This window comes from Kogia breviceps, chromosome 3 (assembly GCF_026419965.1).
Source record: "Kogia breviceps isolate mKogBre1 chromosome 3, mKogBre1 haplotype 1, whole genome shotgun sequence".
NCBI lineage: Eukaryota > Metazoa > Chordata > Mammalia > Artiodactyla > Physeteridae > Kogia > Kogia breviceps.
Window position 1 is genome coordinate 88,782,389 of NC_081312.1, and position 64,229 is coordinate 88,846,617.

At 42.8% G+C, this 64,229-nt stretch overlaps 2 protein-coding genes and 1 long non-coding RNA gene across 10 annotated transcripts; 2 read left to right on the plus strand and 1 right to left on the minus strand.

Moving 5' to 3' along the window:
- The first annotated feature begins 1,445 nt into the window (after positions 1–1,445).
- Positions 1,446–19,379, plus strand: AFG2B (AFG2 AAA ATPase homolog B). 8 transcript variants are annotated; one of them, XR_010839680.1, is made up of 9 exons: positions 1,463–2,644; positions 3,473–3,523; positions 3,647–3,832; positions 9,146–9,304; positions 12,289–12,498; positions 13,017–13,209; positions 14,823–14,957; positions 16,086–16,211; positions 17,915–18,222. XR_010839680.1 is itself a non-coding variant. In XM_067029178.1 (9 exons), the coding sequence occupies exons 1-9, from the start codon at positions 1,550–1,552 to the stop codon at positions 18,080–18,082; spliced, it is 2,277 nt and encodes a 758-aa protein (XP_066885279.1). In that variant the 5' UTR covers positions 1,463–1,549; the 3' UTR covers positions 18,083–18,224. The 8 variants fall into 8 exon arrangements, 5 of the variants coding, with proteins under 5 accessions (XP_058915349.1, XP_066885279.1, XP_066885278.1 ...); XM_067029178.1 differs by having other exon boundaries at positions 14,869–14,957; positions 17,915–18,224; XM_067029177.1 differs by having other exon boundaries at positions 1,465–2,644; positions 13,017–13,241; positions 17,915–18,213.
- Positions 19,380–21,587: 2,208 nt separating this feature from the next.
- Positions 21,588–23,428, minus strand: LOC136793819 (uncharacterized). The gene is made up of 3 exons (XR_010839682.1): positions 23,170–23,428; positions 22,826–23,030; positions 21,588–21,659 (listed from the first exon to the last, which is right to left on the minus strand). It is a non-coding gene; the product is annotated as an uncharacterized lncRNA (long non-coding RNA).
- A 2-nt stretch (positions 23,429–23,430) lies between these two features.
- On the plus strand, positions 23,431–26,905 carry C3H15orf48 (chromosome 3 C15orf48 homolog). Its single transcript, XM_059059442.2, has 5 exons — positions 23,431–23,615; positions 23,756–23,817; positions 24,257–24,342; positions 25,461–25,521; positions 26,510–26,905. The coding sequence occupies exons 2-5, from the start codon at positions 23,782–23,784 to the stop codon at positions 26,576–26,578; spliced, it is 252 nt and encodes an 83-aa protein (XP_058915425.1). The 5' UTR covers positions 23,431–23,615; positions 23,756–23,781; the 3' UTR covers positions 26,579–26,905.
- Positions 26,906–64,229: the final 37,324 nt, after the last annotated feature.

The window sequence follows — 64,229 nt, forward strand, 5'->3', positions numbered from 1 at the left end:
GATTTAGTATGATAATATCTAGGTCCATTCGTGTTGCTGCCAAAAAAAACACATTGGCTTTTTATTTCAGAAAATACAAAGCTGTTCTTGAAAAGTCTGAGTTTAGAGTCTTTGTTCTCCAGAGAATAGAAGGCAGTACGATTAAGAGAAAGAAGCAAACAGGATGTAATGGGTGATTTACTCATTTCAGGACCTCCTCTTAGTATGCTATTTTCTAGTTCCTTTTAAGTGGTTCCAGCACAGTAGTTGGAAACATACAGCAGAGATCTGATAAGTGATTGTGGACTCCAGAAGTTAGTCACAGTGTCTGCCCTGAGGTTTGGATAGAGTGAGGCCAGGAATGGGCATTAGTCATAAGATCCCAGATCTGACAGTACTTTCCATTGAGAAGAGATCACTATAGAGTCTGCAGCTGATTATTTGCATAAGTGGGAAGAAAAAACACTCAAACCCCAGTGACTTAAGCATTCCATCTGCAATCTCAATTTTGTAGTCACATAAATTTGGGTTTCAGTGAAAGTCGGAAAAACAGAGGTAGAAAGATGTGAGTAGGATAAATAACAAGGCATATTATCTTGACTTTGAATATCTGTAGCTCTTTTTGATGAGCAGAATTTAAAAGGATAGGAGGAAAGAGTAATTCCCGGTGGGGAGGGGAAAGGAGAGGTGGAAAGAGAATATTAGGTGGAGGTCTTAATAAGGTAGACAGGCATTGCCTCTAATACAGGACTTAGTACTGTTGTGCCCCAGATAGACAATAAGGACTTAATCACATGAACAGAAGAGGTTATGATTAAGTTGTTGTAAAAGAACATTCAAAGGAGAAGTCAGGAATGTGAACAGAATGTACTGGTGTGCCACAACTACGTCAGATGGCCTGGTTTTCCTTCTTTCCGTTCTTCAAGGGATTTAAAATGCTACACTGTGATTCTCTTTTGCTCGGCTGGCGCTTTTGTATACAGAGGACATGCATGGACTTTACAAACAGGTTGGAACCCATGTTATCGAAGATGCCAAGGCTGTATTTCTCATCCACTCCAAGTCACCTAAGACATTAGCACCAGAGCACTCCAAAATACTGTGCCCCTGAGGACTGTCGAGGTTTTTTCACAAAATAGCGAAGTCTCTAGGCTGATACTCCAAAAGCGCAGATGGTGATGCTCGAGTCCGGGAACCAGGTTAAGAGAATGCTATGTGGCGACTCCCCAAACCACCAAGGTACATGCTTAATGACCTAGTTAAGGTAGCTTACGCTGCCTCCCAGACACCCGTGACGAAGGCCTTGTCCGTAAAGCTATGGAAAGGACGACCGGAGTTCATCAAACCCAGCACCACAGCAAACTAGCCCCGAGGGTCCGAGCGTTGTTTAACTAAGTCTAACTTCGTCTAACTTTCCGATTGGTCCTTTCTATCTCATGTCAGGGAACGGCAACAGATCCCTGACGCATGCGCATCACGTGCTTCCGGCAGAGGAGCTCTGTGTACCGGTCTTTCTGGCCCGGGTGGAATTCCTACCCCATTTTCCTGGGCCTTGCGTCTTCCGTGAGCAATGGCTCCGGACTCAGGTCCCTTTCCAGAAGGGCCGCTGTTAAAGCTGCTACCCGTAGACGCTAGGGACCGGGGCACCCAGCGCTGTCGCCTGGGCCCGGCGGCCCTCCGCGCCTTAGGCGCGCACCTGGGCTCGGCGGTGGAGATCTCGCTGCCTGACGGTGGCTCCTGCCTCTGCACCGCCTGGCCGCGGCGGGATGGAGCGGACGGCTTTGTGCAACTGGATCTGCAGTGCGCGAGCCCGGGGGCGGTAGTGGGGGCGCCGGGGTCCCGGGGGAGTCTCAACCTGAGCCGACTCCGGTTAGTGCCCTGCCCGCCCCTTCGGCTCCTCGCCGTGTGGCCGGTGTTGCGGGAGCTGGCGGGCGTGCCGGGTGCCCCAAATCCAGCCGCGGTGCTGGAGGCGGCGCAGGAGCTGCTGAGGAACCGTCCGGTCTCTCTGGGCCACGTGGTGGCCGCTCCTCCGGGCGCTCCCGGCCCGGTGGCCGCCCTGCACATCGTCAGCGGGGCACCCAACCTGAATCCGGCCGGGCTGGTCACCCCTCGCACCCACATCAGTCTGAGCGGGCTGCCTCCGTCGGAAGCGGAGCCGCAGCCCGAGGTGCCCCTGGGGGGCCTTTCCGAGGCGGCCGACTCGCTGCGGGAGCTCCTCCACCTGCCGCTCCGCTACCCACGCGCCTTGGCCTCGCTGGGGCTAGAAGTGCCACGCGGGGTGCTCCTGGCCGGCCCCCCTGGAGTGGGCAAGACCCAGCTAGTGCGGGCCGTGGCCCGAAAGGCGGGCGCGGAGCTGCTGGCCGTGAGTGCCCCCATGCTGCAGGGCTCCCGGCCCGGGGAGACCGAGGAGAACGTGCGGCGGGTCTTCCAGCGTGCCCGGGAGCTGGCCAGCCGCAGGCCCACGCTCCTCTTCCTGGACGAGGTGGACGCCCTGTGTCCCCGGCGGGGCGGCGCACACCAAGCCCCCGAGAGCCGCGTGGTGGCCCAGGTGTTGACGCTGCTAGACGGCATCAGTGGGGGCCGGGAGGTGGTGGTTGTGGGATCCACTAACCGGCCGGACGCGCTAGACCCAGCGCTGCGCAGACCTGGGAGATTCGACCGAGAGGTAAATAGGCTCAGCCAGCTAGCCCATTGTTCCTGGAACCCCGGCCTCTTCTGGCCCTGGTTGGCTGCCGCGAGGCGTTTGCCACTTAAGTTTGGAAGTCAGTGAAGCTGGAGTGGGGCTCTGTAAAGCAGAGAACCCATTCTCTGGTCCACAAATGATCTGCGAGCCAGGACCCTTTCTGCCTCCAGAGTCAAATTGTTCTGAGAAGCAAGGGGGCCGTTAGGGATGAGCTGTGCAGGTCCTGAGAATGAGGAGTACTATACTCGGTAGTGTTAGTTTTTAAGGGAACTAGGACTGCTACAAGCATGTTAAACTCTTACGGATCTGGAATGAGAATTTAAAGTAGGACAGACTGGAGAAACAAATGTATTGAAATAAGGGGGAAGGCAGGGAAGGACTGAATCAGAGCAGACATTTAACTCTTCTAGATTTATTAATTCCTTGTCCGGACGCCAGCCTCCTATCCCACAATTGCTCCCTGAGTTGCCAGGAAGGTTGAATATTCAAAGCTGTCCTATTTTATAAACTTCAGTCCTAAATTGATTCTTGATTTCTACTAAATAGTTTGAATAGTGATTATTTACATGATATTTGAACTTTGTTGTAGGTTTCTAAAGAGACAGGTGATAATTGCCCACTTTATCATAATCTGTTTAGAACTTGAGTGGATTTCTTCCTCACACCATGTAATACCTGTCTCCTGAATAAGCCCCATAAGAGCAGGGACATAGACTATCTAGTTTACTGGCTCCTAGAACGTGGTAGGTTCTCAAAAATAACAAAAACTTATTAAATGACATATGTAATTTTAACTGTGCAACTTTCTAGCCAGTGTTACTCCTCTGGAAGATAAGGATTTTCATGTATTCAGAATCTAAGGTATGCTTAAGAGTACACAGTAATAGTTCCAAATTTGTTCGCTAAATTATTATACATGTTTGTGAGGATTAAAAAAATAATATTTTAAGCTGTGAACTTTTTCTTTCCTTGCTTTGCACATAGGTTGTCATTGGAACTCCCACACTTAGACAAAGAAAGGCGATTCTACAAGTGATTACCTCAAAGATGCCCATCTCCAGTCAAGTCGATTTGAGCCTCCTTGCAGAAATGACAGTTGGCTATGTTGGTGCAGACCTGACCGCACTCTGTAGGGAGGCTGCCATGCATGCTTTGCTTCATAGTGAGAAGGTAAGAAGGATTGATTTATGACCTTCTGTGTGAACCCTTTTATTAACGTAATAAGTTAATTTGGAGATTAAAAAAAGTGGTAAGTACATTTTCTTCAAACTTTTGATACCTTCAACAGCTGCTTCTTACATATTTTTTTAAAATAAATTTATTTATTTATTTATTTATGGCTGTGTTGGGTCTTCGTTGCTGCATGCGAGCTTTCTCTAGTTGCGGTGAGCTGGGGCTACTCTTCGTTGCAGTGGGTTCTCACTGTGGTGGCTTCTCTTGTTGCAGAGCATGGACTCCAGGCGTGCAGGCTTCAGTAGTTGTGGCGCATGGGCTCAGTAGTTGTGGCTCACGGGCTCAGTAATTGTGGCATGCGGACTCAGTAGTTGTGGCTCGGGGGCTCTAGAGCTCAAGCTCAGTAGTTATGGTGCACGGGCTTAGTTGCTCTGCAGCATGTGGGATCTTCCCAGACCAGGGTTCGAACCCATGTCCCCTGCATTGGCAGGCACATTCTTAACCACTGCGCCACCAGGGAAGTCCTCTTACATATATTTTTACATCTGAACTCCATAGAAATAGTATATGACTGAAACTAGGGACAGAGAGCTGAGTTCTTCAGGTTTATCCAGAGTGTTTTCCCCCACACCCATAGTAACTCTTTAGTGCTGAAGCCCAGAGCAGGCAGGAAAAAGACAGTGTGGCCCCAGAAGAAGCAAACATATTTCTTTTTCATTTTTGTTTTATTTTGAATCTATTTCAGACTTAGAGAAAAGTTGCAAAAATAGAACAAAGAATTTTTGTATATCCTTCACATAGATTCATCAAATGTAACATTTTACCACTTTTGCTTTATCATACTCTCTTCATGTGTATGAATGTTTATGTGTGTGTGTGTGTATATATATATATATATATATACTCATACTTTCATATGCAGCCATGATGCCCCTTTAGCATTGAAAATTTAAGTGTATATTTCCTAAAAACAAGGACTTTAAAACCACAGTACAATTATCAAGATGAGGAAATTAACACTGACATGATACTTCTACCTAATCTATATAGACCTTAACCAAATCTCACCATTTGTCCCACTAATTTCCTTTGTAGCAAAAATTTTAAAAGGAAAAAAGAAAAAAATATTTTTAAATCTAGGATTACACATTGCATTTAGCTGCCATGGCTGCTTAATCTTTAATCTAGAAACATTCTTCAGTCTTTCTTTTACGACTTTAATTTTTTTAAAGTACAGTTCAGTTATTCTGTAGAATATTCCTAAGTTTGGGTTTGACTGATGTTTTCTTATGATTTGATTCAGGTTTTGCATTTTTGGCAGAAATATCACAGAAATGATACTGTGTTCTTCTCATTGCATCTATTAGGTAGCAAATGATATATGTTTGTCCTATTACTGGTGAAATTAACTTTGATTTCTTGGATAAGGTGGTATCTCTGAGATTTCTCTATTGTCAAGATACTGTTTTTCCCTTTGTTGTTAATAAGCAGCTTGAAGGGAAAATAAGCTTTTCTAACTCAGGAGATGATTAGATGCCTGGAATTTTATTTAAATTCATCTTTGACATTCAAATCCTTAATTCATGACTGCTTTTCTTAAAAATAGTTAGGATATTATCTTAAATATAGTAGTTTTCAACACTATAGATTGGAAAATCTGTTCACTTTTATGTAATGTCAGCCTGAATCCCTAAACCCCTTCAGAAAAAAATTATTTTCAGCATGCTGAGGATTCTGTTGTAACGTTAAAATTGTTCTTTGACCTTATAATTTTTTAAAACCTAATTCTGAGTTTGTTTAAGCTATAAAAGGATGATTTATCATCCTAAATTTTGAAAACCTTTTTACCTAGGTCCTTTATATCCTTCCTCATTTTCTTTTCCTTTATTTTTACTCTTACACCAAAGGTGGGAAAGGAGTTATGTGAACTTGTAAGTCCTCATCTTTTCGGTTTAGAACCAAAACTTCTTGAAGATTTAATGACAAGTCCCATGTGTGAAGATTTGAGGATATATGCCTCTTGAGGGGAGGACAAGAATACCAGGGTGTGGGAAAGGAGGTTTACATTTAGAATTCCCTCTGCTTTGAAGTTCCAGGTTTGACCTTAAGCACGTTGGCTTAGGTGGACCATCCAGCTGCAGCCATCCTAGGGTGGAGCCCACTGCTACTTCAGGAGGGGCCTGCCCAGGCCTAGTTACCACAGGTGATGGCTCAGTTCATAAACAACCAGGGGAAGTGGAAGAAAGAAAGGCAAAAAGGAAGAAGGGACAGAGGCTTCTGGGAAGGTACTGGCTCCATCTTTTTCTTCTTTCCCTCCCCAGGCAGCTGAGGGGCTGCTGCTGCCTCTGTCTGTGCCAGGGCAGACAAGGGCACACCACAGTTTGTTCATCTTTTTGTCAAGTATGCCTATTAAAGGGTTAGAAAGACAGTTTAACACACACACATTTACACATAGAGGGGAAAGGATTTTTATCTGCCTGAAAGGATTATGAAAATCAAGTGAATAGTGTACACACAAGTAATCTGCAAGTGTAAATGGGATTTTCAAATGTTAGTTGGTGTTACCTAAAAATTAATTAGTATTCAGTTACCCAATATCTAATGCTGCTAGCTAATTAAAAAAAAGCACTATTTCAAAAAACTATTTAATAGTGTTCTTTGTGAGAAATTAAACAAGATAAAAATTATAAAGAAAGTAAAAATTGTGTGAAATCTCACCTCCCAGAGATTATAATTATTGACATTTTTTAGGAACACTGTTCAGAAAAGCTCCATGTATACATATTCACTTATTTAATCTTTCATAAATGGGATAAAATAGTTTGTTATTGAAAATGGGAATTTTGGGATAACTGAATGTTCAGAATTTGATGTAAGAGGGCAAATACTTAAATATAAATACAGATATTACAAATAGAAATATAAGTTTTTAATAGCCAGGAAGGAAATGATTTACTGATTGGACCATTTTAGAATGGCAAAACAATACTATTAAAAAAAAAAAAAAAAAAAGAAAGATGACAAGTTCAAAAGCAAAACAAACAAACAATACTATAAGCAAAGGCAAGACATGAGACAGACTGGGAAAAATACTTTCAGCCCATGACAAAAGACCAATTTCCTTGGTGTAGAAAGAACTCTCACAAAGCAATAAGAAGAGACCAAAAATCCAAGAGAAAATGGGTAGTAAGATATGAACTGGTAGTTGATAGTAAATGGATTACAGATGGCTTATACACATGAAAAATCCTCAACTTTCTTTAAAAATTAGTCTTTTGATTCTTTTTCTTTTTTAAAAACTTATTTTGAAATAATTAAAACTTCAGGGAGAGTTCTGAGATAGAGAACTCCTGCTAAATCCTTTATCCACATTCACCAGTTTTTAACATTTTGCCAAATTAGCTTTATCATTCTCTCTCTCCTCTTCTTCTCTCTGTACAGTTGACCTTTGAACAACACAGGTTTGAACTGCACCAGTCCACTTATACATGGATATTTTTCAATAGTAAATACTATAAGTACTGCACGATCTGGGGTTGGTTGAATCCACACAGACGTGGGGAACGGCAGATATGGGGGGCCACCTCTACTTAAATGAGGATTAACTCCCATGTTGTTCAAGGGTCAACTGCCTAGGTATACACATTGTTTTTTTCTGAATCATTTGAGAAGGCGTTGCATGCATCTTAACCCATTATCCCTTAATATTTTAATGTCTATTTCCTATGAACAAGTATGTATTATCTCATTATATTCAGGAAATTTAACACTGATCAAAATGTCATCAGATTTACAGTTCCTATTCTAATTTTGCTAACTGTATCAATTTTTGTAGCATTCATTTCCTCCAGTACAGGATCTAGTCCAGGATAATGTATTGTGTTTAGTTTTTTGTTTCTTTTTATCTTGAACGCTTCCTTAGCACTTTTTTGTGTGTGCGTGACATTTGACAATGACATTTTTCAAGGATGCAGGTCAGTAATTTTATAGAACTTCTGTCAGTTTGGATTTGTCTGTTTCTTCATAGTCACATTCAGGTTATACATGCCCATTGGGGATACTACATAAGTGATAGTGTGTCCTTCTTATGATGTCACATGTGGAGGCACAGTACGTCCACCTGCCCTTCATTGGTGGTGTCCCTAATGGTGACTGATGTGATCAGTCAGTCAAGGTTTTGTCCAGTTTATCTACTATTGTATAGCTGCTATTTTTCCCTTTGCAACTAGTAAGAAATTTGTGAGGCAACCCTCTGAGACAATGCAGATATCCTGTTCCTCATCAAACTTGCCCTCCCCTAGATTAGCATCCATTGATTCTTGCCCTAAACAGCCTTTACTGTGATGGTTGCAAAACTGATTTTCTAATTCCATTATTTCCTCTGCCTCACTCTTGATTAAAGAAATTTAATTAACACAATAGTGAGCACCATTTCCTCTGTCACACTGGCAGAAATTTAAGGTTTGGGAATGTCCATTGTTGGAGAGGTGTGGGGAGAACAGCTTCATATATTGGTGCAGCTTTGAGGACAGTTTAGTAGTAGCTGTGAAAATTGTAAGTGTGCATACTCTTTTTTTGCGGATGCGGGCCTCTCACTGTTGTGGCCTCTCCCGTTGCGGAGCACAGGCTCCGGACGTGCAGGCTCAGCGGCCATGGTTCACGGGCCCAGCCGCTCCGCGGCATGTGGGATCCTCCCAGACCGGGGCACGAACCTGTGTCCCCTGCATCGGCAGGCGGACTCTCAACCACTGCGCCACCAGGGAAGCCCTGTGCATACTCTTAAGCACAGTAATTTCTACTTTGAGGAAATTATTATATAAAATACTTGAGCATGTGCACAAGGACTTTCTGTTGCTGCTTTGTTTTTAATAACAAAAGACTGTAAACAACCTACGTTCAACAGGATGTCGTTAAAATACTCACACAATGTGCAGTTGTCAAAAAGAATGAGGTAGAGCTGTATTAGTTGACATGAAAAGAGTTCTAAGATAAATGAAAAAGTACAAATTAATATGTATGGTATGGTCGCATTTGTGTATCTCTTTGAAAGCATATACATATGTCATAAAACATACTGGAAGAATACACAGGAGACTGTTGACATTCTCTGGGGATGAATATTGGTGGGGTCGAGGGGGAGACATTTAATTTTTTTATACCATGTGTTACAAATTTCTTTATAGTGATAACAAAATAGATGTATAAATTCAAAAGACGATTTAAAATTAAAAAGTAATTGTGTTTGTGTACCACAAAAAAGGCCCACCTGATTTTTGGTTTGATTTTGCTTTTTGGGGTGGATTTCTTCAGAACCAGGACAATCCAATGATTGATGAAACAGACTTCCTTGAAGCTTTTAAAAAGATCCAGCCCTCATCATTTCGAAGTGTCATTGGACTGATGGACATCAAGCCTGTTGGCTGGGAGCAGATTGGTGGCCTTGAAGATGTAAAACTGAAGTTAAAACAGGTGAGATAGAGAATCTGCTTAAGCCAGTAGAATATGACAGTCTAAGTGTAATGCTTTATGTTGAAAACAAGCTGCAGTGAAACTTCTTGCCATCATCACTAATGTGATCCTAACATCTAGATCTAATGGTCGATTTTCAGTCCTTATTTAACTGGACTCTATAGGCATCAAATATTATTTTTCATACTTTCCTGCCTCACCCTCTTTTTGTTTGCTTTTTGCTCTAAAGAGTTTATAATTTAGACCGGGGTCAGTGAACTCTTTTCTGTAGAGGGCCAGAGAGTAAATACTTTAGGCTTTGTGGTCTCTGTTGCAACCACTCAACCCTGCTATTGTAGCACGAAAACAGTCGTAGACATTATGTAATGAGTATCTGTGTTCTGATGGAACTTTATTTATGGACACTGAAGTCATATAATTTTCACGTCACAAAATAGTATTCTTTTGATTTTTTTTTTTGAGCATTTGGAAATGTAAAAACGACTCTTATTAGTTCATGGGCTATACAAATACAGATTCTTTGTTCATAGGCCTGAGTTTGCCCTGGGACTGGTAAAAACACAAAATTATAATAAACAGTCAGTATGGCCTGGGTGGCTACTTGATACTGGCTCTCACAGTGGCTGTTGACGGACACAGCTCTTCAGCCCTTCTTACCTGCATTGCAGGTTCAGCAGTTGATTTTGCCAATACCCCTTTGGGTGATCCTGCCATAAGGAAGTAGGTTTCCCTAATTGCACACACACAAGACTGATTTATAAGTATCAATTATAATTTATTTGTCTTAACTGGAAGCTATATCTGCAGTGAACCCTGGAATCCTTTTGTCCATGGATAAGCACATTTATAATATGCCCTATTTATTTATTTATTTATTTATTTATTTTTGGCCACGTTGGGTCTTCATTGCTGTACGTGGGCTTTCTCTTGTTGCAGCAAGTGGGGGCCACTCTTCATTGCGGTGTGCAGGCTTCTCACTGCGGTGGCCTCTTTGTTGTGGCGCATGGGCTCTAGGCATGCGGGCCTCAGCAGTTGTGGCACATGGGCTCAGTAGTAGTGGCTTGCGGGCTCTAGAGCGCAGGCTCAGTAGTTGTGGTACACGGGCCTAGTTGCTCTGCAGCATGTGGGATCTTCCCTGACCAGGGATCGAACCTGTGTCCCCTGCATTGGCAGGCAGACTCCTATCCACTGCGCCACCAGGGAAGCCCCCCTAAATTTTTACATGCTTTGTCTCATTTAATCTTCACAAAATACATGCGGGAGATGAGTAACACCTTCCTGTTAGAAACACTGTTTCTTTAGCTCTGAATATTAAGCTTTCCTGCCTTTCTGAGCACTCCTCTCCCCTACGTTAAGTGTTAGCTCTCCAAGCTCCTGAGAGTTTTCTTTTTTTCCATTTTCTGAGTGAGCCTTTGATCTCCTCAATGTCCCAGGCCTCAGCTGTCCCCTGAAAACTGCTAACTCAGAAATCTTTATATCCATCGCAGATAGTTCTTTTGATCATTAGAACTACTTAAATGCCTGCCTACTGGATAACTTCCAGGGATCTCAAACTCAGCATGTCCAAAGTTCAGCTAATCAGTTCCACCTCTACACCTGGATTCCCTCCCTCAGTGAACGCAGCCATTCACCCCATCCCCTCAGTCAGAAACCTGTCTTCTAAAGGCATGGAGTCATGTCATACATCACGTAACTTCCCCTCTGGATTTCCCCTGCGTAAAATACAGTTACATTTTATGTTTCATATACATCCCTCCCACACCACCTCCGCTGCCGGTGACACATCAAGCCTTATTATTTTTGTAGTCTGAATCCTTGCAAGAGACTGCTAAGTGGTTTCCCTCCCTCTAGTTTCATTTCCTTCTATCCATTCTCTATACTGCTTCCTCATTGTTCACTAAAACTGTCAAGGCCCAATGTGATCTGAATCCTACTTCCACTTCAGCTCTATCGCATCTTGCCTCCCTCATCCTCCCCTCTGTTCCTGCTTACTGTTGGGAGATGAATTGCTTTCATGTGTCTCTGTATATATTGTTCCTTGTCTGTGGAATGCCCTTCTCTGGTCTGCTTGTTAGTTTACAAGCCTGTCTCCCCAACTAAAATAGGAGTTTCTAGGTACAAGGGTCTTGTCTATCCTTTTCTGTAGAGGTAATATATCAGTAATTAAGAGCTTGTGCTCTTGATCTACACGGTCTGGGGTTAGTCTTAGTTCTGCTGCCTTGCTAGCAATAAGGTAATAAGATCTGGGTGGGTTACTTCACTTTTTAAGCCCGAGTTTCTGTATCTGTGAAGTTATGATGATAACAAAACCACCTACCTCAGAGGTAGTGAGGATTTACTTACTATTATGAGTGCCTACTTTGTGAAGGTGTCATTCTAGGTGATGGGGATTTAGAGGTGAACTTCGCTTACATTCTAGCAGGAGCAGAATGACAAACTCAACGTGGAAAAATAGTAGTTTCAGATAGCAAATGAATAACTGCTCCAAAAGTAGAAGATGGGTAGTAGCGTCGACTACCTAGGAGGGGGAGGATCTGCTTTAACTACAGTGGTTAGGGAAGACCTCTCCAAGGAAATGACATATGAGTGGAGACATGTATGATGAGGGATAGCATACAGAGATCTTAAGGGAGTGTTCAGGCAGAGAGAGACTAGCAGGTAAAGGCCGTGAGATGGGAACAAACTGGAGTGTTTGGGCGATGGGTTATGTGAGGCCTTGTAAGCAGTGGTAAGTTAGGAGTTTGGATTTGGATTTTATTCTAATTCTGATGAGAAGTCATTGAAAGATTTTAAGCAGGAAGTGATGTGACCTCACTTAGGTCATAAGATCACTGGCTGCTGTGTGGAGATCGGACCACATTTCCAGCTCATAGCAGGTACCCGAGGACTGTTGAATGCATGAATTTACTGAATTTTTTGATGTTCATCATTATCCTAAAACAACTCTCTCTTTTTGTGTCCTGTCTCTTTTTGTGTACTTTTAGAGCATTGAATGGCCTCTGAAATTCCCTCGGGAATTTGTTAGGATGGGCCTGACAGAACCAAAGGGAGTTCTCCTGTATGGTCCCCCTGGGTGTGCTAAAACCACCCTGGTGAGGGCCCTGGCCACGAGCTGTCATTGCTCTTTTGTTTCAGTGAGCGGAGCTGATCTCTTTTCACCTTTTGTTGGAGATTCAGAAAAAATCTTGTCTCAGGTTTGTTTTTTATTTTCCCTCATGCAGTTAAGTTTACTTTTGAATTTTTGTTTCATGCCTTAAGGATAAACCTTATTTTTTAAAATATAACTGGCTTTTTTTCCTGTTAGGAAAGTTTTACCTGACTGTGTATAGAAAATTTAGAAAATATAGAAAAGTGTAAATAAGAAATCCTCCATAATTCCTCTACCTACTGTTAACATTTTGGTGAATTTCAGTTGTCTTTCTGTTTCCTTGGGCAGGGAATGGGTGGATGTAATATGTATCTGTGATTTTTTAACTTAATGTTATCACTTTTAAAATTCAATAATATTAAATATTCTTTGAAAATATGATTTTAACCCCTATATAATACTGTTATTCCTTATTTATTCATTCCCTAGTTCTTAGACATTTAGAATCTTTCTCTTCTTTTTATATTTTAAAAATTATAAATACAGAGTAATGCAGAAAACATACATTCATATGAATGAGGCATGATGTATAGCTTTTAAATATTTCCATTTTTCGAACAAAAGGTATTTCGACAAGCAAGAGCAAATACTCCAGCAATTGTGTTTTTGGATGAAATTGATTCAATCTTGGGCTCTCGATCAATCAGCAGAACAGGATGTAATGTTCAAGAGCGTGTTCTTTCTGTTCTCCTAAATGAATTAGATGGTGTTGGATTGAAGACTATAGAGAGAAGAGGAAGTAAATCAGATCAACATGGTAAATACAAGGAGCTGGAAAAAAACGAAGAGGTATTTATTAGCCAGAGTACACCAAAAAATCCAGGCCAGCATTAAGTAGAATGCATCTGCACTAGCTTTTCCTATGCTGGATTCATCTCATAGAATTATATAATTTCAGTGTGACTCTTAGGACTTTTACAGAGCTGGTAAAATAGTGATTTACCTGGGAAAGGTGAGGCAAATTTTATAATAAAGTATCTTAGATATATATGAATGTGAATTTTTTCCTAAGATTAGAAACATAACTACATATTGCTAGTGGAGAAGGGAGTTTCTTCTTTTTTTTTTTTTTTTTTTTTGCGGTATGCGGGCCTCTCACTGTTGTGGCCTCTCCCGTTGCGGAGCACAGGCTCCGGACGCACAGGCTCAGCGGCCATGGCTCACGGGCTTAGTTGCTCCGCGGCATGTGGGATCTTCCCGGACCAGGGCACGAACCCGTGTCTCCTGCATCGGCAGGCGGATTCTCAACCACTGCGCCACCAGGGAAGCCCTCTTCTTATTTTTATACCCTGAAAAACTAGTGTTCATCCCTTTCTAAAATTGTTTATGTGAAATGAAACATAACCCATGTTTGGGTTACTGATCATTGGAAATAATGATCAGTAATTGAAAATTTACAGTTTTCTTGAGGAATGGGTTTCCTTGGTTATAACAAAGTTAAAGTGACCTTGGAAATCCTCTTCCTCTCTTCTGAGCCTTCTCCAGATAGAGTTTGGTATCCTTAAGTAATTCCTGACAGATAATTTTTTTTCTTTTATTTTTTTTCTTGTTCTTACTTGTTTCCCATTTTTTAAATTGTTCCATGGAAAGAGAGTCTTACAGCTCCTTAGGAACATATGCCACTAGAATTTGACAGGACCCATCAGGTTTTCTGATCAGATCTCCTCATCATGCAGGATTTCCTTCTATAGCCTCTGAGAGGTGTTTACCCAGCCTCTGCTAAAATACTTGCAGATATAGGGAACTCATTGCTTTGAGAGATCACATCACTGGAGAACTGCTCTGATAATTAAGTTCAACGATTTTGAATGCTTAGCATGTATAAGGCCTTGTTCTGGTTGCTCTTAGATATTTCTTATCTTCAGGATTTATATAAATGCAGCTTATGTTAATTGTCATATTTCTGCCTGTTGAAAGAAAACAAAGAGGTAAAATAAATCTCCCTCCTTCAAGAACATGAGAGCCAAGACTTTTCATAGCTATACATGTGTTAGTCAGATGCTTCTGTCTTTTCAAGTCATCCATTTAAGTTGTAATCATTCACTGGGGCTCAGGTGCATTTAGGTCAACAGATAGATGTTCTCTGCTGTGGTGTAAAGCTTTTCATCAGTTCTCACACTGAGAGATGCCCCATCAGGATTGATCACTCCCTTCACTGTGTACACAGAGTAGCTCTTTGATAATAATTTGTTTCTGGGGTACCTTGATATTGGGAAGGTGGTCTGGAAAGGAAATGTAAGCATTCTAGCCCCAAGAAAAAAATATCCCCCTATTTAGAAACAAATTGACCTTCTGATTTGTAATTTAAAAAAATACATTTAATAATTAACAACCTATTGACATTACTTTGTGTTGTATGTTTTCCCTCAGCTAGAGTTTCAGGAAGTTTTTAATAGCAATGTCATGATTGTTGCAGCAACAAATAGACCTGATGTGTTAGATGATGCCTTGTTACGGCCTGGAAGATTAGACAAGATTATTTATATTCCACCTCCAGATGAAAAGGTAATCATTGTGCACATTTACTCTGTGTGAGCATTTCTAACAACACATCAGTGTCTGAACTCTAAGAAGACAGCAGAATTGAATCCCTTACTGGGTGTAGGTGTACATGGTGTGTGTCCTATATTGGATTCCGCGTTTTTCCTTATCTGGGCCCATCATAAATCATCATTTTCATCTGCTTTTGATGGGTACTCTGGCCCTGTTTTCAGAAAAACATAAGCCTAAAAGCAAGGTAGTAATTTCTTTTTTGTGGAAGACTCAAAATACTGAGTTTATTGAGTCTACTCAACATTATTTTGCAACTAGAATGGAAGAATCCTAAAGTGTTAAAAGGGTTTTGGAGGTTATCTGGGTCAGCATTCTTATTTTTCAGTGGAGAAATCTGTGGTTACAGAGATTATACAATGTGTCCACAGCCAAAGAATCAGTAAATCCGTTGCTTCACATCCAGAGCCACTGGCAGTGAGTGATGAAAGACACAGAAAATGAATTTTTTTCCTTCCTTAGGCTTTTATCAGATTTTGAAGGGATGGAAAAAAAATTATATCTATTTTATTTTTAAATTGTGTCTGTTAATTTATGTATTTGCCTTTGAACCATGTCTGATGGGACTGTTTGTACCCAAAAGAGAGATTCATCAAGTCTCTTAAAGATTATATCTATGATTGGCTATTTTTTTTTTTTTTTTTTTTTTTTTTTTTTTTTTTTTTTTTTGCGGTATGCGGGCCTCTCACTGTTGTGGCCTCTCCCGTTGCGGAGCACAGGCTCCGGACGCACAGGCCTAGCGGCCATGGCTCACGGGCGTAGTTGCTCCGCGGCATGTGGGATCTTCCCGGACCAGGGCACGAACCCGTGACTCCTGCATCGGCAGGCGGATTCTCAACCACTGCGCCACCAGGGAAGCCCTATTTTTTAATTAATTATAAAAATATTAAAATGTATCATGATGTCACATTTACTTTCTTACTTCTTGAGAAGAAGTGATTCTTTCTTATTGTTTGTTTCTGAAATATATATACTTTCTCTGTAATATGATAGAAAACTCTAACTTGACATGTTTTAATACAGCATTGTGTCAGATATAAATGTTGTACGGTTATAAACATATTATTTTTTATTTTGTTCCAGGGCAGGCTTTCTATTCTGAAAGTCTGTACAAAAAACATGCCAATGGGGCCTGATATTTCCTTAGAAAACGTAGCAGCAGATACCTGTTTTTTCTCTGGAGCTGATCTTGGAAACCTCTGCAAAGAAGTAAGTTAATTAGTGAAGAAAACCTACAGTTCAAAACATTTCTTCATTTATTCAGAACTTCATTCACTTGGCAGTATTTACTGAAAGGGAGGCACCATGTGAGGTGAAAAAGACCACTGTGGTCCCTTACCTTCTCTTCAGAGCTTACAGGTTGATGGGGCAGTGGGGGAGGTGCAGAGAGGTAATACTGAATTAAAACATGTAGTGAGTCAGGGAAGTTCAGGGTGCTGTGGGAGTACCTAGGAAGGACACTAGTCCAGACCTGGGGGTATCAGAGAAGGCTATCTGAGAGAGGGTGTGTGTACATTGAAACTGGAAGGATGATTAGGGAGTTAGCTAGGCTAAGGGAGAGAAGCGGAGTGTTTGAGGCAGAAGGAATAAAATGTGCAGCAACTGGAGGTGAGAAATGACAGTATTGAAGAGGTGGAGTGGACAGTGGCCAGATCACACAGGTTCTTGTAAGTCACTTTAAGGCATTTAGACTTTATGTTGGCTGCTAAAAAAGGCGGCCACTGTGGGTTTTTCCTTTCTATAAACCTGTGTTAAAAATAACATTCAGAAAAATGCACAGATCAGAAGGATATAGTGCACTGAATTAACATAAAGTGAACACACTTGTATAAGCTCCTCTCCAGAAGCTTCCCGTGGGCCTTCCCACTCTATCCCAAAAGAGAACCACTCTCCTGACTTCCAGCACTGGGGATATTAGTTTTGCCTGCTTTTGCACTTTATATAGATGGAACCATACGGTATGCTTTTCTGTCTGCTTTAACTCAAGATTATGTCTGTGAAGTTCATCTGTTGTTTTGTGTGTAGCAGTAGTTTGTTCATTTCTATTGCTTATAATATTCTCATACATGAATGTGCGGCATTTATATACACATTTTATCTTTGAACATTTGTATTACTACTTTTTTGCTATTATGAATTATGCTGCTATGAACAATCTTGTACGTGACTATTGGTATACGTGTGTATGTCTATTTCGTATACAAAGAGAATTGGTGGGTCATCGAGTATGTGTTGATCTGTTCCTTTATGATCAGTGCTGTTTCCTGTTTAAAAACTCCTACTCTGGGCTTCCCTGGTGGCGCAGTGGTTGAGAATCCGCCTGCCGATGCAGGGGACACGGGTTCGTGCCCTGGTCCGGGAGGATCCCACATGCCGTGGAGCGGCTGGGCCCGTGAGCCATGGCCGCTGAGCCTGCGCATCCGGAGCCTGTGCTCCGCAACGGGAGAGGCCACAACAGTGAGAGGTCCGCGTACCACACACGCACACACACAAAAAACCAAAAAAAACAAAAAACTCTTACTCTGAGGTCAGGAATATAGTCTCTCATCTTTTTTTAATTTAATTTCTTTTTATTGGCATATAGTTGATTTAAAAAATTTTTATTTTATACTGGAGTATAGTTGATCTCATCTTTAAAATATATGCACTCACAATGTCTGTATTATTCTGCAGTCTGCTTTCCCCTCAGCCCCCCACCCATTTAAGGCTAGAATTTAATGTAGAAGAAAAGATGGTCTACTGAGAGGACTTTTAATCACTTTAACTTTTTAGCTTAATGTTTCTAGCATCATGAATATTGAAATTCTATGAAGTGACACTGAGATTTTTGTGTTCAGATTTTAAAGTATTACCATATATTGTAAAACAACAATGAAGCATATTTATTATTTCCTATTGTTTGTCTCTTATAGGCTGCCTTGCTGGCTCTGCAAGAAAATGGACTGGAAGCGACCACAGTGAAACAAGAGCACTTTCTAGAATCACTTAAGACTGTAAAACCATCCTTAAGTCACAAGGATTTGACTTTATATAAAAACTTATTTCAGAAACAAGGATTTTCTAACCTAGAAGATATTTAAAAATTATTTTACATACCTGCTTAAGAATTAACTGAAATGTGAACATGCACTATAATTTGCAACTTCACACTTTGTGTGTGTTATTTCCTATAAATAAAAAAACTTGTGCCTAATAAGCTAAGATTTCATACTTACAGAAAAGTTAAAAGAATAATACAAAGAACTCTTATATACTCTTAACCCAGATTCTGCAATTTTTAACATTTTCCTACATTTGTCTCCTTTCTCTCTCCCTCTCCCTCCTCCCCACCACAGTATTTTTCTGAACTATTTAAAAGTAGATTTTACACATCATGCCCCTTTATCCCTTTAATACTTCAGTGCACATTTCTTATAAATGAGGTTATTTTCTTATATGACCACAGTGCAGTTATCAAATTCAAGAAATTTAACATTGATACAACATTTTAATCTATTGACGATGAATTTCATCCATTGTTCCATAGTAATTGTTTTCCCATTACAAGATCCAGTCTAGGATCATACACTGCACTTAGTTGTCATGTCTCTTTAGCCTCTTTGCCTTTTTTAATCTGAAACAGTTCCTCAGTCTTTCTTGACCTTGACACTTTTGAAGAGTACAGACTAAGTATTTTATAGAACAACTGGTTCCTAATTTGTGTTAGTCCTATGTGCATCATGATAGGTTCAGGTTATGCATCACCAGTGGAGCATATGTATGTGCTGTCATGTCCACGTGATATCTGCACATTATTGGTGATGTTAATTTTGATCACTTGTTTATGATCTTGTCCATCTTCTCCACTGTATAGCTACTAGTTTTCCTTTTGTAATTGTGAGTATTTTTTAAGGAGTTAGGTTATATATGTTTTTATTTTCCTTTATTAAAAAAGTAATAATGCTAGAAAATATAAATATGAAGAAAATATGTGGGTATTTAACTTTCCAGTTCCTTACACATGTATAGATAACTTTTTTTTCCCCTCTGGAAGCTCACCACCTACCAGTCAGGCCGCCTTCATTTTATTTTATTTAATTAATTAATTTATTTTTTTGCAGTTATTTCTTTCTACCTCATTTATTTATTTATTTTTAAATTTTAATCTTTTATTTTTGCTGTGTTGGGTCTTCGTTTCTGTGCGAGGGCTTTCTCTAGTTGTGGCAAGCGGGGGCCACTCTTCATCACGGTGCACAGGCCTCTCACTATAGTGGCCTCTCTTGTTGCGGAGCACAGGCTCCAGATGCACAGGCTCAGTAGTTGTGGCTCACGGGCCTAGTTGCTCCGTGGCATGTGGGATCTTCCTAGGCCAGGGCTCAAACCTGTGTCCCCTGCATTGGCAGGGAGATTCTCAACCACTGTGCCACCAGGGAAGCCCAAAGCTTTTTTTTTTTTTTTTTTTTTTTTTAGATAACTTTTAAAAACCAAAAGCATGGTACTGTGTAGCTCTTGTTTTTCTCACCTAACAATATCTGGTAAGCATCTTACTGAGGCTTTCTTCACTCACAAGGTGCCATACAGGGTGCAGGAGTGTAAGTAAAGGAGACAGACATGGCACTGATAGGGCAGCTGGGAGCGGGGACCTCCAACAAATCATGCAGTATGAATTAAACACAGGAGACGAGCTTCAAAAGAAGTACAGGTACAATCAGAACATGGTGCGTGAACTATATATGAAGTCATGAATGTTAAGCAGTTGGAAAGTTTTGTTTCTGATGGGAGCCAGTACTATTATTAAGCAAAACCGCACTATTGGGGAACAATAAAGGAAAAGGCCTGTCTTATTTATAGGTATAAAATATAATTCAGTTAAAATTATTCTAACAACCTGACTCTTGCTTTTGAGTAGTAGGGAAAATACCTAGAAACTTTATTAGAATTCTGAATATTTTCATTCATGTTCTGTCCGTTATTGATTTTACAGGAAAAGGCAGCCGTTAGGCCTTAACCATCCCTAGGCCTGCACCCCTTAACTCAGATTCTAGCTGTATGCCCCTTGTTTTTTCCTAGAGAAAGTTTCTAGTGGTCAGCCTAGAAATTTAGTACCCACACTTTGGTTAGAGGCTGAGTTTTTATTTGAAAATGTCTTTTTAAACTGTAACTTCGCAACAGAACTTTGGAAGCCTCCTGAGGACAAAAACCATGTTTCTTCTCTCATTGAAATAAATCAATAAATGATGAAGTTCGATCAAGGATTTCTTTGACTCAGCTTCAGTGTGATTAGAGGATGGCTCTGGGAAATTTCCAAAAGCTGTGTTCGTAATCAGTGAGAAAACACTTCAGCTTCTAAGTATTATACCTGGGAAGTGTGAACATCTTTACATTAAGCTCAAACTCCTTTCTGAGCCACATTACAGCATTAAACAGTGTATCAATAGTACACTCCCAGACCATCTGAAATTTAGCAAATCCATATTTGCTAAACCTGGTAACTAGGCAGCCACTGAAGGATGGGCAGAAAGAATTCCAACAAAAAATATTTAATGAAAGGATATTCTACTTTTCTTATAAAGCCTGAGCTGGGCTGATTAAAATCTAAGTTTAAATTCCTAGTGTGGGAACCAAGTAGCTGTGGTTCCATGTTCCTGCAAGCCTGGGGTTCTAGAAGTTTCTGGCAATTGCGGTGGGGAGGGGAAGCTCCCTCAAGGGATTTTGGGTTTGGGAGCAGCTACAGTGGGTAATGCTGGTGAGCATCCTGAGTGGGTTCCTTTGGGGCACTGCCAAGATTTGAAGGGTGAGAACTGTGCTTGGTAGTTAGTCATTCTGGGAAAGACTAAACACAAGCTCAGTAAACCTGGGCATTAACCAAAAGAGGGAAGGTATGGCTTTCAGGGTCTAGTTCTCATTGTGAGCTTTAAAACAGCCAGTCTGAAATTTCCTGATCAACACTAGTGAGGTAATCTGCATGATAAAGACCCCTCTGGTTCCTTCCCGCCCCCGCCTCCTCCCACCCAATCCTGGCTCCCAAAAGAAGACAGTCGGGCTTGAAACAAGCATTTTCTTTTGCTACTACTTCTTGCCCCACCCTCCTGCTTTTATAAAAGCCTTCTGTTTGTACTACCCCTTGGAGCACCCTTCTAGTTCATGAACCATTGAATGAAGCCAATTAGATCTTCAAACTGACTCAGTTGAATTCTGTTTTTTAACACTATATACAATTTATAAATTTTTAAAACGCTTTATTCTGAACATTTTCACACATTTAATAATATAACAAACTCCCACATATCTGTCACCTAGATTGAATAATTAGTATTTTGCTAAATTTACTTCGTTTTCTAACTGAAGTATTTTCAGGTAAATCCCAAACATCATGATATTTCTTAATTATTTCCACATATAATCTCTTTAAAATTGTGGTTTTTTTAAAAAAAACATAACCATAATACCATTATCACACCTGAAAAAATCAACAGTACTCCCTTTAATATCATTTCATATCTGGTCTGTATTTAAGTTTCTCTAGTTGCCCCAAAAATGTCTTTACAGTTGGTCTATTTCTATGTTCAAATAAATATCCTCACCTTTGGTAAGATTGCTCAGAGCCCATTAGTTAGAATTAATCATGGGTCTTTGGCACCAGATCATGACAGAGCGTGTTAGAGTTACTTACAGGCACTAAATTGTAAGAAACGTGAAGTAAGAAACTTGTGTTTTATTCTTTTAAATTTACCATGCCCCATTCCGAGAATAATGCCTAGGCTATTACAAAACTGCATTTTGAAAAGAAATGACATTGGCAAAGCAGGGCTCTAAGTTTAAGGTCATTACTAGGCATGGCTACACTTTATTTCCACTCCTGCTCCCCCCGCAGGGCGCGCCACGCGGCTTGCAGGATCTTACTTCCCCAACCAGGGATGGAACCCGGGCTCCCAACAGTGGAATCACGGAGCCCTAACTACTGGACCTCCAGGGAATTCCCAAGGGCTACACATTTTAATTTTAATTTATGGGCCATGATATATTCCTGTAAGATTTCCTTTTTCTCCTGCTTCTATCCTAGAAAAAAATTTATCTTTAATTAACAAATTGAGGCTTTTCTTAGACCCTTCTGACAAAAGAAACTTTAGAGATTCTGCAGAAGGAGCATTAAAAGGCTTCTTTGATTCTATTCCATACAAACCACGGAAAATGTTGAATTTTCTCTTAAGTAATCAACAAACGTCTCCAGCTACAGCTTGAGTTACACAGTAAGAACCCTTGTCAGTAACTGGGTGTGAGAAGTTATATTTATGATCTGCCTTATATAAAACAAATCTTTGCAAATAATAATTAACTATTTATTGAATGCCTACTACAGGCAAGGCAGACTGCTACATGCTTTGCATACATTCTAACATTTTTTCCAACTCCCTGCCGAGCTAGTTTGTCGCCATTTTACAGATATATAAACTGAGAGTCATGAAGGTTAAGTAGTTTCCTCAAAGTCAGTCAGCTAACAAAGTATGGCAGGGGTGGGCTCTAAACTCAGGTCAGTTTGAATGTAAAGCCCATGACTAGAAATAAAATGGGGCTGAAACAGAGCTGGGTCTGGCCGTTCAGAAAACATTAAGATGTTTTCGTTTTTATGCTAACTCATAGCTTGAACTTCAGTTTTAAAATAATTGTTTTAAAATAACTATTTTTAGATAACTGAGCTTGCACTCTTGACTTAATCGCAGTTGCTAAGAGCAGGGTGCATAAAGAACAGTGCTTCCCGATTGCCAGACAGACCCGGCTTCTGATTACATCTCCGCCGCTTACTGGCTATGTGCCTAGAGCATCTCTGAGCCTAAATAACATACCTTGCAAAAATGTCGAGAAGATTCCAGTACAGTGCCTGGCACACAGATACTGATTTAATTATTATTCCCGTGGTTCTGCAGCCGCCTTCATGCTCCGTGAAAGGCTAGGCTGCTAGCTTAGGGGCGAGTTCCTTCAGGGTCGTCTCAGAGATCTTCTCCTGGAAACCTCTCCAGTTGATTCTTTTCGTTTCTTCTCCCTCATCTCCTGATTTTTTTTTTAATGGAAAAAATCAGGACAACAAGGAATTATTCTGAAAGGAAATTTACAACTTAAATTATCTCCATAAGTGCGCCACAGCACGTTTTTGGAGCTTTTAATGTGACTTGGATTAACTCTAGTTTACCTGCCTGCACCAAGGAGCCTCCCATGGGACCCCCGGATCTGCGGCTCCTTTTCCGGACCTCCCTTTAGAGGGGCTGTTTTTCAGCTGTTCTTGGCCATCCAAGCTCTCCTTGTTCTCAGTTCCACCCCCCTGCAGACGCGCCAACGCCCAGCCTCGGCTCGCTCCGAGCGGCGGGTAAGAACCGCGGCAGGCGTCAGGGAGCGCGAGCGTCCGGCTGCGCGGCGTTTGAAGGCCCGGCGTCCAGCAGGGGGCGCCCGGTTGCCGGGCGCCGGGCACGGAAAGCGAGTCAAGCCCCCGCACGCCCCCTGCGCGGCCCGCGTGACCAGAACGCACCGGCCGGCTTTCCGGAGAGGGTGCGGTTGGTATATAAAAAGGGGAGGTCGAGGTCGGCGTTCGGTTCTGGGCGTTAGCGTCGTCCGCTCGCGGCGCCCCACCAGGTCTCCCAGGTGAGCTGCCCTCGGGCGGAGGCTCTCGTGAGCCGCCTCGAGGCTGGCTTTGGGATACGTTGGCCGGTTTGGAGCCCACCAGGCTGAGTCCTCGTAGCTGAGTTTTGATCAATATCTTGGATTTTTTTTTTTTCTTCTAGATTTGGCATTCTACACTGAAGTCATCATGAGCTTTTTCCAACTCCTGATGAAAAGGAAGGAAGTAAGGTTTTATTTTTTTGTTTATTTATGGCTGCGTTGGGTCTTCGTTGCTGCGCTTGGGCTTGCTCTAGTTGAGGCGAGCGGGGGCTACTCTTCGTTGCGGTGTACGGGCTTCTCAGTGCGGTGGCTTCTCTTGCGGAGCACGGGCTCTAGGCGCGCAGGCTTTATTAGCTGTGGCGCAGGGGCGTAGTTGCTCTGCGGCATGTGGGATCTTCCTGACCAGGGCTTGAACCCGTGTCCCTGAATTGGCAGGCGGATTCTTAACCACTGCGCCACCAGGGAAGGCCAAAAGAAAAAAGTAAATTTTAAAAGCAACTGAAAATCTGACTAAAAATATTAACTTTTAAAGATGTTGAAGAAAGTATAAAATGATATAGAGCTATTCTGTTATATTTCAAGTGTTTCACATTGAAACGTCGGGGTATTTTGTTTTCTGTTAGCTTATTCCTTTGGTGCTTTTCACGACCGTGGCAGCGACTGGAGCTTTGTCTTTTGCTCTGTATTCCCTTCGAAAAACCGATGTGATGTAAGTAGGCATTCATCATTTATAAAAACGTTTTTAGCCATGTTAGGTTGACCTTCAGTTTATGAAATGCATGGTATCAGTTTCCTGGTTTTCCCCCCAGGATAAGAATGTCGAATTGTGAACTTGGTTGGAGTCAGGGCCAGAAAGCATCCAGGTATCAGAAGACTATCAAATGATGATTAGTGATAAAATAAATTTACTAATATAAGTTCCTTGTATCTAAATACCCTTTCATCCACTGGCCCTCCTCCTCTTCTCCTGCAGCAAAATAAAGCTTGTTGGTTTTTTTTTTTTAAGTTTTGAAATTTAAAGTTCTTAGACGGTCTTTTGGGATATGCATCATCAATCTTAATCATCTTAATAACATTTTAAAATGTCAATTCATTAGAAAGGTCTTTCCTAATGTGGTAGAGTTTATAGATTCAGTTGTCTACAATGAATCTAATCTTAGCCCTGGATATAAGGTAAAATACCATGTATCCTGGAATATGAGGAAGAGAAAAACCTGAAACTGATATTGACCAGGTGCAGGGCTCCGTAGAGCCGTAATGCTAGGCTCTGGCAGTTCATCACCTACCGGTTTCAACCCCAGCCCTTCTGCCTCTTCCAGAAACTGGGGTAAGAGCATATTTGCTTGCTCTTAGCCTGGCACTTCCACCCTAACTGCTCTTCAGCTTATGAGAACATTCTCCAGTCTAGCCCAGTAAAGGGAATACAGACCTCCTACTCTGCAGAGGAATTGATCCTTGATGTTTGAGCCAAACTGTGAAGTTCTTTTTTTTTTTTTTTTTGCGGTACGCGGGCCTCTCACCGCTGTGGCCTCTCCCGTTGCGGAGCACAGGCTCCGGACGCACAGGCCCAGCCGCTCCGCGGCATGCGGGATCTTCCCGGACCGGGGCACGAATCCGTGTCCCCTGCATCGGCAGGCGGACGCTCAACCACTGCGCCACCAGGGAAGCCCACTGTGAAGCTTTTTAAAGGAATGTTCCATCAATTTCAATTAACTCAATGCCTAAGCATGCACTCTGAGTCTGTCCCTACTGTATTTATAAACCCAATATCAGGCTTAGTTTAAATGCACTTAGTTTAATGTTTAATCAGCTTTCTTTTATTTTTAGCATTGATCGAAAAAGAAATCCAGAACCTTGGGAAAATGTGGATCCTACTGCACCTAGAAAGGTATTGCTACATTAAAACGTGATGTATGCTTAGCCGAAACCTTAGCACATTTGTCAGCAAAATAGATGTAATACCTTTTCACCTTGAGGGTGCCATTTAACGTGTAGTGCAAAGAGAGGGCTGTAGGGTTATGGAGATTTAGTTCAAATCCTTGCTCCATTAGTCACAGGTGATTTTAGATAATTTGGCCTCTCTGAGGCTCTCAGAATCTATAAAATGGGCACAATAATAGGGCTCTTCCTCAGAGTTTAGAGGATTAAAGAAGATAAGATAGAGCCCTTTAGCACAGTGCCTGGCCTATAGTCAGCACTCAAAGATTAACTTTTATCATTATTGTGACACATCATCTCTTTTTTAAATTTACTTTTTATTTTATATTGGAGTATAGTTGATTTACAATGTTGTGTTAGTTTCAGGGGTACAGCCAAGTGAATCAGTTATACATACACATATATCCATTCTTTTTCAGGTTCTTTTCCCAAATAGGTTATTACAGAATATTGAGTAGAGTTACCTCAGCTTATTAGTTATCTTGTCCACAGCTCTGTGCCTTTTCCCTTATTGTGTAACTTGGCTCATTTGTACCTTTGTTGAGTAATTACAGTGAGGAAATTTTAAGAGCTTACTATGTGCCTGGCTCTGTGCTGGGAGCATCATACCTCCACTCACACAGAGCAGACACACTTTTTGAGCTTATAGTTCACATAAAACCATAGGAAATTTAAAAATCTAGACCCCGTTAAGTGAAAGTTGGGTAAATGGATATGACCTTTCTCTCCTATCCTATAACACTTAGGAACCCAAAGTCTCTTTAGAGGGATAGAGGGATAGAACCAGCCCATATTACTGTTTTAGAGATGGGAAGAGGGGATTCGTTGACTACAAATGTTATGGTGATGCTTTTTCCAAAGGGAGCTGTGTACAAATCCCAGAAGGGGACCTGAGGATGGACAGATCCTAACAAAACATTTTTATTCTTTTTTTAAAGCTTATAACAATCAACCAAGAATGGAAGCCTATTGAAGAGTTGCAGAAGGTCCGAAAGGCAACCAGGTGACCAGTCTTTGCCATTTTCTTCCAAAGAGTACTCTATGAATCTAGTGGAAACACTTCTGCACAAACTAGATTATGGATACCAGTGTGCGGAAATGCTTCTGCTACATTTTTAGGGCTTGCCTACGTTTTCAGACTCTGGATAAAGAATTATAAAGGTAGTGCAACAATAACCACGTAGTCCCAAAATAAGATTCTATGTTTATTTTCTTGTTGTAAATTTGTTTTGCGTATTGAAATTTTTGTGTTTATGATGCCTGAATGTTCTCCTTAAACTGTATAAAGATTTGTTAAATTTGATTGTCGCCAATAAAATACCACTTGTGCGAGATCTCTTAAAGTTCAGGTACATATTTAAATAGAGGAGAAAGTCTTTTTATGGGAGATAGACACATTCTGAAGCATGGAACTTCATCTTTTTAAATAACACCCTGTGCAAATTTCTGTATAGACGTTTTTTCCAAGTTCACTCATTCATCAGAAATCTATTGAGTAACTACTGTTATCCAGGCACTGTTCTTATGCAGCTGAGATAAAGCAATGAACAAAACCAAATTTTGGAGGGAGAGGAATAAAAGATGGTAAGTACAGTGAGGAAAATGAAGACAAGATGGGATATGAGACTTGCATGGGGATTGGTCTTGGAGGAAGTATTGGGATTCTGGCAGTGATGGGAATGTGGGGCATGAGAGGGTAGCCCTCCAGATGCCAAGGCTAACAGTGGTGCTCTTCCGAGGCTTGGGGAGGGGAGGATGGAGAGCACCCCACAGAGTCTGGGGCTCCTCTTCACTGTGGCCAATGGTCCGTTGGAGATCGAAGGTACAATCATACCCAGCATGCCCCTCGGCTCCCCCTTGACTGTTCTTGAAAGTGGGACCAAATAGAAAATAGCTTTTCATTAACTTTATTAAAAATGAGATACAATTCACAGAACATAGTATTCATCCATTTAAAGTGCACAATTTGGTGGTTTTTAGTATATTCACAGAGTTTTACAACCATCTCTACCATCTAATTCCAGAACACTTTTATCACCCCAAAACAACACTGTACCCATTAGCAGTCATTTTCCCATTTCTGACCCCTCTGCCCCCAGCCTAGGGAAACACTAATAAAGTTTATCTCTATGGATTTGCCTATTCTGGGCATTTCAGATAAATGGGATCACACATTATGTGGCCTTGGTGCCTGGCTGTAACTTAGCATAATGTTATCATGATTCATCTGTGTTGTAACACGTATCAGTATTTCATTCCACTTTATGACTAATATTCCATTGTATGGATACACCATATTTTGTTTACCCATCAGTTGACAGACATTTGGATTGTTTCTACCATTTGACTGTTATGAATAATGCTGCTGTGGACAGCCATGTATAAGTTTTTGTATAGCTATATCTTTTCAATTCTCTTGGGTGTATACCTAGGCTCATTAACTCTTTTTTTTTTTTTTGTGGTACGCGGGCCTCTCACTGTCGTGGCCTCTCCCATTGCGGAGCACAGGCTCCGGACGCTCAGGCTCAGCGGCCATGGCTCACGGGCCCAGCCGCTCCGCGGCATGTGGGATCCTCCCGGACCGGGGCATGAACCCGTGTCCCCTGCATCGGCAGGCGGACTCAACCACTGCGCCACCAGGGAAGCCCCTCATTAACTCTTTTAAATAAATATCATAAATCCCTTTTTCTTTTTTTAAAATCCCTTTTTCTTAATTTCCATCTGAACATAATAGAAATTTAAGAGAAGGGCTAAATTCTAATCACCTTCACGGCAATAAGAATTAATTAGATCTTTCTAGAGACTCGGCAGTTCTGAAGGAATTAAAGCAAGACTACTTCTGCAACTTCTACTTTCCTTATCGCCTCAAATTCTCCCACATGAAAATCTCCAATTATTGATTTCAAGGAATTACATGTACCAGTTAGGAAGTACAGTTTTATTTGCTTAAGCTTCTAACGGGCAATGTGGTACCATATAGGCAAATAAAAATGAACAGCCTTGTGATGCTTGGCCAATTAGGAGAGCAAATTGTAGTGTTTGGGAGGGGACTGTGCCTTTCAACTTTAAAACACAAACCTGATTGAAATATAGTGGCCTTATGGGGTGAACAAGGAGAAGTGGAAGGTACCATGCAGCAGGTTTGGGAGGGAGAAAGGCCAACAGCAATATTGAAACTTAAATTTCAAAAGATTTATTGATTTTATTTTTGATAGTATTCTTAGCATTTTCCACACACGTTTTATTTTGAAATTTTTCAAATATTCAGAGAAGTTGAAAACCTAGTACAAAGAATACTCACACTTTTTATCACTTAATATTTTGCCACATTTGCTGTATCTCTCTGTATATTATGCTTTTTAAAAATGAACTCGAAAATAAGTTACAGACATCATAAAGCTATTCATGCCTAAGAGAAAGGACATTCTAGCTGTTATACCATTATCATTCCTAAGAAGATTACCATTAATTCAATACTATCACCTAACAGAATCCACTTCCATTTCCTCTGACTGTAATGTCCTTTATAACTGTAGTTTTTTTTTTTTTGTTTGTTTGTTTGTTTGTTTGTTTTTTGCGGTATGCGGGCCTCTCACTGTTGTGGCCTCTCCCATTGCGGAGCACAGGCTCCGGACGCGCAGGCCCAGTGGCCATGGCTCACGGGCCCAGTCGCTCCGCGGCATGTGGGATCTTCCCGGACCAGGGCACGAACCCGTGTCTCCTGCATCGGCAGGCGGATTCTCAACTGCTGCGCCACCAGGGAAGCCCCATAACTGTAGTTTTTTTAAGTCCAGAATCCAATACAAGTTTCATTTGTTGCATTTGGTTGTTAGGTTATTGTACTGAGTACTTGATGGATATATGGTCATGGAAGTGACTCCCAAGGAGCTTGTATAGAACTCTCTCTGCAGAGTTTGATCTGGGTAAGATTCTCTTGCAAGTGGAATTTGAAGTTTTAAAATTTGAGACATAATAAAGACATTTTCAAGTAATTTCAATATTTAAGAAGTTGTACAATTGTTAAGCATTCACTATGTGGTAGGTGGTGTGCTGGCCTCAAGGATCTGACATAGGAAAGGTAGAAACATCTGTGAACAAACCCAAGCAATACAGTGACAATAAGGCAAGGGTAGAAACAAGCACATGGTACAAAGGAAGGTTCTGAAGAAGATGGGTCCCTGAAAGCCTAGTTTCTTCAAAAACCATTAATTAGGGTAAGATAGGGAGGGTGGGAGGGAGACACGAGAGGGAGGGGATATGGGGATATATGTATATGTATAAAGCAGAAACTAACACACCACTGTAAAGCAATTATACTCCAATAAAGATGTTAAAAAAAACAGCCATTAATTAGAAGTCAGAAAGGCAACTGAAGTAGAGGCATGTATTTACCTAGCCGTAGAGAGCTAAGACAGCATCTCTTCAGAAACTTGGAGCAATTTAGTACATGACATTTAATACTGGAGTGTAGAGTGGGATAGGTAAAATGCATAGGGCCTTATATGCTATTATCCTGCAGGCACAAAAGAACCAGAATAGGATTTTAAGATGGGGAAGGAGATAATACAGTTTTCTCAAGGGAGTGTTGGCTATATCATTTAGAGGTGGGTGATGCTCACCGGAAGGCCATAACTAACCAAGGCAATGGCACAGGGAATGGAAAAAGGAGGATGTGTTTGAACGTGATTGAAGAGAAGACCTCAAGGCTTATTGGATGTGGCTGGGAGATGTCCAAAATGACTCCCAGATTTCTCACCCGAGTAGTTGGGTGCGCAGTGGTGCCAAGATGGAGAATACAGGAGGAAAATAAAGTGGAATGTTCGAGGCAAGTGTAGATGAGGAATGTGTTGGGCTTTGGAACTGAACGTTGGAGGGCCCAGTAAGCTAGCTAGGTAAATTACTTCTCGAGAACTGCCAAGAGGTGTGACTTGGAGACAGTTCAAGGGGTGGTAAAAGCCAGGGCGTGGGTAAAACTGCCTACAGAGGCAGTTCTAAAGTGATATGAAGACTGAACAGAGAGGAATGTCATCATGAAGGACGTGGGCAGGGGTGAGGATTTGGTCCCTGATGGGGATTGAGAGAAATGGGGAAGGAGAACCAGGCGATGCATCATGGAGCCCAGAGAAGAAGGAAGGCTCTTCCATTGTTGGTTTCAGTTTGCAATTAAACCAAAGCCCAGAGTCCTTCAGCTTTATGGCCTTGAGCCTTAAGCAAACACCTATAATTCTCTCATATAAAAAGAAGATGTGAAGTAAGCTTTCTGAATAAAAAAGTTAAAGTCACACACCATATCACTAAAAACGAGTGAGGTCTAATTAAATACTCATTCATCATCATTTTTAATTTTCTTGGGGAAATTCTCTCACATTTTAGTTGAGACTTTGTGGGAGAATGAAACTACAGGCTCTGAAATCAGACCACTTTGCCACTTTACTACCCATGTTGCTTTGTACCTCAGATTCCTGGTCTATGAAATTGGGTTAATCTGTTACTTGCTTGGGTTAGTTGTGAAGATTATGTGAGATAATAAAAGTTTCTGACGTGGTGTTTAACATGCACTAGTTGTTCAATAAGTATTCCCTTTTTGCTTTTTAAAAAATGATTATCACTATAAAAGAGAAAGCTGTTTGTGTGCTTTATAGTTCCCTTGGCTTTGACTCTGTGCTAGAGCAATGTCTGTTCTTTTCTTCTGCATTGAAAGGAGTATTCAGAAAGTCAGCCCATTATGTTAATTGTGTTTAAGGGTATGAATGATCTAGCATATCCCTTCATAAATTTGCTTTGTCATGAACTATATTTGCATCTAACTGGAAAAAAAGAAGAGAAAGCTCTTAATGTGTATAAAATTATATTCTTTCATGAGTGAGAACATTGCCTGTTTGAGATTCACATATGCCTACTTCTGGTAACTGGTCCACCTTTGGTTCACAGCACCCCAGTTATAAACCTTTGTCAGAGCACAAACGCACCTGAAGATAAATACATCTCACCTTTACTCTCACCTACTCAAGACACCGAGCTAGAAATAAGAACCCCCTCGTATGTGCCCACCTAGATGGCCTCACATCTAGAAAAGACACAGTAGCAAAAATAATTATTTTTATGTGTATAATATAAAAATTTGCCCTTAGCAACCACTGTCTACATTTTAGTAATCACTATATGCCACAAGCACATTACACATATTCTTACATTCAAAGATGATGGTATGGGGCTTCCCTGGTGGCATAGTGGTTAAGAATCGGTCTGCCAATACAGAGACATGGGTTCGAGCCCTAGCCTGGGAAGATCCCACATGCCGCGGGGCAACTAATAAGCCAGTGCGCCACAACTACTGCAACTAATAAGCCCATGCGCCACAATTACTGCAGCCCACGAGCCTAGAGCCCGTGCTTCGCGACAAGAGAAGCCACCGCAATGAGAAGCCCGCACACTGCAACCAAGAGTAGCCCCCGCTCGACGCAACTAAAGAAAGCCCATCTGCAGCAATGAAGAACCAATGCAGCCGAAAATAAATAAATTTATTTTTTTAAAAAATGATGGTATGTGGTTTGAATAAGGAAGGGGGGTGAAGTTGAGTATATGTACCTACAAGAGCAATAGGAATTTTAAAAATTTTATTTATTTATTTTTAGGATTAAAATAGTAAAGTTTTCCTGAGATAAAAAATTGTATCTTCTGGGGCTAACATGATGGCGCAGTGGTTGAGAGTCTGCCTGCCGATGCAGGGGACACGGGTTCGTGCCCCGGTCCGGGAAGATCCCACATGCCGTGGAGCGGCTGGGCCCGTGAGCCATGGCCACTGAGCCTGCGCGTCCGGAGCCTGTGCTCCGCAACGGGAGAGGCCACAACGGTGAGAGGCCCGCGTATCGCAAAAAAAGTTATCTTCTGTAATTCCGAGGGTTTCTTATTAATTGGTTGTTTCAATGGCTGAACAGTAGTTTCACACATTCATGATAAATTCTGTTTCCCTTCCTAAAATATAGCTTTAGGCTGTTGCAAATTTAGCTCAAGAGATCTTTTTCACCTGATCGAAAAAGATGAGGAACCTTTGAGATACCTGTTTAGGGTATCAATTTTTTTTTAAATGTAAACTTGATAGAAGGGAAACGCAAGCTCCACTATTGATTAACAATAACTCTATTTATGGAGCACTAACTACAAGCCTGGCATTAGCTCTTTAGCAAGGATTGCCTCTTTTTCATCCTCTCAACAAACCCCAGAGGTAGCTTTTACCACCCTCATTTTACAGAAGGAGAAACTAAGGCTTGGAGAGGTTAAGTGAGAACAATAGGAATTGAATTAAGTTTTTCTGGTAATTATCCCTTATAATATCTTTTCCTCATGCTTAGAAAGTTGCATCAGGTAATGATGTAATTTCTCCCTAGAAACTGAGGCTTGGTTTTGGTAGTGTTTTATTTGCTTGTGTGCATCCTACTTAGTTTTAAAATGAAAGCTAGAATAAAATTAAGGAAAACACTAAATTTGATAACTCTTGATGACATGCTAAAAGCAACTTGCTCATTCACTTGGTATAACTTATGATACCTATATAATAAAATATTGCTTATTTGGAGAGTGGGCATATACTATGTAAAAAAGTAAACTCCACTTTTTTGTATTTACATCAAGTAATATATGTGATTTTTCCTTTACTTGGTTGTGTGTAATCATGAAGTTGATACTGTTCCCTTGGTGTTTATTGTTCTAAAGTTTATGTTGTTCAGGTTATGTTGCCTCGGGCAAGTTAACCTGATTATTTTATTTTATAATTCCTTTGCTTATCTGAATTCTCCTTATCAACATTAATGAGAAATGGAATCATATTGCAAGGCAAATGTGACCTATTGTTTGCTTGTTATTTTCTAGACAAATTCATTGAGTCAACCACTGGACACTTCTCAAATTTTTGTTTCAGATTATTTTTTGAAGTATCACCATTTACTTATTTACTTTACTTTTTTTTTTTTTTTTTTTTTTTTTGGTGGTACGCGGGCCTCTCACCGTTGTGGTCTCTCCCGTTGCGGAGCACAGGCTCCAGACGCGCAGGCTCAGCGGCCATGGCTCATGGGCCCAGCCACTCCGCGGCATGTGGGATCTTCCCGGACCGGGGCACGAACCCGTGTCCCCTGCATCTGCAGGCGGATTCTCAACCACTGCACCACCAGGGAAGCCCTTACTTTACTTTTATTTGACTCTTTTTTTTTAAACTGAATTTATTCCTCGGCCATTGTTTTTGCTTCTTCAGTTTCTTCTGGAATGTCTTTTTCTTCTATGCAACCTCCTCTTCTGGTTTAGAAGCAATCTGCTCTTTTTCAGTAAGGATCATCTCAATGAGGCAGGGAGAGCTCATGTACAGGTTGATCCCACCATGAGCTCTCTAAGTCCTGTGCTGCATCTTGGCAGCTGTGTTCACCTGGATGTGTTCAATGACCAGAGGATCTACACCTAAGCCCTTCAGTTCAGCATTAGTCTCTGCATTTTTGAGCATGTGCAGTAAAAATTCAGCACTCTTTTGGGGCCACTGACCCTGCGTCCAGCCCCACTGTTCAGCCTGGGCACACCTACAAACTCCACCATTGTAACGACAGAATGGCACACGTTACTTCTGTAAAGTGATATCCTTCAGATACTTGGTGGATTTTTGGATCTGCGTACCCTTAATGGCACAAAGATTTGAACCTCTTGATTTGCATGATTTTTGTGGGTTTTCTGGGTCAAGAGAATAGCAAACCATTTTCAGAGTCCACCTTGGGCTGCTTACTGGGAAACTGCACCATTTATTATACTTTTAAAATTATTTTTTAAATTGAGGTATAGTTTAGACAGAATAAAATGAACAGGTCTTAATGGTTCAGTTAGAGGAGTTTTGAAAATTATATGCACCCATGAAAGCATCGTGCAAAACATACTGTTGATGGACTTGAGGATATGGGGAGGGGGAAGGGTAAGCTGTGACGATGTGAGAGAATGGCAGGGACATATACACACTACCAAATGTAAATTAGATAGCTAGTGGGAAGCTACAGCATAGCACAGGGAGTTCACCTCTGTACTTAGTGACCACCTAGAGGGGTGGGATAGGGAGGGTGGGAGGGAGGGTGACAAAAGAGGGAAGAGTTATGGGAACATATGTATATGTATAACTGATTCACTTTGTTGTAAAGGAGAAACTAACCCACTATTGTAAAACAGTTATACTCAAATAAAGATGTTAAATAAATAAATAAATAAATTAATTAATTAATTAAAAAAAAAAAAAAAAAAAAAAACATACTGTTGAACATTCCTATCACCAGAGAAAGTTCCTGTGGCACAATTTACTTTTTAAATTAAAACCCACTAAATTGTACACTTTAAAAGGGTGAATTTTATGGTATGTGAATTACATCATAAAAATAAATCTGCTCCACATTTACTTGCTCTCTCACCTCAAGAACTAACAGAGGTTTCCACCATATGTAGTAATCCATCCCAGCCCCCACCATATATTACATTTTATTTGCTTTCTTTTTCGAAAACAGGAAATTGGAGGTTACTGAAGATTGTAAGAAGCACATAAACAAGACCAGCTGGGCCAGAGCTTGTAGTTTAGGTTGCCCCTGTAGTGACAACGAATAGGCTTCCCTGGGCTCTGGTGTGGAGAGACCCGGAAGCAGAGTTTGGACGCTGGGTTTACCTTGCGTCTCAATGTTGTAAATATTACCACCCATAGAGTAAGGGCCCAGGCAGAGTATGAGAGTTACTATAGCGGAATAAAAATGTAGAGAATGGACTTGAGGACACGGGGAGGGGGAAGGGTAAGCTGGGAGGAAATGAGAGAGTGACATGGACATATATACACTACCAAATGTAAAACGGGTAGCTAGTGGGAAGCAGCCGCATAGCACAGGGAGATCAGCTCAGTGCTTTGTGACCACCTAGACGGGTGGGATAGGGAGGGAGGCAGATGCAAGAGGGAGGGGATATGGGGATATATGTATATCTGATATATGTATATGTATACATATGTATATATATACATATGTATATATGTATATGTATATGTATAGCTGATTCATTTTGTTGTACAGCAGAAACTGGCACACCATTGTAAAGCAATTATACTCCAATAAAGAAGTTAAAAAAAAAAAAGACTATCCCAGCAATAAATCCTCTCCAGGACAAGGCTGTAACCAAGCTAAGCAAGAGAAGTTACAGTTGACTTCACAACTGGATTAGTATATGCTTCACCAACTCTTCTATCACCGTGTGTATCCGATCTTGCCCAGAGAGCAGGGAACCCTGTGTGTCGCCAAACCAAATCCTCCCAAACCGCACTAGGAATCTGGCTCATTCTTTCAGTGAAAATGGCTGTTCTCAAACTTTAGCTGTGCATCAGACTCTCCTGAAAGGCATGTTAAGGTGTGGATTGCTGGGCCCCAAACACAAAGATTCTGCTTTAGTAGTTCTGGGGTGGGATCTAAGTATTTGGGTTTCTAACGAGTTTCCAGGTGAATCTGATGCTTCTGGTCCGGGGACCACACTTTGAGAAGTACTGTGCTGAAACTGCTCCTATAACATTTGGTAATTAGTGGGGAATTTCACCCAGTTGTTAATACCCTAGACCAGCCTTGAGATGTCAGTTGAACTCTTGCTATCGGGAGAGCAGGGTCAGGCCAGGCATGGAACACTCGAAGGGTGGGAATGCCTCTCCTGGCCAGGCTGCCCCGGCTGCCTGTTCAGGCACATTGATTCCAGCACCCCAACCTGAGGAGTGGTGGGTCTAGCAGGTATCAGTGGGAGTAGATGAGGATGCATTTGTGAACATCTTCATTTCTCTGCAGAGATGACACTACTGACCACCCATGTCAGGACAGATGGCAGTGGTCCTGCCAGTAACAATCAAATCTGACATGAATTCAGCTTCATGGTGGGCACAGTAGGCCAGGAGCAAGCAGACAGGTCAGCACCTGACTCTAGGCTCTGCAAGTCAAGAGCTGGGTGACCTGGGTGGGTTTCCTAACTCCTCAAAACCTTGCTTGGCAAAGAGGGATTCATCTCAGGGGTAAACCAGTGATGTAAGTTAATATTTAGAAATGTCTTCACTGAGATATCTCATCCCTGCACTATTTCCTCATTGCTCTTCTTCCCTCCAGTGTTAAGCCAGAGTAACTTTTGCTTCAGGGTGAGGACTGGGATACAAGAACAGTCCTCCTCCCAAGTGCAGCTGGGTGGGCTGGCAGAATCCACATCACCTGGGTCTGCACCCCAGACCTGCTGAATCTGAATCTCTGGCAGGGAGGCCCAGGATTCTGAGTTTCAATACACAGACTTTTCAGGTTATTGCATGGCTAAAGTTTGAGAAGCTCTGGTCTAGAGCAAATAAATCTTAATGTAGAGGCTTCAAAATCCATAGCTGAGACCACAGCCCTCCCCAAAGCCAATATGCATATATGGGTGGCAAGTTGGGAGAGAAAGGGTTTTGTTTGGAGGACAAAGCTCAGGAAACTGAGCCCAGAAGTTATGTTCTAAGCCACAGTATCTGGAAGATTTTATGATGACGTAGTAGCCCTCTTTACATCCCAAAAGGAAAGCCAGTTTGATCAGCAGGAAGGAGAGAGGATGAGAAAGGGCTGATATTAGATCTTAAAGGATCTACACGGTTTTCAGTCTTCTTCTGAGTGGCCCCACGAGACCCCAGCTTGAAAAGTTTTATTATGTCGGTCAGACTCTCAGAAGCTTCAAGTAAGAGACAAGGGTGACAGCCAGGAGAAAAGTCAGGGCCGTCATGGGGCCACTTACACCCCAAGTTACTGAGGGAGTAGAGATGCAAAGAAGTTAGTCAGGAGAGAGAAAGGGGACCTGAGCAGAAAGCCAGGAAGAAGCCGAGGTATGAGCAACAGCTTGTGTCGAGAGCCAGTAGGATTACTGTTATGAGCTCAGAGCCCTGGGAAGGGGTGAGGGCAGCGCAGAGGCAAAGCATCAGAGGGCACAGTCATCATCCATCTCCCGATCGTGGGCAGACAGTTTGGTCTGTGCCTCATCTGACTGGTCTGAGGGTCCCTCCTTCAGGCCTGCCCTTAACCATGCCCCGAGCAGACCCTGGAGAGGGTTCATTTGGTGTGGTCCCCTGTGGACCTCTGGCTACAGAGGAGCTGGCACTAAGGAGGGGAAGGGGCTGGGAGGTGTCTGGGCTGCACTGCTCTGCAGTGTTGGGCAATCTGGGTGTGTCCTGAGGTTCCTGGAAAGTTGGCTCATTACCTTCACCAAAAACAACCTGAGACACCCATGGTGAGGTCAGCTTCAGTTTAAGCTGCTTCACACACACGCACACACAAAAAAATTCTCTTTCCTCTTGATCGGAAAACTTACACTTAAAAACATGAGCATGTTGTTGGGTGAGGCCTATGCAGCCAGGAGATGTGGGTTTCCTCTTGCTCTGAAGGTCCTTGGGGAAATGACCCATGAGCAGTCAGTATGTGCTGGCACCTTGTTAAGCAAACCCTGGAAAGTGGTCCGTAATGTATGGGTGGGTGGGTGGGTGGATTGATGTGCAAACCTCTTCCTCAAAGGAGCCTTCCCGGACCCCCGGACAGGCCCTCTTGCCTGCACTTCCATAGTCCTGTGTCCCTCTCCTTTAATAACTTTTTCACGGTGTCGTTCTATGTGCATTTGGAAAATTAATTTCTTCCCGCACAAATCCGGAACGCCATCCGGATTTTTCACTTATCATTGGATCACTAACTGCTGGTGTGTGCCTAGCATGAAGTAGGCACTCATCATATCTATGTGTTGGTAAAAGTATATGCCAGAGTTCAGTAACGGCATGAGTCTTTGTGAAAGGATTCATCACTGGGTTGAATCAACCAGAAAACATTTAAGGAGCATCCATCACATGCCACGTACCATGCTAGGTGATACGGGGAGAGGGCTTATACAAAGGTAAAGAAAACAGGGGCTCTGCCCTTAAAAATAAGCACAGGCTGGGGCTAAGGCCCCCCCTCCACCGTGGCTGCTCTGGTGTCTTACTCTGTTGTTCTCCTTGCGGAGGAAGCTCTTTCTCACCTGGTCACGGTGGGGGGTTAGTCACAGAGCACATCCTAGCCCCCCCAAATTAGAGGGACAGATGTGGCCATCCTAAGTGAGGGCCTTGCATGGTCAGACAGTCCATGAATCATCTAGATCTAGGATTAGAGAGGCAGGAAGTTGGGCTCTGGGACAGACTTCAGAGATGGCCCACAAGTCTGCTCACCCTGGACCCTCAGACACAAACCAGTGCTTTGCACGTAGCCACACTCAATGAATATTTGTTAAATAAAGGAGTTGGAAGGGGAGCCTTGGGCAATGTTAAGACTTGTTTCCTAATTTAGCTCTGGAGTAAATCCAGAGTCCATATACTGATTTTATTTAGCAATGTATGGCTTTTTTGAGTGTCTACTATGTGCAGAGCTCTACAAATGTGAAGATAAAGACATAATTGGTGTCACTGAGGAGCTGAGAGTCTGGTGGGGACACAGATTCATGACCTTGTATTTTCTGTATTATCTATAAAGTTAGAACAGAAGCACTCCAGGCACGAGGAGGAGGAGGGGTGGGGAGGAGGGAGGGGGAGGGGGAGGAGGGGGAGGAGGAGGAGGGGAGGAGGGAGGAGGGGAGGGGGAAGAGGAAGGGGAGGGAGGAAAGCATCAGCACAGAGGATGGGAGATGACCTCTGAGGTGGGTCTTAACAATAAGGGGCTGGTTATGTGGAGAAGCAGGGAAGGGTGTTCAAGGCAGAGGGAACAGCACCTATAAAGCCAAAGAGGGCTGGAGGGTGTGGTGCAATCTGAGGTCGGTGTGACAATGCAGGAAGGAGCGTGGGGTCCACGGTGGTGGGAGATGAGGCTGGACAGGCAGGTTGTAGCCCGACTGGGAAGGGCTTCAGGGCTGGGCTAAGAGGTTGGAGCTTTATCCTGTCAGGCGGGCGGAGATCCATCACGTTTGTGAGCCGGGAAGGCAAACAGGGCACACCTGTGCTTGGTTTCCTTCCTTAAAGCTGTTAGGCAACCACTCCCCGTATAGGTGAGTCCTGCCTCAGAGTCACTGTGTAGCCGATGCTCTAGGTCCCTGCCTGGGAGAGCTTGTCAGGTTGGGAGGAAGGTGCAGGGGGCGGTGGGGGGGTGGGGGTGGTGTGGCCATGAGGCTTGTGAGTTTCATTCACGGGAGGCATAACTTTCAGGTTCAAACCAGCTGGAGAAGCTGGGACAGCCTACCCCAAACAGGTGGGCAGCAGGGCTTAGCAAAGGCGCCCCAAGCTGAGTGAGGGCCAGGAGGCTGCCTTTCTTATTTGTTTGTTTGTTTGTTTTGGTGGTGGTACGTGGGCCTCTCACTGTTGTGGCCTCTCCCGTTGCGGAGCACAGGCTCCGGACGCGCAGGCGCAGCGGCCATGGCTCACGGGCCCAGCCGCTCCGTGGCATGCGGGATCCTCCCGGACCAGGGCACGAACCCGTGTCCCCTGCACTGGCAGGCGGATTCTCAACCACTGCGCCATCAGGGAAGCCCTATTTGTTTGTTTTAAAGCACGATTGCCCTTACCGGCTGTGGTACCTTGGTCAGTAATTCCCTCTCAGGAGCTCAGCTCCCTCAGCTGTTAAGTGAAGGGGGCTGACCAGGTGATCATCCAGCTCTGTGATTCCGAGGGAGGAGGAAGCTGGCGGGAGGAGCGTGGGAGTCTGCGCATAAGCTGCTGGAGGTGGGCGACTCCCAGGCAGAACCAAGCCTCTTCTAGAGGGACAGGCGGCTTTTGCAAGAGGGTGAGTGACAGGGCTCGCCTCCCTACCCTACCTCGGCTGCTCCTGGACCGGCTGCCACCAAGGGACTTCGGCGGTGGGAGTGGAGTTCCTCCCCAAGCCGCAGCAGATGGGAGTCCAGCCGGCTCGGCCAGGCTGCCCCGGGGTGCAAGAGCGCTAGGTTGCAAGAGGGTCCAGCTGTTCCAGCCCCCTTGGGGTTCCCCTCCTTGCCCGGTGCCCCTCTCTCCCCGGGGCAATGAGTAGCCCACAGGAGCTAAGCCCAGGGGCAGACACCGGGCTCCGGGGCAGGATGGTGGGTGATAGCAGGAAGTCAGCAGGGGCTTCGGGGCCAAGAGCCCGCGGGAAAGATGGGGACGCCCCTACCCCCACCCCGGAAGAGCCAGCCTGACCGAGGGCGCCCCTCGCCCTACAGCCGCCCTCACCACGCCGCCCCGCATCCTCCGCAGCCCCCCCCCTCTCACTCTCGAACTCACAGGCACCTGAAAGCTCTCATCTTCACAAGCATCCTTGTTTTAAAAAAACATTTCTGTTTCCTTTATTGGCACTCAGCTCCAGCCTTCATAAATATGCGAAATCGATGTAAATAATTTTATAATGAAAAAAATTTTAAATGCAAACATTCACACGTGGATCAAGAGGGACTTAGTGGTCATTCGCAGGAGCCCTGTGCTGGGCCTGGGGGACACAGGCCTGTACTCAGCGTCCTTACAGGGGTGAGACCCACCGCGGAACCACAAGGGGGTTCAGGGAAGACTCCCAAGAGGAGGGAACCTTGACCCGAGACCTGGGGGGTTACAGAGATCTGGCCAATTGAAGGAGAGAGGGCATCTCAGGAGAGGGAACGGTATAGGCCAGGCCGGCAGGCAGGCACCGCGAGAAGTTGTGGTCAAAGCAGGGAGCTCAGGACGAAATGTTCCTTTTCCTGCCCTCATCACAATTATAATCAATTATTTGTATAAATATCTGCTTGCGATCTGTATCCCCTGCTAGGTTACAAGCTCCAGGAGACGAAACGCTGTACATTATATTTTCTCAGGATTCTGGTGCCCAGCACAATGCCTGACACACAGTAAGTGTTAATTAAATCGGTGTTAAGTGAAGGAGTAAAGGAGAATTCTCATGTGAATGTGGGTTGGGTCAGTAAGGGCTGAGAAGCCAAGCTACCTAGAGATTGGATGTTATCCTAAGGGCAATAGGGATCCACTAAAAGTTTTACATAAGGGAATGACTTGGTCGGCATTGTGTCCCGGGAATCCCTTTTTTGGCTTTGGTCTGGAGAATGGCTGGAGACAGAGTCCAGGTGGCAGAGACATTGTCCTTACCTCGGGGCATTGTTATGATTTTATTACTTCTTTATGTGACTCTCCCCTAAGTAGGCCGTGAGCCCTGGAGGGCCGGGGCCGGGCCCTGTTCACCTCTGCATCCCCGAGCCCAGCACAGTGGCCACCACAGCACATGGTAACTGTTCAGTGGGTGTTTAATGGGTGAAATTCTGATTGGAAGTTGCTTATGCAACTTTAAGGGTAGGTGAGGTTGTTTAATACATGCAATATCATAGGCAACTTTCAAAACATGGGGAACATGAAAGAAAAAGTCATTTAAGTTTGGGAAGCAGTGGTCAGAGGTCTGGGAGGCAGGGTGGGGGAGGAGGAGGGGTGTAGGGTGATGGAGGGGCTCCTCTGAGCTGTGACAGTTGTTGGACCTATGAGGTCTTCTAGGTTTGGCATCCCCCTGAGATGGGAGCCCGTGGGGAGTAGTAGGTTTGGAGGACTAGGTGAAAAGTTGGGTGCCTGTGGGACATCCAGCTCCAGATTGGGGTGTCTCCAGCAATAGAAGATTCTGGAAGCCTTAGGGGTGAATGTACGGCAGGTTATGGAGAGGAGGGCTGGGATGCCCTGGAGAGAAGAATTTTTAAGTAGGGGGCCGAGGACTGAGGGAGTCAGGGGGGATGTAGAGGCACCAGGAGTTCCTACCTCAGGACCGTGAGCCTGTGACTTCTCTGTTCCCCCCAGCCTCCTCCTTACGATCCCATTATAACCGCCAGGCAGCAGCCTTGCAGAGCCTTCCGTGAAACCCAACTCCATGGGGCTCAACTTCCGTGTGTTCTGGGCTCACCTCCCTTTTGTGGTCACAAGAATGCCACATTCTGCGTTTCCCCTTTGTCTTCACAAGGCCCGCCTCCTGGACATTACACCTTCCTCCACTCAGTCGCTTATTTCATTTCTGCTTGTCACCCTCCTCATGCTCCTGGCTTTCCTCCCCTGAGAAAAGGTCCTGCACTGGCAGCAGCGGGTGGAAAACCCAGGGCCAGCTGCCCTCCCAGCCCCTGCACATCCAGGTCCCCCAGCTGCAGCGGTGCTCTGGCCAACGTATACCAGGCACTGGGAGTGGAAAGCCCCAATGGGTCGCATTTCCTGATTTCCGCAGTGTAAATATTCCCACCGTGACTGATTTCAAGCTACCAACAGGATGTCACTGAATGCAGAATTGGGAAGAGATGGGCAGTAGCACAGTCACATAATATTTCCAGCAAGCAAACACAATAGGCACAGACAGCCTCAAAAGCAAATATAATTACAAAATGCAGTAAAATAGGAAGTTTGGAGTATTTGCTGCTTCTTAAAAATATAACTTATTCTCTTTTAAGATGTTGTAATTTTTTTTTTTTTTTTGGTGGTACGCGGGCCTCTCACTGTTGTGGCCTCTCCCGTTGCGGAGCACAGGCTCCAGACGCGCAGGCTCAGTGACCATGGCTCACGGGCCCAGCCGCTCCGCGGCACGTGGGATCTTCCCGGACCGGGGCACGAACCCGCGTCCCCTGCATCGGCAGGCGGATTCTCAACCACTGCGCCACCAGGGAAGCCCAAGATGTTGTAATTTAATTGTTAAAATAATGGCTGTTTTAAAAACTGCTTTGCAAAATTCCTGAAAACTTAACAATTGGCTCTTGCAAGCAGTACAAACCAGCTCCAGCAAACCACTGAGTGCCACCTGGGCCAGGAGAAAACAGGGGGATTCCAGGCCCCAAACTTCAGTGCACTCTCACCTGGCATCCTCTCCCTGCCCAGGCCGTGTGGGAGGCATGTGACAGGTAGCAAGCCTCTGAATCCCCATGTAGAGTTAGACCCAGGAGGAGCATAGCTGAGCCCTGGGCACCTCTCCCACCCACAGATGTGTGCTTTCTGCATCCGCCCAGGCCCCAGCCTCTGCTCACCCACCCTGGCAGCCCCCAGAGCCAGGAAGTTCAAGTGGCGCAATTTCCTTCACCCTGAAGAGTATGAAATCCTGTGATGACTGGAGCTTGCATATTTCTCAGAAAGCAAGCTTGCCCAATCACCTGCAATGAAGAAACCGAAAGAAGACAAAGCCTCTCTTTCTGAGCCTCTATATCCATGAGCTGCAAGGCAGGTCATGCTGGGTCTGAACAGATGTGGGACAGAGAGAGCTTTGGGGGTGCAACTCAACCTTCGGGCATTTCTGAACAGTGAGAATGAACACCACCAGAGACATGTTCTAAATGGGTCAGTCTTTGTACCCCTTTGTGGGGACATCAGACGTGGTGACCCACTGTGGTGGAAACCTTGTCTTGGCTACTGCAGGAAGTAAGCTGAATCTCTGGTTTGATGTTCCTGTGTTCTTACCAATCACCACTGTGAAAGTTGGAGAAAAGGGGTCACCTTCTCACCACACCCCAAATATGCCTCGGTCCTCGGTTTATGTCTTCCTGTAACTAAAGGTTCCTTCCCCTTGCTCATAATTACAGCCCACCGCAAGCCAACCCATCGCACCCGCCCCCTCCAGCTCTTGGAGTTGCACCTCTATTTGTAGCGTTTCCACATTCTCCCTTGGGGTCTTGCTTTGAGTGTAGGTTTATGTGCTCTGATTTCTAAGCTCAGGAAAGCCAGGACTTTGTCATTCACTTACTCGTTCATTCCTTCATTCGGTGGGGAGCGGGGATAGGGAGGAGAGAGGAGCATGGAAGGTCTGTCCACCTCTGAGTGGGGCGCAGCTCAGGGAAGGTTGCACCCTGAGTGAAGGCGAGAGGGAGAGGCAGGAACTGAGACCAAACCCCTGTTCCCCTCTCCTCTCAGACCTTGTGCTAGTGGGTACCTGCCTTTTGTAAACAGTAAAACAGTGTCTAAATGCTAGGCGTGGCAGTTATTCGTTTTCTTCCTCTTGCAGGTTACTCTTGGAAGGTGTTTCCATGGATTCCACTTGGGGCCCCGCCCATCACAGGACAGCCTCGCCAGTCTTTCCTGCCTTGTGGTAAAGACCTTTTTATTCCTTTATTCGGAGCAAAAAACATTAATGTGTTGTTCCCACCAAAATACCCAGTTCCAGCTGTATTCCATCTAGCTGTATGATGGTTTAGAGTTTGATTTCTCATTCTTTAATACTTGGCTAAATTTGGGGAAATTTAGTTGAAAGTCAGGCACAGCCGGTGGAAGGCTCAGGAGCAAGGCTAGGGCTCCATCTACTGGTAACTTCGAAGTATGACAAAATGGAACTTGCATTGAGCCTCTTGGAAAATGAGTTATTTTTTATTTTATTTTTTAAATTCAAGTATAGTTGATTTACAATGTTGTGTTGGAAATGAGTTGATTTAAAGGTTTAAAATGGAAAAGGTGTGTGCAACAACACATGCAAATAACAAAGAGTTTGTGCCAGAATCTGTAAAGAACTCTTACAAGTTAATATAAAAAAACCTCAATAGAAAAATGAGCATAAGACTTAAAGGGGCACTTCATAAAAGAGGATATCCAGTGCACGATGAATTTATGAAAGATGGTCGACTTTTCATTCTTGGAGACTCTTGGAAGAGGAAGAGAGGTGAAGGAAGGCCTAGATATAGGGGAAGCCTGAATACTTAAAAACAGACCAAAAACCCAACTTCCCAGGTAATTCAGATTTCAACCACTAGGGGGAGTACTTTCACTTTAATTTGCATCAGTGAATTGCACATTGAAACCACAATGAGGTATCATCACCATTTACCCTCCAGAATGGTTAAAATTAAAAGACTAACAACGCCAAGCTGGCAAAAATGTGGGGCAATGGGTATTCTCATACACTGCTATCGGAAGTGCAAACCAATACAATTTTGAAAAATTGTTCTGCATTATCTAAAAAAGTTGAACAATGGCTTACTCCGTAGCCTAGCAACCTGACTCCTTGGTATACACCACAAAAAATGTGTGCCCATGTACACTAAGAGGCATACAGGATTGTTAACAGCATAACTGGTAATAGCCAAGAACTGGGAACAGTGCAAATGTCCATGAAAATAAGCTGGATAAATAAATCGTAGTATATTAATGCAATGGAATATCTAACAGCAAAACAAACAAAAGCAAACAAAAAACTGCAGCTACACACAGTAACAACATAGATGGATTTTACAAACATTATGTTGAGTGAAAGAAGTTAGACATAAAACAATGCCTACTATGTGATAATGATTATATAAAAGTCAAACAGGCAAATCATTTTATAGTGTTAGGTGTCAGGATGATGGTGTGGAGGATCCAGGCAGAGACTGGGACTGGGCTGGGGCTGATGATAGTATATTTCTTGACCTGGTGGTTATATGGATGTGTCCACATTGTGATCATTTATCTTTGATTTGAGCACTTAAAAAATACACTTAAGGGCTTCCCTGGCGGCGCAGTGGCTGAGAATCCGCCTGCCGATTGTAGGGACACGGGTTCGTGCCCCGGTCTGGGAAGATCCCACATGCTGAGGAGCGGCTGGGCCCGTGAGCCATGGCCGCTGAGCCTGTGCATCCGGAGCCTGTGCTCCGCAATGGGAGAGGCCACAACAGTGAGAGGCCCGCGTACTGAAGAAAAACAAAAACAAAAAAACACTTAACACTTCAGTTATAAAAATAAAAAAAGTGAAAGGTGGAAGGGTAGAGTGGGATTCCTAACCAGGAGAATATAGGCAAGAGTGTGGAAGGAAGGTATAAGAAACTCAGGAAAGGGGAAAAGCAGGTGCTGACTGCAAAAAATCTCCAGGTAATTCAGATTCTTCCCACTAGGGGGTCTGCCTCTCTGTCTTCCCCCCTGAGAATTCTTGCCCTATGCAAACATTTTGTTTGGGCTTTTTTTTTTTCTCTTGAATTATTTCCAGAGGGAAAATTTCCGCGAGTAGAATAATTTGGTCAAAGGGTACAGCTATTTCAATGTCTTGTTTTTATAAACTTTGCCAGACTGTCCTCCAGAAAGACTGTACCAACCCATAGCAACTCAGGAATGCTTCAAAGTGTGTGTTTTCTAAAACAGGGTTTTAAGAGCTTATTGATTTAACATTTGCAAAATGGCATGGGGGCTTCCCTGGTGGCACAGTGGTTAAGAATCCGCCTGCCAATGCAGGGGACACGGGGTTCAAGCCCTGGTCCGGGAAGATCCCACAGGCCGCGGAGCAACTAAGCCCGTGCGCCACGACTACTGAGCCTGCGCTCTAGAGCCCATGAGCCACAACTACTGAAGCCCGCGCTCCTAGAGCCTGTGCTCCGAAACAAAGAGAAGCCTCCACGATGAGAAGCCCCTGCACCATAACCAAGAGTAGCCCCCACTAGCCACAACTAGAGAAAGCCCGCGCTTAGCAATGAAGACCCAACACAGCCAAAAATTAATAAATAAATAAATTTATTTTTTTTTAAAATGGTACGGAAGTAGACTAATTTATATTTCCGTAATTATTAGCGAAACTAAACATTTTCCGTTAAAATGCTGACAATAATTCCCTCTTATACACACTGCCTGTTCAGTGTGTTCTCTGCCTGTTTAGGAGTTTGTATTCTTTATGGGTCTGTTTTTAATCTTTTTTATGTTTTATTAGCAAATTTTTATCTGTCATAGTTGTCACAATTTCTCCAATTCTAATGGTTACTCTTAAACAAAAGAAAATAATAAAAATGTACTTGAATGCTCCTGTGGTTACACCTTTCCATTTTTTCCTCAATTTTTTTTTATTACCTCAGTAGTAAGTAACAAATATGTCACCAGTGGAAGGACGTTTCCTCGGTTCTCGCCCTCTCAAGGGAAAGAATTCAGTTGAGAGACATAGAGGAGCTTTAAGGAGTTTTAAGAGTTTTATTCAGCAAAAGTGAAAGTATGCTCTTGAGAAAGGAAGAGACGTGCTGTCTGGAAACCAGAAGCAGCACTGCAATGCTGTAGGGTTGGGCTTTTTAGATTGGTGGCCCCTCCCTGTGTCCTGCATCATTTGACTGACAAGTTGATTGACAGCTTTAGGTTATATAACTTTTCTCCCGGTGTGCAGGTGCTTACCCATAAGCACCCACTCAAAACCCATGGGGGGTGGAGGGGCAAAAACCGAAATGCTAATTTATTACAAATACGGCATAATGAACCCCGGGTTACCTTGAGCCACCTTTTAGGTCTTGGTGAGCCTGCACCAACCTATGCTGACAGTTTTTATCTTGTTTGGTCCTGATATAACTGGTAATCTAGCAGTGGTCCTTGGCGACGAGAGGGAGGATCTCTGGGTGTGTTCTGATACCAGTGTCCAGGTGGGGGAGGGAAATATGACCCCTTCCAGGATGGGGTCCGGACCTGCTCATGTCTGACTAACTACCTAACATATATAACATTTCTTCCTAAATTAAGATAAATTTCTTCTAAGCAGTGTTTCCCACGCCAGTTTCCTCTTATCTCTTTGGGTGTTAATGCATTTTCTCAAGGGGTTCTATAGTCAAATAAAATTGGAAAATAATGAATTAGACAAAAACTATACAGCTCCGTTATTACAATACTTATCAGATCATAAATATGGTACTTTATTCATTGAGCAAAATATTCGTTGAGCACCTATTATGAGGCACTCTAGAGGCTGGGAATACAGCAGTGAGCAGAGACAAATGTATGTTGTGTATTTCCAGGAGAAGGACACAGCAGACAGATTTTCTCCAATGCATTTGAGCAACACTCTTTCTTACATCACCTACTAATCTTTTACATGATTCCACGGAATATCCTGATCTAGAATTTTTGTGGCATGAAATGAAAGACATGAATCAACTTTCATTTTTCCTAAGAGATTCATCCACATTACTTAGCAGAATTTGTTAAATGTGGTTCTTCTTTGTGTGGTTTTACTGTCCACTCACTGATTATAAATTTCCCATAATTTTGGCATTGTGGCATAATTATTTTGTTTCATTGGTTCATATTTCTGAACTGTGTATTTATGATGAAGGAAATAACTGTATCCCAAAAAGGAGAACTGTCACTTTTCCCACCTTTAATTGTTGCTAAGATGAAGTGGTGCCCTTGAGCCTTAGTTTCCCTAGGCATCTGCCGGCAAGAGCCTGGCATCGCTCGGCAGAAGCATGAGAGCAGAGGGTTATAAAGTCCCTGGAGCCTCCCCAGCCCATCTGGCCACCAGGACGGCTGACCTTGGTTGGAGGAGTATTGGGGGGTTGGAGGGGGTGAGGAGTGGATGAGAAATTGATAGTTATTGAGTGCTTACTATGTGCTAGTCACATTGCATTTAAGGAATATTTAAGGAGGAGGTGAGGAAGCCAGAGGAAGCATCGGAGAGATGAAAGGAGAACCAGGAGAGAATGCAGGCACAGACCGAAGGAGATGAGTTGGTCAACAGAGTAAAAACTTATGATCTACTCTTACCATATAATCCAGCAAATGACACTCCGTGAAATCTACCCAAAGGAGCTGAAAACTATGGCCAAACGAAAACCTGCCCTTGGATGTTTATAGCAGTTTTATTCATAATTGTCAAAACTTGGAAGCAATCAAGATGTCCTTGAGTAGGTGAATGGATAAATAAACAGTGGTACATCCAGACAATGGCATATTATTCAGAGCTAAAAAGAAAAGAGCTATTAAGTCATGAAAAAACCTGGAGGAAACTTAAATGCATATTACTAAGTGAAATATGCCAACCTGAAAAGGCTACATATTGTATGATTCCAACCATATGACATTCTGGAAAAGGCAAAACAATGGAGACGGTAAAAAAAAGTCAGTGTTTGCCTAGGTTTGGGTCAGAGGAGGGATGAATAGGTGGAGCACAGATGTTTAGGGCAGTGAAAATACTCTGTATGGTGCTATAATAGTGAAGACATGTCACTATAAATTTATCAAAAACCATAGAATGTACAACATCAAGAGTGAACCCTAAACTATGGACTTTGGGTGATAATGATGTGTCATGTAGGTTCATCAAGCTGTAAACAAAAAGAACAAAGAATGTCACTAATAATCCAGTTATGTAGGTTAATTCCACTGGCAATGCACCCTGAGGGAAATTCAGGATGGGAAAAACACATTCTGTGCTTTGGATACACCAGCCTCTAGATAGTTAAGATCCATAGCTAAGGAAGAATTTCAGTGACCCCATATTCTTGCATCCTCTCATACATAGAAAAGCACTAAAATCATTAACTTGAGATGTCTGTTCTCTGTGGTTAGCAGTAATGTTTTACCAAAATGTATGCTAGATACATGTATTTCCCAGCCCCCAAATTCACATATGTACTGGCTCTTCCCCTACCTCTTTGAAGCAGTCCCCTCAGAGCTACTAAGAGGCTGTTTTCTGGGATGAGGGGATGTTGATAGTGGGGGAGACCCTGCATGTGTAGGGGCAAGAGGTAGATGGGAAATCTCTGTAGCTTCCTCTCAATTTTGCTGTAAAACTAAAACTTCTCTAAAAAAATAAAATCTTAAAAAAACCCCAACCTTGCAGATCCAGGGAGAACTCAGCTAAACAAGATTTCCAAGTACTGGCATGAAAGATCACTGAGATAACATTTCTAGATGAGTATGAAACTGAGTCCCCCTAAAACCAAGTGCCCCGGCCAGGTTACGGTTAACCTCTCCATCCAAAACTTTATTCTTTTTCTTGTCCCACACCTGTACCCTCAGGATTGAGGAATATCAAAGAAAAGGGGGCTTTGAAAGCAAGCAGGACCCTGCGGTGCCCTCCCAGATACAAAGTCCCCTCGATGCCACATCCCCACCCCCTTTTCTGTTTGTAGATAAAGGCTTCAGCCTCCTAGACCCTCCCTGAGTTCCAAAGGGCAGATTCAAGGACGTACTAATTAGAGAAGTGAGGGAATGCAGAAACAAAGGAAAAGCAGTCAAGAAACAATAGTGCAGCAATTAAACAGAGTCCTAGTTCCCCCTCAAGGGATACACACAACAATCTGATTCATAGGTCTGAGTTGTTCTGCTGGAACTAAGGCCCCACCTAGGTGGAGGGTGGTAACTACATGCTGAGACCTTAGACTGGTGGGAACCAGAAGGTTGATAATTAAGATTCACCACACTGTTACCTCACCACCAACCAATCAGAAGAAAGTCACGCACCCTTCAGCCCTCACCCTAAATGTTGCCTTTAAAAACCCTTCCCTGAAACCCATCAGAGAGTTCTGGGCTTTTGAGCATGAGCCACTCATTCTCCTTGCTTGACCCTGAAATAAACTTTTCTCTGCTCCAAACTCATGTTTCAGTTTGTTTGGCCTCACTGTGCGTGGGCACGTAGACTTGGTTCTATAACTAGCAGAGCAAATTGGCTTAGCACACAGTGCGTATAACACAGGGGGAGGGAAAGAAATGGAGAGGGGTGATGATCTCTCCTGCGGCAGCTTGAAGCAGGATCTCAGTTCCCCGGCCAGAGATTGGAGTCAGGCCATGGAAGTAAGAGCACTGAATCCTAGCCACTAAACCAGTGGCCAGTGACAAGGCCTGTGGCCTGTCAGCTTTGTAGAAATGAATTCCCACAAAGAGATGGAAAGTAGTGAAACAAGTAAAATGTTTATTAGGAGAAAAAAGAGTACATGTGGATAGGGACTTCCCTGGTGGTTCAGTGGATAAGACTCTGTGCTCCCAGTGCAGGGGGGCCTGGGTTCGATCCCTGGTTGGGGAACTAGATCCCATGTGCGGGCTGCAACTAAGAGTTGTCATGCCGCAACTAAGAGTCTGCATGCCGCAACTAAGAGTCTGCATGCCTCAACTAAGAGTTTGCATGCCGCAACTAAGAGTTTGCATGCTGCAACTAAGAAGTCCGCATGCCGCAACTAAGAAGTCCGCATGCAGACTTCCTTGGTGGTCCAGTGGTTGAGATTCCATGTTTCCACTGCAGGGGGCGCAGGTTTGATCCCTGGTGGGGGAAGTTCCACATGTCGCAAGGTGCAGCCAAAAAAAAAAAAAAAAAAAAAATCCACATGCCACAACTAAGAAGTCTGCATTCCACAACTAAGAAGTCTGCACGCTGCAACTAAATATCCTGCATGCTACACTAAGACCCAGCGTAACCAAAATAAATAAATAAATATTTTTTTTTAAAGTATGTGTGGATAGATATACGGGTAGACTCAGAGTTGTGCCCTCATGGTAGTTTGAATCACTTATATGGGACATTTCTTCCAGGCTTCCTTTGGCCAATCATCTTGCTCTGCCTGGTTCTGAGTCCATATTTGGTTTATCTCAGGGTCCTCCCATGTGTGCGTGCACATCTCTTAGCCAAGATGGATTCCAGTGAAGAGCCCTATGGGTAGGTTGACATCACGCCCTTTTTGACCTCCAAGGAGTCTTTCTGAACATGTATAGTTGGGAAGATCTCCTTGACCTCGAGAATGAGAAATATGTGGTCTCTTTATCTTTTATCTGGGCAGGGCTCAGCCTCTCCTATTATCCTCCTGCTATTACCTTCCTCTTGGAGTATCTGTCCACAGGGGACAAACTCCAGATGCTCAGCCTGGGGGCCATCTGTCTCCTGCCTCAGGGAGAAGAAGAAAATTTCCTTTATACTTCTAGGTTCTTCTGGCAGGTCTAAGAATTAAATTGACATGAGACAGATTAACAGGAGGAAATCACACAAAACTTTAATTACATGTATATATGGAAGAGACCCAGAAAAACTGAGTAACTTGCCAAAATGACTGAAACCTTCACCTTAAATACCATCCTCAGCTAAAGACAAAAGAGGATGTTTTATGGTATAACAGAGCAGGTGGGCTCTGCTTGCCTGCTGCACAACAGGAAAGACCAAATACCATGGCAATGGTTTTTGCAGAGGGTAAAAGCCTTTATTGTAGGGCAGCCAAGCAAGGAGACAGGAGGCAATGCTCATATCTGTCTTCTCAATTGGCTTTTTTTTTCCAACTGGCTTTTGAGTGGGGTATTTCTCTTGGAAGTAGGGGGCAAGAGGGAGATAGGCCTTGGAGATGATTGGGGGAATGTAGGTGTAAGTTTCAGTAAGTGTAATTTCAAGAGTTCTCTGCATAGGCTGGACCGCCCTTCATGCCTCGTCATGGGTCACATGTACAAACCCTGCATGTAATATGCGATGGATTTTCTGCCCCAAATGTCTAAATTTCACTGTCAGTCATCCTAGTGTTACCTAACAGAAGTTTGTGTGCTCAGTGCACAGTGAGGCCAAACAAACCAAAACTCTGGAGTTTGGAGCAGAGAAAGGTTTAGTTCAGGGCCAAGCAAGGAGAATGGATGGCTCCTGCTCAAAAACCATGGTTTTCAGGAAGAAGTGTGAATAGGCAAACTTTGGGGTGAGGGCTGGAGGGTATGTGGATTTCTTTTGATTGGTTGGTGGTGAGGTAACAGGGAGGTGTTTCAGGAATTTCAGTCATCAACCTTCTGGTTCCAGCCAGTCTGGGCTCTATGTGCTTGTGGTCTGCTGGTATTTACCACCCTCCACCTGAGTGGGGGCCTTAGTTCCTGCAGAACAACTTAAACCTATGTATCAGATTGTCATGTGTATCCCTTGAGGAGGAACTAGGACTCTGTTTAATTGCTGCACTATTGTTCCTTGACTGCTTTCACTTTGTTTCTGCATTCCCTCACTCCCCTAATTAGTAACTGCTTGAATCTGCTCTTTGGGACTCAGGGAAGGTCTAGGAGGCTAAAGCCTTTTTCTACAGACAAGGAAAGGGGGACATGGAGGTGTGTTTGTAGCTGGGAGGGCCCCCGCAGGACCCTGCTCAGTTACAATCACCCCTTTTCTTTTCTTTTTTTTTTTTTGGCTGCAGAGCTTGGCTTGCAGGATCTTAGTTCTCTGACCAGGGATCGAACCTGCAGCCCCTGCAGTGGAAGCGCAGAGTCCTGACTACTGGACCATCAGGGAATTCCCACAATCCCCCTTTTCTTTGATTCTCCTCAATCCTGAGGGCAGCAGAGGGTGGGACAAGAAAGGGAATAAAGTTTTGGACAGAGAAGTTAATTATAGGGACTTTCCTGGCATGGCCAAAAATTTTAAAAAAGAGGTTAATCATAAACTCAGCCAGGGAGCTCAGTTACTTTGTTTCACACCCTGGCCAGGGGCTAAGGATGGTGCAGCATGAGGCTGGTGTGCATGTGAAGCCACAGGGGCAGTCCAGGATTTTGGGAGCAAATTTATGCTTTGGTGGAGAGTTGTGCAGATGCCTTCTGAGGCCCTTGAAAATCTGGTTTTTCTCATTCTAGCGCAGCACTGTGCAATAGCCTGATGGAAAAGGTCTGTATCTTTGCTGTCCAATATGACAGCCAGCAGCAACCACATGAAGCTACTGAGTGCTTGCAATGTGGTCAGAATGACTTAGGAACTGAATTTTAAATTTCACTGAACTTTTTACTCTTTTTTTTGGTTTGTTTTTTAAATTTTTGAATTTTATTTATTCTTTTATACAGCTTATTATAAATGAGATGATTAGTTCTTATTAGTCATCAATTTTATACACATCAGTGTATAAATCGCCCAATTCATCACCACCCCCCACCCCCCCCAGCTGCTCTCCGCACTTGGTGTCCATACGTTTGTTCTCTACATCTGTGTCTCAATTTCTGCCCTGCAAACCGTTTCATCTGTACCATTTTTCTAGGTTCCACATATATGTGCTAATATACGGTATTTGTTTTTCTCTTTTGACTTACTTCACTCTGTATGACTGTCTCTAGATCCATCCACGTCTCCACGACCCAATCTCATTCCTTTTTAGGACTGAGTAATATTCCATTGTATATATGTACCACATCTTCTTTATCCATTCGTCTGTAGATGAGCATTTAGGTTGCTTCCATGACCTGGCTATTGTAAATAGTGCTGTAATGAACATTGGGGTGCATGTGTATTTCTGAATTATGGTTTTCTCTGGGTATATGCCCAGTAGTGGGATTGCTGGATCATATGGTAATTCTATTTTTCGTTTTTTAAGGAACCTCCATACTGTTCTCCATAGTGGCTGTATCAATTTACATTCCCACCAACAGTGCAAGAGGGCTCCCTTTTCTCCACACCCTCTCCAGCATTTGTTGTTTGTAGATTTTCTGATGATGCCCATTCTAAACTGGTATGAGGTGATACCTCATTGTAGTTTGGATTTGCATTTCTCTAATAATTAGTGATGTTGAGCAGCTTTTCATGTGCTTGCTGGCCATCTGTATGTCTTCTTTGGAGAAATGTCTATTTAGGTCTTCTGCCCATTTTTGGATTGGGTTGTTTGTTTCTTTAATATTGAGCTGAATGAGCTGATAATATATTTTGGAGATTAATCCTTTGTCAGTTGCTTCATTTGCAAATATTTTCTATCATTCTGAGGGTTATCTTTTCGTCTTGTTTATGGTTTCCTTTGCTGTGCAAAAGCTTTGAAGTTTCATTAGGTCCCACTTGTTTATTTTTGGTTTTATTTCCATTACTCTAGGAGGTGGATTAAAAAAAGATCTTTCTGAGATTTATGTCAAAGAGTGTTCTTCCTATGTTTTCCTCTAAGAATTTTATAGTGTCTGGTCTTACATTTAGGTCTCGAATCCATTTTGAGTTTATTTTTGTGTATGGTGTTAGAAAGTGTTCTATTTTCATTCTTTTACATGTAGCTGTCCAGTTTTCCCAGCACCACTTATTGAAGAGACTGTCTTTTCTCCATTGCATATCCTTGCCTCCTTTGTCATAGATTAGTTGACCATAAGTGCGTGGGTTTATCTCTGGGCTTTCTATCTTGTTCCATTGATCTGTTTCTGTTTTTGTGCCAGTACCATATTGTCTTGATTACTGTAGCTTTGTAGTATAGTCTGAAGTCAGGGAGTCTGATTCCTCTAGCTCCATTTTTTTCCGTCAAGGCTGCTTTGGCTATTCGAGGTCTTTTGTGTCTCCATACAAATTTTAAGGTTTTTTTGTTCTAGTTCCGTAAAAAATGCCATTGGTGATTTGATAGGGATTGCATTGAATCTGTAGAAGAGTCATTTTCACAATATTGATTCTTCCAGTCCAAGAACATGGTATATCTCTCCATCTGTTGGTATCATCTTTAATTTCTTTCATCAGTGTCTTATATTTTTCTGCCTACCGGTCTTTTGTCTCCCTAGGTAGGTTTATTCCAAGGTATTTTATTCATTTTGTTGCAATGGTAAGTGGGAGTGTTTCCTTCATTTCTCTTTCAGATTTTTCATCATGAGTGTATAGGAATTCAAGAGATTTCTGTGCATTAATTTTGTATCCTGCTACTTTACCAAATTCATTAGCTCTAGTAGTTTTCTGGTGACATCTTTAGGATTCTTTATGTATACTATCATGTCATCTGCAAACAGTGACAGTTTTACTTCTTCTTTTCCAATTTGTATTCCTTTTATTTCTGTTTCTTCTCTGATTGCTGTAGCTAGGAGTCCGCAAACTATGTTGAATAATAGTGGTGAGAGTGGACATCCTTGTCTTGTTCCTGATCTTAGAGGAAATGTTTTCAGTTTTTCACCATTGAGAATGATGTTTGCTGTAGGTTTGTCATATATGGCCTTTATTATGTTGAGGTAGGTTCCCTCTATGCCCACTTTCTGGAGAGTTTTTATCATAAATGAGTGTTGAATTTTGTCAAAAGATTTTTCTGCATCTATTGAGATGATCATATGGTTTTTATTCTTCAAGTTGTTAATATAGTGTATCACATTGATTGATTTGCATATATTGAAGAATCCTTGCATCCCTGGGATAAATCCCACTTGATCATGGTGTATGATCCTTTTAATGTGTTGTGCATTCTGTTTGCTAGTATTTTGTTGAGGATTTTTGCATCTATATTCATGAGTGATATTGGTCTGTAATTTTCTTTTTTTGTAGTATCTGTGTCTGGTTTTGGTATCAGGGTGATGGTGGCCTCATAGAATGAGTTTGGGAGTGTTCCTTCCTCGCAATTTTTTGGAAGAGTTTGAGAAGGATAGGTATTAGCTCTTCTCTAAATGTTTGATAGAATTCACCTGTGAAGCCATCTGGTCCTGGACTTCTGTTTGTTGGAAGATTTTTAATCACAGTTTCCATTTCATTACTTGTGTTTTGTCTGTTCGTATTTTCTATTGCTTCCTGGTTCAGTCTTGGAAGGTTATACCTTTCTAAGAATTTGTCCATTTCTTCCAGGTTGTCCATTTTATTAGCATAGAGTTGCTTGTAGTAGTCTCTTAGGAGGCTTTGTATTTCTGTGGTGTCGGTTGTAACTTCTCCTTTTTCATTTCTAATTTTATTGATTTGAGTCCTCTCTTTTTCTTGATGAGTCTGGCTAGTGGTTTATCAATATTGTTTATCTTCTCAAAGAACCAACTTTTAGTTTTATTGATCTTTGCTATTGTTTTCTTTGTTTCTATTTCATTTATTTCTGCTCTGATCTTTATGATTTCTTTCCTTCTGCTAACTTTGGGTTTTGTTTGTTCTTCTTTCCCTAGTTCTTTTAGGTGTAAGGTTAGATTGTTTATTTGAGATTTTTCTTGTTTCTTGAGGTAGGCTTGTATAGCTATAAACTTCCCTGTTAGAACTGTTTTTGCTGCATCCCATAGGTTTTGGATCATCGTGTTTTCATTGTCATTTGTCTCTAGGTATTTTTTGCTTTCCTCTTTGATTTCTTCAGTGACCTCTTGGTTATTTAGTAACATATTGTTTAGCCTCCATGTGTTTGTGTTTTTTACATTTTTTTCCGTGTAATTCATTTCTGATCTCATAGCGTTGTGGTCAGAAAAGATGCTTGATATGATTTCAGTTTTCTCAAATTTACCAAGGCTTGATTTGTGACCCAAGATGTGATCTATCGTGGAGAATGTTCCTTGCACACTTGAGAAGAAAGTGTAATCTGCTGTTTTTGGATGGAATGTCCTATAAATATCAATTAAATCTATCTGGTTTATTGTGTCATTTAAAGCTTGTGTTTCCTTATTTATTTTCATTATGGATGATCTGTCCATTGGTGTAAGTGAGGTGTTAAAGTCCCCTACTATTACTGTGTTACTGTCGATTTCCTCTTTTATAGCTGTTAGCAGTTGCCTTATGTATTGAAGTGCTCCTATGTTGGGTGCATATATATGTATAATTGTTAAATCTTCTTCTCGGATTGATTCCTTGATCATTATGTAGTGTCCTTCCTTGTCTCTTGTAACATTCTTTATTTTAAAGTCTATTTTATCTGATATGAGTACTGCTACTCCAGCTTTCTTTTGATTTCCATTTGCATGGAATATCTTTTTCCATCCCCTCACTTTTAGTCTGTATGTGTCCCTAGGTCTGAAGTGGGTCTCTTGTAGACAGCATATAGATGGGTCTTGTTTTTGTATCCATTCAGCAAGCCTGTGTCTTTTGGTTGGAGCATTTAATCCATTCATATTTAAGGTAATTATCAATATGTGTGTTCCTATGACCATTTTCTTAATTGTTTTGTGTTTGTTTTTGTAGGTCCTTTTCTTCTCTTGTGTTTCCCACTTAGAGAAGTTCCTTTAGCATTTGTTGTAGAGCTGGTTTTGTGGTGCTGAATTCTCTTAGCTTTTGCTTGTCTGTAAAGCTTTTGATTTCTCCATTGAATCTGAATGAGATCTTTGCTCGGTAGAGTAATCTTGGTTGTAGGTTCTTCCCTTTCATCACTTTAAGTATATCATGCCACTCCCTTATGGCTTGTAGAGTTTCTGCTGAGAAATCAGCTGTTAACCTTATAGGAGTTCCCTGTATGTCATTTGTCTTTTTTCTCTTGCTGCTTTCAATAATTTTTCTTTGTCTTTGATTTTTTTCCAATTTGATTACTATGTGTGTTGGTGTGTTTCTCCTTGGGTTTATCCTGTATGCAACTCTCTGTGCTTCCTGGACTTGGGTGGCTATTTCCTTTCCCATGTTAGTGAAGTTTTCAACTATAATCTCTTCAAATATTTTCTTGGGTCCTTTCTCTCTCTCTTCTCCATCTGGGACCCCTATAATGTGAATGTTGTTGCATTTAATGTTGTCCCAGAGGTCTCTTAGGCTGTCTTCATTTCTTTTCATTCTTTGTTCTTTACTCTGTTCCACAGCAGTGAATTCCACCATTCTGTCTTCCAGGTCACTTATCCGTTCTTCTGCCCCAGTTGTTCTGCTATTGATTCCTTCTAGTGTAGTTTTCATTTCAGTTATTGTATTGTTCATCTCTGTTGGTTTGTTCTTTAATTCTTCTAAGTCTTTGTTAAATATTTCTTGCATCTTCTCGATCTTTGCCTCCATTCTTTTTCTGAGGCCCTGGATCATCTTCACTATCATTATTCTGAATTCTTTTTCTGGAAGGTTGCCTATCTCCACTTCATTTAGTTGTTTTTCTGGGGTTTTTGTCTTGTTCCTTCATCTGGTACATAGCCCTCTGCCTTTTCATCTTGTCTATCTTTCTGTGAATGTTGTTTTTGTTCCACAGGCTGCAGGATTGTAATTCTTGCTTCTGCTGTCTGCCCTCTGTGGATGAGGCTATCTAAGAGGCTTGTGCAAGTTTCCTGATGGGAGGGACTGGTGGTAGGTAGAGCTGATGTTGCTCTGGTGGGCATAGCTCAGTAAAACTTTAATCCATTTGACTGTTGATGGGTGGGGCCTGGTACCCTCCCTGTTGGTTGTTTGGCCTGAGGCAACCCAACACTGGAGCCTACATGGGCTCTTTGTTGGGGCTAATGGTAGACTCTGGGAGGACTCACACCAAGGAGTACTTCCCAGAACTTCTGCTGTCAGTGTCCTTGTCCCCACGGTGAGCCACAGCCACCCCTGCCTCCACAGGAGACCCTCCAACACTAGCAGGTTGGTCTGGTTCAGTCTTCTCTGGGGTCAATGCTCCTTCCCCTGGGTCCCGATGCACACACTACTTGGTGTGTGCCCTCCAAGAGTGGAGTCTCTGTTTCCCCCAGTCCTGTCAAAGTCCTGCAATCAAATCCCACTAGCCTTCAAAGTCTGATTCTCTAGGAATTCCTCCTCCAGTTGCTGGACCCCCAAGTTGGGAAGCCTGATGTGGGGCTCAGAACCTTCACTCCAGTGGGTGGACTTCTGTGGTATAAGTGTTCTTCAGTTTGTGAGTCACCCACCCAGCATTTATGGAATTTGATTTTACTGTGATTGCGCCCCTCCTACCATCTCATTGTGGCTTCTCCTTTGTCTTTGGATGTGGGGTATCTTTTTTGGTGAGTTCCAGTGTCTTCCTGTCAATGGTTGTCCAGCGACTTGTTGTGATTCTGGTGTTCTCACAAGAGGGAGTGAGAACGTGTCCTTCTACTGCACCATCTTGGTTCAGGGCATTTGCTCTTGTGTTTGATTGAGATACAATTGACATACAATACGCTGCACGTATTTAAAGGGTATAATTTTATAATATTTGTATATGTATATGTCTGTGAAACAGTCACCACCATCTAGATGGTAAACATATCCATCACCCCTAAAAGTTTCCTTGTGTGCCTTTGTAATCCCTCCCTTTCCTGCTTCCCTGTCCCCACCCATCCCCAGGCAACCACTGACCTACTTTCTGTCAGTATAGATTAGTTCAAATTTTATATAAATGGAATTATACAATATTTATATTTGTCTACTTCTTTTGTTCAGCGCAATTATTTTGAGACTCATCCACATTGTTGTGTGTATGAATAGTTGATACACTTCTTGACTGCTCCTCCTTTGTTTCTGCATCTCCTCCCTTCCCTGATTAGCAACTGTTTGAATTTTCCCTTTGGAACTCAGGGAAGATCAAGGAGGCTGAATGAAGCCTATTTCCTATAAACAAGAAACAGGAGACACAGAAAGGACCTGTACCCATGAGGGCCCCACAGGGTCCTTCTTGGTTTCAAGACTTCTGCTCCTTCTCTAAAATCTGAATTTATTCATTCATCATTTATTCAGCAAGATCTTTTGAGGTCCACTTTATGCCACTCATCGTGCTGGACACTGAGGATAGGATGGGGCAAGATAGATGTGGACCCTGTCCTCAAGGCACTCACAGTCTAGTGGACTCAGTTTGGTTGGGCTATGGGTGTATTCAACATTGAAGTCCACTGAGGAAGGGGAGGAAGAATCCAATGTGATGATCAAGTAGAGTAGTTCAGGTCTGTTTAGATGCTCTTAACTTGGCCCCAGGAAGAGTGTGGGGTTAGGGTGAGGAATGGAGGCCCTCCCTGTCTTACTGATGAAACAAGTCCTTCTGTCCTACTATGAAAATAAGAACGAGGGACAGGGACAGATGGTATGTTGGGACGATGGGGGTGTAGTTGGCGAACTTGATGTTTCAGGTAGGGGGACATGTTGTTGGGGGGAGAGATGAGGACACATGCTGTCCTAGTACTAATTGCGCTTGTCTGAGGGACATGGTGGGGCACAGTAGTGGGACTCCCCATAATCTGAGCTCTCATTCTGTCACTATGACATGCTATACACACATCTCTACTTGGGTCTCCCTCTAGAGAAAAACTACTTTTGGTTCATGTGTGAGAGGGTGTGTGTTTATTGAACCAAGAGGCTTCCTATGAACTTTTAGGTCCTTGTGTTCATGGCTCATCAGAGTCTGAAGTGGATACTTCCCCCAGAAGCAGCCTGAAGCACAGGATTTTGGTGGAAGGAAGAGGAAGGGGCTGGGATATGTCATTCTTGACCTGATGATGTGATCTGTGCTGGGATGGTTATGAGTGACTTCCTTGTGAAGCAGATCCTGCACCTTAATTGTATATTTAAGTCTGTGACTTTGAACCTGTTTTTAGGGTGTCAGGAAAGCTTCTGTGGGGCCAAGGAAGCTTGGGAAACCAAAATAGGAATAATGACAGCTGCAGCCTCCACTGAGTGAGCACGAAGCATATGCATGTATCATCTCATTTAATTCTCACAACAGTCCTATGAGGTCAGGTAATATTATGACCACCACTTTACCAATGAAAAAACTGAGCCTGACGAGGTCAAATAATTTACCTAAGGTCACACTGAGTGAACCTGGATATAAAGTCAGGGTCAGTTTTGCCCCAGTTAGGAGAAGCTGGTATGTATGAAATGATCTGACATAAAACCTCTGATAACATTTAGTTTCTTTCCATCTTTAGATTGATCCCTTGATGAGAGAATCTGCCTGAGTTAGACTAAGTTGATTATATGTGTCCAGCAGGGACACTTGCAACTTCTCTACCCTGGAGTGGGGAGTGGAAGAAAGAGACAGCATTTTACTGAGCATCAAGCACCATGTAGGCATTTTATGTACAGTGCTTTAAGTTCATCCCTAAAGCAAGCCTGTGAGGCCCAGGGTGTTATCCTCTTGCACAGCTGAGAGTTTTAGGCCCTTGCTAAGATCACATAGCTATTAAGTTCACAGAACTGAATTTGAACTGACTGCAGGCTGGATCCAAACCCTCTCCTTTCCACTGCACCATGCTGTCTCTCCTTAGTGTCTCACTAACAAAGTATACAAGAGAAGAGGCATAGCCCCTCGGGGTCTTTGTTTGAAAAATGTGTTAGAAAGCCTCAGGCAATCCTGGGAGACATGGGGGCAGAGTTAAGGTAACCTGTCCATCCAGTTGGACAATCACTGATGAAGCAGGCACGTTCCTGCTGTGCCCCTCTTCACTCACATCCATCCCACCCACACAGCCGCCCACAGAGGCAGGTTCTTGCTGTGGCCCAGGGCAGCCACCCGGGGCCCTCAGAGAGCATAGTGCAATACTGCACTAGATAACCCATGAGGCCAGTCATAGCTCTAATCACATCATAAAGGGTAATAGCATGGACACTGGAGCCTGACCACCTGGCTTTGAATCCCAGCTCAAGGTTACTAGTCAACCTAGGTGAGTTTCTTAACCTCTCTCTGCCTCAGCTTCGTCACCTGTAAAACTGGGGTTATGATAACTCATAGGGCTATTTGGTAGGATTCTCAAAAACCTGAAAAGCTTTTAGAACTGTTAATTACTCCAAATGAAAAATCTTTTAGAACAATGCCTGGTGTGTACGGCGCTAAGCACTCAATCAATGTTTTTAAAATAATAAGTATTATTATTAAGTATAATATAATAACAATAATTAATAATAATTATTATTAAATATCAATAATAACAAGTATTATTATTATTATTGGCTATGCCACGTGGCATGTGGGATCTTAGTTCCCCAGCCAGGGATCAAACTCCTGTCCCCTGCAGTGGAAGCGTGGAGTCCCAACCACTGGACCACCAGGGAAGTCCCCATTATTATTATTATTAGTATTCAGAGAGCCAGACTGAGGCCCAGCAAAACAGAGTAACTTGTCCGATGAGACACACATAGCAAAGCTGGGATCAGAACCCGTTCTCCTGCCTCTTAATCCAGAGCACTTGTGTATACTTGGCTACACGCTTTAACACTAAGATTATTGATTTAAAATCCATCGATACTTTGAAAGTAGCCTGAGCTGTTCCCCCACGCTGAAAACAATCACTTTATTCATTCATCTTTCAAAAAGAAAGGGTCTTTTATAAAAACAAAGAAGCTGTCATCAAGAAGACTAGAACTGATAGGAAGTAGCTCAGTCCTACCACTGGGCTCTAAGAGAGATCATCAGGCCCTGTAAGTGATAAAAACTGCTGGCTGTTAACACCAATTTAGTTGCAGTTAATTGCATACTTGTCTTGGGTGTTTCAGAAAAGTGTCTAATTTCTGTTGCAATCTTAAAAAGATAAAGAAAACCATAAATACTTGCATGGCTGCAGTATAATTACACATATCATAGGTAGAAAAAACCAATTTGTCATTGGGAGATGGCCAATCTGGAACATTTTTCCAGAAGAGTAATCTTACGATAGGGTTTCAGTTATATTACAGGGAAGAGGTTAGAGCATTGACAGTGGGGGTTCTTAGGGATCCTTAAAAATTTTCTGTGTATAAATAGATATTTAATGACTATATAGTTTCCAACCATGGGAACATTCACCCAGCCCTCCTGTGTCTCTAACATTGGAAATTCAAAGAGCAGACCTAGCTTCCACCCCAGGGGGCTTGTGGGTAATCAGACAGTGGTGGCTCTCCAGGGTGATGGAGACAGAATTAGGGAAGTGAGCACAGAGGAGGGGCTCCTAATTCACTTAGGGAGGGCAAGGAAGGCTTCTTGGAGGAGGTGATGCCTAAGGAGAGTCTTTAAGGATGAGGTGGTTTCTATGAGGTAAAGAAGTTGGGGAAAAGATCTTTCAGGTAAAGAAGGGGTCAAGGGAGCAGAGGATAAGAAAGTTTGTCTTGTTCTGGGAGCTGCAAGACTGGCAGTGCTCAATTAGTGTTTTTTTAAAAAATAAATAAATAAAAGCGCATTTGTGAAGAAATTAACTTGTAGACGATAGTTGGCATTTGAGCTTTGTGTATTCTTAATACTTTATGTGGTTCATTTAATCCTCATAAAAGTCACATTAGGTAAAGACAATTATTATCCCCATTTTGCAAATGGAGAAACTGAGGCATGGAGAAGTTTAGTAACTTTCCGCAATTCTTAGGGTGAGAGAGCCAGGATGGAAATCTAGGCTGCCTGCCAGAGTCCCTGCCTCTGTGTGAGCTCACAATGAAAGCATCTATTTGGTTTGGAGCTCCCTAGTAACTAACCCAGATATCAACTAGATTTTATGCACTCCCAACCAAGATGAGATCAACTTTAACCCATAATTCCATGACTTGTGGGAAGTTCATTGTC

Bases quoted from the DNA above. Each gene is read 5' to 3' on its own strand.
- AFG2B (XM_067029177.1), top strand. From the start codon at position 1,550: ATGGCTCCGGACTCAGGTCCCTTTCCAGAAGGGCCGCTGTTAAAGCTG. The intron at 3,833-9,145 runs GTAAGAAGGATT...GGATTTCTTCAG, and splicing joins CTTTGCTTCATAGTGAGAAG to AACCAGGACAATCCAATGAT. The intron at 13,242-14,822 runs GTATTTATTAGC...GTTTTCCCTCAG, and splicing joins AGCTGGAAAAAAACGAAGAG to CTAGAGTTTCAGGAAGTTTT.
- C3H15orf48 (XM_059059442.2), top strand. From the start codon at position 23,782: ATGAGCTTTTTCCAACTCCTGATGAAAAGGAAGGAA. The intron at 24,343-25,460 runs GTAAGTAGGCAT...TTTTATTTTTAG, and splicing joins CTTCGAAAAACCGATGTGAT to CATTGATCGAAAAAGAAATC. The intron at 25,522-26,509 runs GTATTGCTACAT...CTTTTTTTAAAG, and splicing joins ATCCTACTGCACCTAGAAAG to CTTATAACAATCAACCAAGA.